This window comes from Hirundo rustica, chromosome 27 (assembly GCF_015227805.2).
Source record: "Hirundo rustica isolate bHirRus1 chromosome 27, bHirRus1.pri.v3, whole genome shotgun sequence".
Classification (NCBI taxonomy): Eukaryota; Metazoa; Chordata; class Aves; order Passeriformes; family Hirundinidae; genus Hirundo; species Hirundo rustica.
In genome coordinates this window covers 4,777,878-4,846,252 of record NC_053476.1, presented here as the reverse complement: position 1 = coordinate 4,846,252, position 68,375 = coordinate 4,777,878, and the positions used below count along the sequence as shown (strand labels likewise).

Sequence of the window (68,375 nt, the reverse complement as noted above, 5' to 3'; positions counted from 1 at the left end):
CAAAGCATTCCCCCATTCCCCCATCCCAAACCATTCCCTCCATCCCAAACCAAACCATTCCCTCCATCCCAAACCAAACCGTTCCCTCCATCCCAAACCATTCCCCCATTCCCCCATCCCAAACCATTCCCCCATCCCAAACCATTCCCTCCATCCCAAACCAAACCATTCCCTTCATCCCAAAGCATTCCCCCATTCCCCCATCCCAAACCATTCCCCCATTCCCATCCCAAAGCGTTCCCCCGTTCCCCAGACCGTGTTCCCGTTCCCGTTCCCGTTCCCAGGCAGCCCCACCTGCCAGGATTGCCTTGTGGCCCTTGAACTCCTGGCCGGCCACGCAGAGGCAGCAGTCGGTGAAGCGCGAGTTCTCCCAGAGCCCGCCCAGCTCGTCGGCCAGGCGGCACTCGGGCACCTTCACCATGTTCATGGTGTTCTGGCCCGAGATGTTCACCGAGTCCTGCACCACGCTCACCTGCGGGACACGGGCACTCAGGCACGGCCGGGCACCGAGGGGTTAAAAATGTCCTGATCCCTGCACCTGGGTGTCCATCCCAAACCCCAAATCCCAAACCCCTAACCCCAAACCCTGCCAGGTCCAGGCACCAGGGGTTAAGTGTCCTGATCCCTGCACCTGGGTGTCCATCCCAAATCCCAAATCCCAAATCCCAAACCCTGCCAGGTCCAGGCACCAGGGTTTAAAAGTGTCCTGATCCCTGCACCTGGGTGTCCATCCCAAATCCCAAATCCCAAACCCCAGCAGGTTCAGGCACCGGGGAGTTAAAAATGTCCTGCTTCTAAAGGGTCCTTTGTGGGGATCCCTGCACTAGGATGTCCATCACAAATCCCAAATCCCAAACCCCATCAAGTTCAGGGACCAGGGGGTTAAAAATATCCTGCTTCCAAAGGATCTTTTGTGGAGATCCCTGCACCAGGGTGTACATCCCAAATCCCAAATCCCAGCAGGTTCAGGCTCCAGGGAGTTAAAAACACCCCATTTCTAAAGGATCTTTGCAGGGATCCCTGCACCAGGGTGTCCCTCCCAAATCCCAAATCCCAAATCCCAAACCCCAGCGGCTTTCCCTGCCGGCCCCACGCTGACAGCATGTCCGTGCTATCACGAGAAGGTTTCTGGAGGAAGTGGAACCGGATTTTTGCTCTTTCCCGATTTTTTCCAGACACCACACCTGACCCAGTTTCTCCCTCCAGCACTGTGAAACCTCCCCAGTCAATAATGCAGGAGCCACGGCTCCAGGGGGAAGGAGGGAAGCACGGAGCTCCCGGAGCCCGGCACGGAGCCCGCAGGACACGGCCTGAGCCCTCAGCGCCATCCCGCTGCTCCTTCCAGGGGAGCCGAGCGTCCCAAACCACCACAGACCCGCTCCGGACCCAGCCGAACCAGCCCAGGAGGGAGGGAGGGAGGTCTGGAGGAGGCGGATTCCCAATCCCTGCTCCAAAGCTGAGGAGTCTCCCCCAGAAGGGCCCGGCTGGGAGCAGCCGTGGCTAAACCCGGGAGAATCACAGCTGCAGCAGAGGCCAATTAGCAAATTAATTAATTTGTGGGGATTAATTGTGCCCTGCTGCCATCAGGAGTGATGGAGGGGATGGCAGGGAAGCAGAGGTGAGGCCGTTCCCTGGATTTGCTCTCCAGCCCGAGGTAAATCCCAGTTCCTCTGGAGCAGCAGCCAAGGGAGAGCAAGGACAGCCAGGGAAGGTCCAGAGGGAAAGGAGAAGGGAAGAAGGAAGTGAGAGAAAGGAAAATGGAAAATGGAAAATGGAAAATGGAAAATGGAAAATGGAAAATGGAAAATGGAAAGGAAAGGAAAGGAAAGGAAAGGAAAGGAAAGGAAAGGAAAGGAAAGGAAAGGAAAGGAAAGGGGAAAACAATCCCAGCCTTGGATGCCAAACTAGGTAAGGATTTGTTTCTGCCATGCCAGACTTTCCTTTCTTCTCCCATTTTGTGTTGAAGGGAGGGCTCCCTCCATCCCCAGGAATTTCTGCTGCTGATTAAACATCCTTGAGATGTTTGTTCATTTAAAAATGTGCATGCTTGTGACGGCAAAAAAAAACCCAAAAACAAACCAAACATCCCCCCCCAAAATATCCCAGCTGTCAGAGGACTTTGAAGCACTTCTTTTATACCTGAAAGAAAACACAGCAAAAGAAAAGACTCCCAGGAAAAAAAAAAACAAAAACAAAAAAAACCCACCACAGTGCAAGGAGAGAACAACTTGTTCTGCTCTCTTCTGGCAAAAAAAAAAAAACAGCTCCAGGAGGGGGTTTGCAGTTAAAAAGACAATGGGAGTGAGGCAGAAGAAGCTCTGAAGATGCTAAATTAGAGTTTCTATTTGCTCATTAAGGTTTTTCAACTTAAATCTCTGGGTTTGGAAATAACTGGCTTCATCTTCGCCTGGAACAGCACGAGTGAAATAATAATGATGATGTTGTAGGAAAACCACAAACACAACGAACAGCAAATGGTGATTACTGTAAAAAACCCCTTTTCCTCCCGTTTTTCTCTCTGCTGGCTGTGCAGACGCGTTGAAGGAAATCGAGAGAAGCTCTCCTTCATCGAGCAGGGCACTTCCCAGCGCTGCCATCATCCCAATCCCAGGCGAGCCCCAAATCAGGGAGCAGAAACAGAGGGATGGGAAACACCAAAGCACCGGGAAATGATCACCAAACCTGCCCAGCCGCCAGCAGCACCCCGGGGAAAAACCCAGCAGGAAGCAGAGGGATGGAGCAGGTGGGGAAGGGCCGGGCTCAGGACATCCAGCAGCGATCCCGACCCCGATCCCGACCCCGATCCCGACCCCGACCCCGCAGGAGGCGCCGAGGGAAGGCTGAGCCCTGCCTGGGGCTGTGTGGGGCGGGGAGCAGGGCTCACCTCACAGAACAGGGTCAGTTTGTCATCGGGCAGGAGCCCGTTGGCCTCGTCCAGCAGGAAATCTCTCCTGATGAACTTCTTGAAGCCCCAGTCCTTGCCTTGCACGAAGCGATAGGCGCGCTGGCTCTCTGCGGGATAGGCCTGGCTTAACCCGGGCACAGCAAAGCCCAGACCCGGGCCCAGCGCACCCCAGGAGGGGTTCCACTCATTCCCAGAGGGCTTCCACTCATTCCCAGAGGGCTTCCACTCATTCCCAGAGGGTTTCCACCCACCCAGAGCGGTTCCACTCATTCCCAGAGGAGTTTCACTCACCCAGAGGGGTTCCACTCATTCCCAGAGGGGTTCCACTCATTCCCAGACGGGTTCCACTCATTCCCAGCAAGGATTCCATCCAACCAGAGAGGTCTCACTCACCCCAGGAAGGGTTTTCCACACTCAGAAGGGTCTCACTCACCCCAGGAAGGGTTTCACCCATCCAGAGAAGTCTCACTCACCCCAGGAGGGGTTTCCCAGCCCCAGAGGGGTCTCACTCACCCATGGCCTTGGTCTCCTCTCCCTTGGCGTTGAGGATGGAGAACTTGAACTTGGCCCTGACCTCGCTCTTGGGGCAGCTCACCAGCAGCAGGTACAGGGACAGGTAATCCTTGCTCTCCTCGTCCAGGCCCTTGGGGTTCACACGTAAACACCTGGAAATGTGGGATTGGGAATGCTGCCAGGTCAGGGAGGCCTCGAAAGGATTGGGATTTTCACGTTCGAGGGATGATGATGAGGCCCAGGGGAGCGGAGCTGCACCTCCACGCTGAGAAAAACACCCAGGAACCCTGGGCAAGCCAACAAATCCCCAGGGGAAAGAGCAGGGAGAAGGGCTGCAATGGCTGAGAAACCCCCTGGATACCGACCCTCGCAAAAGGGAAGTGAAATCAATCAAATGGAGGGAATGGGTTTGAGGAAGCGCAACAAACGCAGAGAAATTGTTGATAAAATTTCCACTGAGCCAGCTGCGAGGAACAAGGGATTTCTGGAAGGCTGGTGGTTCTTTAAAGAAAGAAAAAAAAAACAAAAAAACCCAACCAGGGTTAAAAGGAAAAACTCCTCCTGTGTGAAGAAAAGGCAGGAAGAGGCTTTTCCATGACCTGAAACTCGACACAGAATCCAGCAAGAACAAAAAGCAGACAGATAATGAACGGTTCCCACACACAGGGACCAAATCCACAGCTCCAGAGGTTCCAGGGGAGCAGAGGGGACAAAGGTGACAGGAACAAAGGCAGGCCAAGGGAAGCACAGCCCTGCCACCCGAAGGACAGAACTCACACCGTATCACAGGGATACAGCTCGTCCAGGGGCTGCTTTCCCACCACCTGCACTGGAGAGGGGAACTCTGAACCACTCAGCCTCGGGATAAAAGCAGGAATGAGAGCCCAGGGATGCACCGGGACACGGCTCAGAGCAGACACGGGCTCTGAGCAAAGTCCACTCCGAGTTACTGGAAATGGCTGAGGGCTCAGGGAAGATAAGGAAGGTTTAGAGGAAAGGGAAAGGCCCCAGACGAGGTCAGCCTGAAGAGGCAGCAGCTCGTGGGCAGGAGCAGGGAGAGGACATTGGCACTCCCCTCCTCCCTGCGCTCTCCACGGCCACAAAAATCTGCCGCTGGCAGGGAGGCAATTCACAGCAGGGAAAATTCACTTCTGAGCCCCAGGGAGTGCGAGGGGCTGGAACTGGGAGGGTGGCATGGGCTGTGCACCCTCACAGGTCACCTGGATTTGTCACACTGATCTGTCCTGGAGGTAAATCTGGTTTGTGTGCGAGCACTGTCGAGGCACGGGGGCTCCGTGTGCGGGATAACGATGTTTTTGTGCCTCCCCTCCGCCCCAGCCCCCAAAGCCCACCCCAGCTGGGATGAGCCCCCCTCCCTCGGCTCTCACCACTTGAGTTTGTCGTTGGCTCCAGAGGAAAAGGTCGAGCTCTTGATGACCTCCCCCATCTCCTCCCGGCAGAAGCTGAAGTTGTTGATGGTCCACATGTAGGAGAACTTCACCACCTTGATCTGCAGGGAGAGAACAGCAGCTTTGGGGCCGTCCTGCCCGCCCCAGAGGGACAAAGCGCAGCCCCACGGCCCCGGGTGGGGCACCTGGGAAAGGCCCTGGGGCTCCAGGAGCTCCTGCAGCGTGGGGCTGGTGTAACCGCTGTGTAACTGCTGTGTAATTGCTGTGCAACTGCTGTGTAACTGCTGTGACTGCTGTGACTGCTGTGCAACTGCTGTGACTGCTGTGTAACTGCTGTGTAACTGCAGTGTAAACTGCTGTGATTGCTCTGTGTGTAACTGCCCTGTGTGTGACTGCTCTGTGTGTAACTGCCCTGTAACTGCTGTAATTCCTGTGTGTAACTGCTGTGTAACTGCAGTGAATGCTGAGTGTAACTGCCATAATTGTCCTGTGTGCGTGATAGTACGTGTGCAATTGTGTGTAACTGGAGTGTGTGACTGCTGTGTGTAACTTCTGTAATTCCTGTGTGTAACTGCCGTAACTGCCCTGTGTGTAACTCTCTGTGTGTAACTGCAGTGTGTAACCCTCTGTGTAACTGCAGTGTGTAATTGCACACCCAGAGCCAGGAAAGCAGCAGCGCTGACCTGTGTGTAACTCCAGTGTGTAACTCTCTGTGTAACTGCACACCCAGAGCCAGGAAAGCAGCAGTGCTGACCTGTGTGTAACTGCAGTGTGTAATTGCACACCCAGAGCCAGGAAAGCAGCAGTGCTGACCTGTGTGTAACTCCAGTGTGTAACTGCAGTGTGTAATTGCACACCCAGAGCCAGGAAAGCAGCAGCGCTGACCTGTGTGTAACTCCAGTGTGTAACTGCAGTGTGTAATTGCACACCCAGAGCCAGGAAAGCAGCAGCGCTGACCTGTGTGTAACTCCAGTGTGTAACTGCAGTGTGTAACTGCACACCCAGAGCCAGGAAAGCAGCGGTGCTGACCTGTGTGTAACTGCAGTGTGTAACTGCAGTGTGTAACTGCACACCCAGAGCCAGGAAAGCAGCAGCGCTGACCTGTGTGTAACTGCAGTGTGTAACTCTCTGTGTAACTGCAGTGTGTAACTGCACACCCCAGAGCCAGGAAAGCAGCAGCGCTGACCTGTGTGTAACTGCAGTGTGTAACTGCAGTGTGTAACTGCAGTGTGTAACTGCACACCCAGAGCCAGGAAAGCAGCAGTGCTGACCTGTGTGTAGCACCAGCTCTCGGCCACGGGCCCGCTGGACATCTCTGCCGGAGGGGGGGGACTCGGCACCCTGGACATCGCCAGCTTGGAACCGGGCAGGGGGCACAGGCAGCAGGGAACGAGCTCAGCTGCACCTGGGGACAGAGAAAACACCAAACTGAACAGCCAGCATGGAAATGGGAGCTGAGCTGCACCTGGGGACAGAGGGAAAACACCAAACTGAACAGCCAGCATGGAAATGGGAGCTCAGCTGCACCTGGGGACAGAGAAAACACCAAACTGAACAAGCAGAGCTGAACTACACCTGCTGAGAGAGAGAGAAACCATCAGATCCAATAACCAGCATGGAAATGGAGCTGAGCTTCACCTTTGGAGAGAGAGGAACCATCAGAACCGACAAGCAGCACAGGAATGGGGAGCTGAGCTGTACCTGGGGCACAGAAACCATAGAAACCAGCAGCCAGCACAGCAATGGGAGCTGGGCTGCGCTTGGGGGGCACAGAGAGACAGAAACCATCAGAACCGAGGGTAAATCCAACCAGCTCCAGCGGGGTTCAATCTGCCAGCACACGGATTTCTCTCTGCCCTCTCAACGCCTCCGGGAAAGGTTTCAGCCAGCCGTCGGACACAAAGCAGCCCGGAGCCGAGGCTGCAGCCCGAGAGTGAGGGATTTGGCAGAGGGAAGAGCCCGGGCCGAGCCTTCTGCTCAGGGCTTTGTGTCCTGACACGGAGCAGCAGCGGCGGCCAGGGAGGGTTTTTGGGATCGGCCACCTGTCTGCACGCTGAGCAGCAAGATGGTCAGGGGTGGAAAGGCTTCAGCAGGAGGAAAGGCAGGGGATAAACGGATAAACCATGAGAGTGGGCCGTGCAACTGGACTGTGGTGGTAAAACTGGCAGTAAATTTCAGTGGTTGAGCTTTTAGCCAGCGCCTTTTTACTCGCCGCGACGCAAGGTATTCTGATCTCTGAAAATGCAACTTTTACTTAAGAGGAGTTAAAAGGATGGATTAAAAAAAAAAAAAAAAAAAAAAAAAAAAAAAAAAAAAAAAAAAAAAAAAAAAACCACCAAAAAAAACACCAAACACCCAACTTAAAATAACTTTGGAATCCTCTGAAACAGCGATTCCACGGCTCCTCCATGCAGCCCTGGCCAGAAGGTGGGAAAGAAACCTCCAGGCACAACCAGCTCCTGGTCCCTGACAGGGAATTCTCCATTATCTGTGTTTGCCTGCTCAGCACACTTGAGATATCCCCAGGTGTCACCTCCCCAGCAGCGCTGGCACCTCTGGAAAAAGCACGGCAGGCGCAGAGCTTTGAGGGAAATATTTGGGAAATAATTCAGATATCACAGCTCGGGAGAGGCAGGGACGCATGTCAGGCACGGGCAGAATACCAAAACACAGGAAACAAAACAGAAAATATTGTTTTATGGCCCTGTGTGTACAGCGAGAGTTTGCTACTCCTTGGCTCTAAATAACAAACTCCTCCTGCCTCTGGCCGGAGTTAAAATCCCAGCTCAGAGCAGAGCCGTTCTCACCCCATTCCCAAGCACTTCCAGATGGAGACATTCGATCCGAGGGGCAGAGCCGGAGCAGCCTGGGGGAGCACAGGAAATGTTCCCTCGTCACCCGCTCCTGCCAAAATCCCCTCAGCGCAGCTCTGCCACCGGCACGGAACCTCACCTGCCACAGGTGGGCACAGAAACCCGCCAAAGAACCCCGCAACACGCCCCGAAACCGCCGCACTTTCGCCCCAAAATTCCGTCATCTTCTGCTTGCCGGGATAAACCAGCTCCCTCCTAAGAAAGCCCGCAGAAATTCCCGGGTATTTTCACTTCCAGCCAGGTTTATTCACGGCAAAGGAACTCGGGGGAGGCTGGGAAGGAAGGAGGTTTTTAATTGAGGGTTTCAAAAGCTGAGTGGCTGCTCCTGGGGCCAGCGAAGCATCAAAGAGCGCCCGGGAACGGCGCGGGGAGAGGCGATAATTGGAGCAGGAAAACAAGGGAAGAGGCAGGAAAAGCTCCTTTACCTCCCTGCATCCTTCAAAGCCTCAGGAAGGACGGCGGAAGGCTGGGATTGGAAAAGGGGGAAAAAGGGGGAAAAAGGGGGAGAAAGGGGAAGAACAAGCCACGGAGCTGGGAATGACGCCATGGAGCTGGGAATGACCCCATGGAGATGGGAATGACCCCATGGAGCTGGGAATGACGCCATGGAGCTGGGAATGACCCCATGGAGATGGGAATGACGCCATGGAGCTGGGAATGACCCCATGGAGATGGGAATGACGCCATGGAGCTGGGAATGACCCCATGGAGATGGGAATGACGCCATGGAGATGGGAATGACGCCATGGAGCTGGGAATGACGCCATGGAGATGGGAATGACGCCATGGAGATGGGAATGACCCCATGGAGATGGGAATGACCCCACGGAGATTGGAATAATCCCACGGAGATTGGAATAACCCCATAGAACTGGGAGTGACCCCATGGAGCCAGGAGTGAATCCATGGAGATGGGAGTGACCCCATGGAGATGGGAGTGACCCCATGGAGATGGGAGTGACCCCACGGAGATGGGAATGACCCCACGGAGATGGGAATGACCCCACAGAGCCGGGAGTGAATCCATGGAGATGGGAATGACCCCACAGAGCCGGGAGTGACCCCACGGAGCCGGGAGTGACCCCACGGAGCCGGGAATGACCCCTGAGCATTGGCAGCACTGGAGATCAGTGACCACACCTTCCCTCTGGAAAACATCCTGGCCCAGGATTCCCCAGCACTGGAACAGCTCCTGCCTGCAGCCCATCCCACCGGGAATGTTCTCCAGGCAGGAAGAGCCCTTCATTTCCCACCTGACTTCGGTGGATCTCCTCCCTGCCCTGGAGCACGAGGGGGAAGGAGATGGGAATCAGATCCCAACCAGCCTCCCTCCAGCCCCTCAGCCCTGTTTCCATCAAGGGTATCACATGGATTTCGATAAGGTGTGAAACGTCTGCTGGCATAATTTAATAATTTTACATTCATATAAGAAAATCACATTAATCACACCCTGAAAATAATAATTGTGGCCCTCCCCTGCACCTGTATTTGAATATCCCAACTGTCCTGGACTAGGATTATTGGATTAATGAGACAAAGAGCAAAGAAAAGATCGTCGTGAGATATTCTGTATTTAATACGTTTTTAATAATAAAAATAAAAGGAATAAAAGCCTGGGCCAGAGGCACTGGATGCCTGTTCCTGCTGGTGACACCTCCAGAGGGTGTGCAAGGTGCTGCCTTCTCCCTGCTTTGGGATTAATGCTTTAATTTGTGCTGTAAACAAACAAATAAATCACCTCTAAAACACACAGGCTGTAAATATTTACTGCTGGGGAACACCAGGACTTTATTGTGGGTTTGGGGAGGTTGGCACCCACCTAAAGCAAGGGGAGTTCCCAGGATACAGCCAGGAGGCCCCTGCAGTGCTGGAGATTTGCTGGTCAAAATTCCACAATATCCCCTGGAAACCCCGGAGAGTTCCCTGGGATGCTCCTGGCTGGAGGCTGAGGTCAGGAGGGGCAGAACCTGGGGATTCTCCGGGAGTGGGAACAGCCCCAGAGAGGAAATCCTGGGATATCTGTGCCCTGAATGCAGGAAAAACCCTTCTAGAGAATTGCAGAGAATTCTGAGAATCCACCCCACAGGAACAGCGGGGTCTGAGCACAACCTGCTGCAAATTCTGGGGGGGAAACACACCCCAGAGGAAATGCAGGCAGCAGCACAAGGGGAGCATTCCCTGGGATCTGAGCCCCGGGAGCACCCCCAGCCCTCCCTGCACCCCAGCAAGCGCCGGAGGATGTGGTCACCACAAAAACGGGTTTTGAGTGCTGGGAGGGGAAGGGAAGGGAAGGGAAGGGAGGCCTCGGTACCTGCGAACGCCAGGCTGAGGAAACAAAACTGGATTAGCTCGGGGGCTCTCCCCTCTCTGTTCTCAAAGCAAAGCTGCTCTCCACAGTCCTGCTCTGGTTTGGGGATTGCTGCTGATTTCTGGAGCAATGTGGGCAGAGCAGTAATTAAAGCCACCCTCCAAAAACGACACAAATTTTCCAATTGACTTTTTCACCTTTTCATCTGTTTCGACAAACAAACTCGTACCTGTCCAGCTCTGAGTTCTCCCTGCTAAAGTCTCTTTCCTCTGCTCAGGTCTCGGTTTGCTCACAGCCCTGAGGAGATCTTCACATTTATGTTGATATTTGAGGTTCTGTCCCTGGGAATTCCGAACCCTTGGGCTGCAGGGAGAGGAGGAGGAAAGCCCCAAGCCGGCCCAGCTCCCCGTGTGAGCCCCACAAATAACTCTGGGGTGCTCCAGCCCCACTGCTGGGATGAGCTCTGGAGCTGTGGCTGGCCCCTGCACACCCAGAGGCCGTTCCCAGAGCCCCTGGAATGACCAGGCAGGGATTTCAGATTTCACCCGCTGAAAAGTCTCGGCATGACACGACCCAAAAGGTCACCACAAAATTCAGTGTTTATATCCTGAGCGCTCCAGAGTGGTTTCACCAATATCAGTGACCTCGCAAGGCGCCTAACAGCTAAAATGATTCCGTGTTCAGATGAAGCTCTGGAGTTGTGCTGTGTCTAGTCCTGCCCCAGGTGTGCACAAGGCCGTTCTCTGCTGCTGGAAAATGATTTCTGTTATCACAAGTTGGATCAATTTCCGAAGCCCCAGCGCTGCTGTGTTTGATTCACAGCGAGTGTGACACCAGCCCCAGCCCCAAATGCACAACTTAAACCTCGTGTTTGTGCCTAAAGCCATTTTAAAACCCTAAACCAGAGCCTTGCCAGGTTCCCCCTTGCCAGGAGGATCAGTAACACAGGCTGAGGAACGCTGAATTTCAGCCCTGTTTTCTCCAAAATCAGCAGATCCTCCTGGGCTCTGCGGCATCCATGGCCAAACCAGCACCTTCCAGATGGGAATGTTTAATGCCTGCCACGATCCTGGCTTTATGAACTCTACGGATGCCTAAAAATAAAGTTTATAAACTCCACAGATGCCTAAAAATAAACTTTATAAACTTCACAGATGTCTAAAAATCCCTGGAGCTGTGAGGCCAGCAACGCCTCAGATCACAACAGTGCAAGCCCTGCCTGCAGTCAGAGAATTCCCTCCCAGGAATTCCCAGGAATTCCCCAGGCACTGTCCACTCAGTGCTTTGGTGCCTTTCCATCCCTAAAAAAGTGGAGGGAAAACTCTGAAACAACCCCAACCTCCCCCAATTCCAGCTCATCCCTGCTCCGTGTTTTCCTCCTCCTCAGCCGTGAACAGCAGCACAGAGACTTCCAGAACATCTCATGGAATCCACAGGGATCACCCACAGCTCCTGGCCCTGCACAGGACATCCCCAAATCCCGTCCTGGGAGCTCCTGGAGCTCTCGGGAATGTGCCCGTTCCCTGGGGAGCTGTTCCGGTGCCCCACCACCCTCTGGGCCAAGAACTTTTGCCTGCAATCCACCCTAAATCCCTGAAATCCGGCCCAAATCCCTCCTGACACGGCCCTCGGCTCCTGCTCACCAGGGAGAAGAGCTCAACGCCCGATCACAACTCCACTCCTTCCTCCCACAGCCAGCAGCGACAGGACCATTTAAAACCACCAAAACAACAACAAAAAGAGAACCCAGCCTATTCCCGGATCAGCTTCTGAGCAGCTCAGGGGTACAGCCGCCTCTCCCCACAGCGGTTTCCTGCCCCGTCAGGTGTCCCTGGACCCGGGACATGTTTTTATTTCAGGGCTCTCCGCTCCCAGCACAGCTCCTGGACTGAGAATGAAGGAGCAGCTCTCTCAGTGAAAGCGTTTTGGCTGTTCCCGTTCGTTTATTTTGGGCTTTCTCCATTTTCTGACAGGTTTGATGTTGGTGGGTTTTTTTTTGTTTTTTTTTTTTTTTTTTTTTTTTTTTTTCCCTGTGTTTTCCTCTTTGCACCGAGCAGCAAACCCCCAGCACAGCGAGGCTGGGAGGAATCGGCCAGCAGATCTTACATAATCCTCCAGCAAATCCAGCCGGAGCCGGGCGGGGAGCAGGGATCCCACAGAATTCCCGTGGAGAATTCCCAGGCGTGGAGCTCCTCCAGCGCAGCAGCGGCTCCGGCCTGCACGGGGAACGGGAGCGCTCCCAGCTCCCCGCCCCACCTGGCACGGATAACTCGGGATGATCCTGGGGATGAGCTGCAAACCCCACAGGGAAACGCCAGGAGTTGAGGCTGGGACGTGCCCCGTCACTGGTGTCCCAAAAAATCCCACTGGGAACCAGCTCAGACCCCCAATCCCTGCCCAGGAGAGGCTCAGCTGCACTCCCAGATTAACCCCAGAGCCGCCCCAGTGGAAACTGGGACGGGAGCTGCTCACTTAACTGGGTTTAACATTTATCAGGGATATCGGCAGCACCGGAGCCTCCTCCACAGGAAAACAGCAGGAAATTGGAGTAACCACGGCACAAGAAACAATGAGGGGTTTTAAGCACTTCGGTGTGGGCTGGGCCAGCAGCGATGCCCTCGCTCCAACCCCCCTCCCTGGCCTGTGTTTGTGTCCAAATCCCCGAGATTCTGGGGAGAAAAGGGGTGGTTTTGTAACAGTAACTCTGCTCCAGAGAATCAGGCTGTCAAATGTGGGAACAGTTTCCATTTGATGGGCCCAGCTCTGTGCCAGAGTCCTCTGCTGATGCAGGGATGGGATGACACCCTCGGAGCGCTCCTGCTGCTGATCTCAACCCCAAATGTAACAAAGTACCAAAAAGGGAAAAAAAAACCCCAACAAACTGCAACTGTTTTTTCTTCACAACAACACGAGGGATAAAATGACACCAAATCTCTGCGGGCAGTTGGTGGGAAAATGTCACTGAAAGAGAAACTAGGTGGATGTTTTGCTTAAATAGTGTAGGGCTGGGAGTTCTGTTTTGTAAAGCACAAATAAGTGTAATTCTTCAGACTCTCACAGGGCTTCACAACAAGCCACTGCTTAGAACTCCAAAGGCGAAGCCGAAGAAAAGAGGAAATGAGGGAAAAGTGTTTCTTTTCCTTATGCCAGGACGATGGTCTAGAGCCACAACACGAACACATTCGGCAACGCTGACTTAGCTGGCACCAGATCTCATCACACCTGAGATTTTCCTGCCCCTCTGAGAACTCCTGTCAGACCCAGACGATTCCATCTCCCACTCCAGGCGCTCTCTTTTCCCCCTGGAACACCAGGAATGTGGACGATGCTTGGCAGCAGCACCAGCAGCGCTCCAGGATGGCCCCAGCTCCCCGGGAAAGGGAATTGTTTCCCTTTCCACACTGCAGGATGATGCACCATTTCCTCCAAACAGCACCACAGGCCCGACACTCGCCTGGGGAGCAGCAGCCGCGATCCCGGCTCTGATTCCCACCGAGCCCAACTTCCCTCCTGCCCCGGGGATGCGCCCAAGGTCCCGGCCAGGCCACGACCTGTCACCCCTCAGGGCCTGATGCTGCTCCTCATCCCAGCGCTCCCACTCGGGCCCGCTTCCCTTCCTGCCACTCGTGTTCCCTCACCCGGCTCCAGGCACGGCACAGCCCCTCTCCCCGAGCCCGGCGATCTCCAGCAATCCCCGCTCCAGGTTTTTCCCCAACTTTTCCCCTCCGCACCCGGTCCCTCAGGCCCTGCGCTCCCCCCCCCACACCCCCCCCTCACAACTCCTTCCCCTCCGCTCTCACCTCGCGGCCCGAGGAGCGGCCCCGCCGGCGGTGCGGCGCTGCTGGGAGGCCGGAGGGAGGCGGGGAGCGCTGCCCGGGCAGGTGCGGTGTGTGGGGACGGCCCCCGGACCCCGCAGCCCCCTCAGGAGACCACCAGCAGCAAGGGATCACTATTTGGCAGCATGTCCTCCCGGGCCGGTCTCCGCCGAGCGCGACCCGGGGATCACTATTGCGCAGGTGCCCGCAGCAGCCCAGCGCGCATGCGCGCGGTGCCGGGGCGGCGGTGGCGGGGGGGGGGCCGGGATATGGCGCTGCCCAGCGCTCCCCTCACGGCCGCGCACGCGCACTGCGGGGCTGGCGCCGCCGGCCACGCCCACCGCCCTTTATAGCCGCGCGCCCGTAGCGCGAGACCTCTCCCCCTCACACAGTCGCGAGCACGCGCGGCCGGGCGGGCTCCTGCGTTCCTGCGCAGGCGTTTGCTCGTACACATCACTTTGTGGCTGATCCCGTCCCTCCTGCCGTTCACAAACAGATCACTTTGTGGCAGGCGTGCCCTACGCGGCCCTGCCCCTCCTGCTGCCCCGCTGATGAATCCTCGTCTGGCAGCGCCGCTCAGCGTGCGCCGTGTCCCTCGCTGTCCCCGCTGTCGCAGTGCCGTTCCACCGCGGGGCTCTGGCTGCCCGTTGTCTGCCACAGAGCCCTGCTCCACACGGTTCTGGCAGGCGGCACCGCCTTCCCCCCGGCCCCAGGGAGGTGTCCGGGTGTGCCATCGCCCTTTTTCTGGCGGCTCCGTGAGGGGACACCTGCCTGAGGGAATGGCGGGAGCCATCTCCCCTCACGGTTCCCTGAGGGAAAACCTGCCTGAGGGAATGGCGGGAACCATCTCCCCTCACGGTTCCCTGAGGGAAAACCTGCCTGAGGGAATAAAGGGAACCATCTCCCCTCACAGATCCATAAGGGGAAACCTGCCTGAGGGAATGGCGGGAGCCATCTCCCCTCACGGTTCCCTGAGGGAAAACCTGCCTGAGGGAATAAAGGGAGCCATCTCCCCTCACGGTTCTGTGAGGGAAAACCTGCCTGAGGGAATAAAGGGAACCATCTCCCCTCACGGTTCTGTGAGGGAAAACCTGCCTGAGGGAATGGCGGGAACCATCTCCCCTCACGGTTCCCTGAGGGAAAACCTGCCTGAGGGAATAAAGGGAACCATCTCCCCTCACGGTTCCCTGAGGGAAAACCTTCCTGAGGGAATAAAGGGAACCATCTCCCCTCACGGTTCCCTGAGGGAAAACCTGCCTGAGGGAATGGCGGGAACCATCTCCCCTCACAGATCCATAAGGGGAAACCTGCCTGAGGGAATAAAGGGAACCATCTCCCCTCACGATTCCCTGAGGGAAAACCTGCCTGAGGGAATGGCAGGAACCATCACCCCATTCCTTCACGGCTCCATGAGGGGACATTTGCCTGAGGGAATGGTGGGAGCCATCTCCCCTCACAGCTCCATGGGGGAAAACTTGCCTGAGGGAATAAAGGGAACCATCTCCCCTCACAGATCCATGAGGGGACACCTGCCTGGGGGAATAGAGGGAGCCATCGCCCCATTCCCTCGCAGCACCATGAGGGGACATTTGCCTGAGGGAACGGCGGGTGCCATTTCCCTTCACAGCTCTGTGAGGAAGTGTTACCAAAATCCTCCAAAACCGTAATGAAAAATAAGGCTCCACCCCTGTTTTTCAGTGTTATCAAGTCGGGCCCCGCTTTCTTTTTGGCCCAGGCTCGTGTGTGGCCCACAAAGTTTCTCCACACCCAGGCTGATACAAAACTTTTTTACTTATTTATACATTTTCAGCAAAGGAAGCAATTAATTTGGTGGCATGGTTCTTCTCTGCTACTTTGTAGTGGCTTGTGACCGGTGAAGCCAAAATGTCATTGTTACCAGTTCTTAATTACACGAATGTTTGTAGGGAAGCTTCTCCAGAGCCAGCCTTCCCTTCCTGCTGCTTCCAGCCTTCGGGTGAATTAATCCCGTTACACACAAAGCACCCCAAAAACTGAATTACCCAGGCTCTATAGCACAGCCACGCTTATTGAAATGGGAAATGCAAAATATTTTTGTCTTCTCTCTCCTTCTCCCAGGTGAGAAATGCTGCTCCTGGGCCAGGGGCTGCCACATCCACCCACGGCTGGCTCCTGGATCATTGGGAATGTTCTCCGCAGTGTCCCAGGTTTTCCTGGCAAGTGTCTCCTCCGAGTCCTGAGCAATCCCTGGATGCGGCTGCATTCCTCCATGTCCCCAAGCGCTGCCCGTGGTGACGGAGCAGCAGGTGATGCTGCACTGATGAAGAAATGGCTCTGTGAGGTGCAGGGCTGCTGTTTGCATTCCCGTGCTGGCCGCACATTTCTCCTGGAAACCGCTTTTCATCCCCTTTCCATTCCCATTTTATACTGCCACCTGAGCCGCGGGTTTTTAGTGGTGCGTGTGTGTCCCCTCAGAGCTGAAGTAGCAGAGGAAATTACAGCGCCAGTTTTTCACAGACAACAAAGAGATCCCCCCTCCTCCCCGGCAGCCTCTCTGTAACCAGAACAAACAGAAATTCTCCTTTAATCCAGCACTGGCCAAGTGTCACGCTGCAGTGGGGAAGTCAAGCTCTTTTTCAGGTTCTCCTGATCAAAATTCCCTTGTTCCCAGGAAGTGGGAAATTAAACTGGGCACCTGTGGAAACAGAGGTGGAATTTCAGCTCTCCTCCCTTTGCCGGAGTTGTTCAGGCTCAGCTCCGTCCCCCTTGGTGGCTGGGAGAAGAGAATTATTGTCACTTCTCTGTGTCTGGGAGACAGCTCTGTGACAAATAAACAATCCCAGGTGCTTGAACCTCGGATATTGGGATGGGGATTTTGGCATGTGTGGAGCTAGAGCTCTGAATCCCCAGCCCTGGGGACAATTCCCCCTGGATGGCACCGGGCAGGTGGCATTTCCCTGTGACGAGGGACACCAAACGCTGCCCTACCCACGGGTTTGGAGGTGTCACCCCTCTCAGTTTGATTTCCATGGGAGGCTGATTAAACCGATGGCTCCGAGAGGAGCCGTGTGCAAGAATTTTAACTAGCTTGCTGCTCTTTAATATTCACTTCCTCTTCGGGTTTAATTATTTTGTTCCTGCGTTTTCCCTTTCAATTTACTAAAACTCCAGAAATGTAATTAGGGAGAGGCTGAGCTGCAGAGAGCTGCCAGCGCCTCTCCGCCGTGATTAAACGGAGCAGCCCTGCCTCCAGCGAGGGGCTGAAGGACAGGATTCCAATCATTATCCCGTTATCCAGGCAGGATCTGCGGCACGTCGGGATCGGAGTTATTGAAAATGCGGCACTAATTAAACTCCCCTATCAGCAGAGGATGGAAACGCAGTTATTCCATTATTTCCTGGATTTGCCAGCTCTGTCAGGAACCCAAACAAACCCCCGCCTAACAAAGCCCAGCTCAATCACGAGGTTTTAATTTGCGCCGCGCTGGCAGCACCAGTGCCAGGTGCTGCTCCCCTGTGCCCGTGCCAGGGGCACCTGTGGAGCCCATTTCCCATCTGGAGAGCGCCCGGAACGCCGTGCCAGATCTGGGGATCGAGCTAGATTGCTAGATCTTTGCCAGGTTTGGGGAGATCCTTGTGGTAAATTTCAATCATTAAACAGCCTGGGTGTCACAGGCCCCGCTGGTTTGGTTGTTAAGTGGTCATTTTATTTTATTTTATTTTATTTTATTTTATTTTTGGTTGGAGCCGATTAAGAATCCATTCTCTCCTGCTGCTGCCGGGGTGTTTCCATCCCTCGCAGCTCTCCTCAGCCCAGCCCAGCCCCTCTGGAGATCTCTTTCTGTCACAGCAGCCCCGGCTCTGTCACCTCAGTGTGGCTGGGGGGGGAAGAGGATGGGCAGAGCTGCTGGATCCTGGAATTCCTGAACCGTGGAAGGCTGAGCATCCTCCGGGGAAGGGGGATGGAGAGCCTGGATGCTGCAGCCCTGCTCCTGCGGGTGGGATTCGCAGCACAAACTGAGCCAGAGGCTGAGCCCAGCTTCCCTCCCCTGTGGATTCCTGAGAGTGGGGCAGCAGGAGAAGGAAAATATCCCCACCCTCAACAGCTCCTGAAGCGGAGAGAGGCTAAAAAGCATTTTTATGTGGATAAATAGAATGTTGGTGTCTCTTACAGAGATAAATCAAATATTGACATCTTTTCTGTACATGTAGAAAAGAGCTGGGAAATTGGTTCCTTCCAGGTTGGAGGCAGGAATCCAGAGGGTTACAGGATTTGCCTCCAGGTGGGTTTTCCTTCCCTGGGAGGGTGTGGAGGGGCTGGGATGGAATTCCCAGAGAAGATCCCTGGAAGAGTCCCAGGCCAGGCTGGACGGGGCTTGGAGCAGCCTGGGACAGCGGGATGTGTCCCTGGATGGAGCTGGGTGAGCTCTGAGGCCCTTCCAGCCCAAACCCACTCCAGAATTCTGTGATGGAGGCGCCCAGATCCCAAACCACGACAATCCAGCACTGCCTCAAATTCAGCGCAAACCCCCAGGGCTCAGCTCTTCCACAAGAGAATTCCCTGAGTGAATTCCACGGGAGAATTCCTCTCAAGAGGGGACTGCTCTGGTGGGACAGCTCCCTCTCAAAGCCCTCAGCGTTCCCTGCTCTGCACATTTCCCACCCACATCTCCTTCCCTGACTCCCGAACGCCTCCAGAGACCTCCGCTCAGCCCTTGCCGCTGTGACTGAAATCGGCTTTTTGTTCGGGAGAACACAAACACCGCCTAAAACAAACCCTGCCCGGGAGGATTTAATTGCAGGGAATCGGCCGGGTTGCTATTTTTACCTGGATTGGAGACGCATCAAAGCTGGTTTTGGAGGAGAGGAGAGGAGGGGCTCAGCCTTTGAATCGACAGCGGTGAGCCCGCAGCTCCCCCAGCCCCGAGAGCTGGTGCTCGTTAGCAGCGGCTCCTGATGAGGCTGCTCTTGTTTTCCAGCCTGCTTTTGATCCCAGACTCATTAAAACCTGACCCTGCTGAGGAATTGTTTCCCTCTTCCCCAAACCTCGGCACCTGCGGGGTGGGGGAGCCCAGAGCGTTGTCCCTGAATCCCCAAAATTTATGGCAAGCCGGCTTTTCCCCTCAAACAGGAGCTGGTCCTCGTGGGAGCACGGCCTCCAGCCCGGCCCCCTCCCAACCCAAACCCTTCCAGGATTTTGTTTTCCCAGCCGCGCTCACGACAAAAGAAATTAACAGATGGGGGGGTTAGTGCCTCGGAATATTCAGGTTTTGGGATATTTGGAGCAGAGTTTTCTGCTGGCCACGGGGGGAGGCCTCTGTTCCTGCCCCAGGGCGGCCTCCAGGTCCCTCCTGGGGGCTCCCAGCAGGGATTTCATCAAGGGAAAATCCCAATATTTGATCCGATGTGGGGACAATTAAGCCAAACCTGCAGGGAAGCAAATCATCAAATCATCCACCAGCCTGGAAGCCTTTCCTTGCTGTCCCCAAAACCTCCTCGGGAAACACCAAGATTCCAAGGGAATAACAACAATTCCTCGTCCACCTTTACTCTCCCGTGTGACCAGAAAATGATCGCTCTCAGAATTACCTCCATCCCTACAAAATATCCAAAAAAATCCAGTCCCCTCTCCACCTCCCTCTCCAAACATTTGTGGCTTTCTTTTCTTTTTTTTTTTCTTTTTGACCATCTGCTGCTGGAGCTGCAGGAGGAGCTGGGAGAAGCAGCGGGGATGAAAAGGAGAGCGATCGGAGCTGCCAAATTCCGCCCGCGGTGCCGGGGCTCAGCTCCCGCATCCAGCCTCACCCTCCCGGAGCCGCTGCGGGGCCGGTTCTGATCCCCCCGAGCCCGGCAGAGCTTCCTGGGAGAACCCCAGAATCCCAGCAGGAATGTTTTCCACGCCAGGTGCCGGCAGCTCGGAAGGTTTCGGCTCCAAACCCGGCTGCTGGAGGCTCTGCTGGTGGCCGGGGAGGATTAAACACAGTGAAAACGGGGGAAAAAAAATGGAATAAAATCTGGGTTTGTGGCTGGGCTTGGCTCCAGCGGCGCAGCTCCAGCAGGGATTGCACAGGAGCCGCTTTATTTTGGATTCCTGCCGGTGTTTGTTGGGAATGGTTGAAAGCAGAGTTCCCCCTGCCGGTAACTGAGGCCGGAGCTGGCCGAAATTGGGATCTGGAGCAGAGAAAAACCGGGATTGGTTTGGAGGGATCTGCACCTGCCCCAGGCACAAACCCGTTCCTGCCCTGGGACAGCCCGGCCGCAGCTGTGGGGGGAGCAAACCCCAGGAATTCCCTGCGGGAATGTCCTGTCCCAGCCCCAGAACATTCCAGAGCCTCACTACCGCCCCAAAATTCCTGTTGGGAAAGTTCTCCTTACCCCAAAGCTGCACAGGCAGAGGGAGCTCCCAGGGCTGGGAAAAAAACCCAAACCAGAATCTTTGATTCACCTGGATTTGCATCCCACAAACTGGAGAAGGTCTGGTCCAAGCTGGGACTGAGCCTGAGAGCTGTGGAGACCCCGGGATTTGTCCCTTGGGAATTCTGAGCTGCCCCCAGGTGCGCTTACACGGGGAATCACGGAATGGTTGGGGCTGGAAAGGACATTAAATCCCATCCAGTCCCATCCTGGGACAGCTCCCAGGATCCCAGGCTGCTCCGAGCCCTGCCCAGGGCTGGATGGGGCTCACTTCCAGCTGGGAATAAACCCAACAGGCCTCAGCAGCAGGGACCAAAATACCTGGAACCAAAACCTTCTGCAACCCTGGCCCTTCCCTGGGGACGGGAGGAGCTTCCTGACATTTCCCCCCAATCCCAGCCCAGCCTCGGGATGGGGAAGAGGAGCAAACCCCCAAAGCCAGGGAACAGAACCTCCCCTCTCCCAAAGTGCCTCGGAGAGCAAAAAGCAGCAGAGGATGGAAACCCCTGGAATCCCACCCCGGTTCTTTCGGGGTTTATTCCCAGGGACAGCTGGATCCAGGCAGGGACACCCCAAAGGCTCCTCGGGAGGGCTCAGGAACCCCGGGGAGCTGCTCCGGGAATTCCTCCCGCGGATCCCGTGGGGTGGGAGAGGAGCTGCCCCGGATTTGGGGAATTCTCCTTTCCTGGGAGCCAGGGCTGGGCTGAGGCACATCCAGGATTTCCCTGCCGACAAATCCCAGTGGAGCAAAATGCAAAGGGCTGCTCTGACCCCCTGGAAAACCCCACAGTCGCAGGGTGGGGTGCCTCCAGCAAGGCTTTAACCCCGGGATCACCCCAAAGGATTGGGATCGCTCCTCTCCCCTCCCTGCAGGGCAGAGCTGGGTGTCCCAAATCCCCCAAATCCCCACAAAAAATCCCGGAGAAGCGATCATTGTCCGCTTTTCTTTAATAAAGATAGGAAGGATTTGTGTTTTCCTGTTAAGGCAAGGATCTGCTGCTGCTGCTCGGCTCCAAGGGGCAGCTCCGATTACACACACACAAAAAAAAGCTGAATTTCACCTCCAACTAAAGGATTACATTTTAGAGACGATTTTAGAATTTAAAAAAAAAAAACCAAACTCAAACCCAAATTCCACACGGTTTCCTTCTGATTCCCTGTCCTGAGTCCAGTTCCACACCAGATTCTGAGGTACAAGACAATAAATTAAAAGTTCATTCTGCCCGGTCAACCTCAGTGCGACGTCTTCTTCACCCCCTTCCCGAATTTGGCATCGAGTCCAAGGCCTGGGAGGAGACAAAACGCCAGGTTTGTGCTCTTCAGACCGGCAGGAAAACGGGAATTTCGGGAAAAAATCAGCCGGATGTCCCCAAATTCACCCCCGGAACGAGCTGGGTAAATAATACCCCCAGCTAAAAGTTTTACCCAGTAAAAAAGTAAAACAAAAATCTCTGTTCCATTCAGTAAAAAAAAATCCTTTACCTTTAAAATTACTTATCTTTAAAATAACACCCCAAAACAACCCACAGGCAGCTTAAGAAAGCTGCCGATAAAACAAAAAAACTTCACAAAACACGTTCCCGGGAGGTTGTTTTTATAACAATTAAAACCACAAAAAACCTGTTCTAAGTTATCAATAAAAGAAATGTTGTAATAAATTAAAATAATAATAAATTATTATTTATATAAATATATTCATGTATTTATATAAAATAATACATTAAAATTAAAAAACCGTTTCCCTCTTCAAATAAACTCGTAAAAAAGTATTTCATAGATAGTAACGAAATAAAAGTTCTGAGTTTTGTCTCTTCGTGTTATTAATCAAAAAATAAGCGCTTGTAAAAAGAAAAAAAAGTTTTAAAAAACTTAATGAAATTTAATTTTCTTCTTTTAGCATATATTAATAAATCTATTAATAAATCTATTAATATTAATAAATATATTAATAAATCTATTAATAAATCTATTAATAAATCTAATTAAACCTGCTTTACCTTTCTCCTAACCTATCTCACAACTAAAAAAGAAATGCTCAAACCACTAAATTTACCAAACGAAAGCAGACCAAGGTGAAACCATCGGCGGGGAGGAAGGACCGGAGGGGCGGACGCGCCGGCGCCAGGCTCCCTCCCTCCCTCCCGCCCCGTCCCCGTGGGTCTGAGGAGCTGCCGGGGCAGGGATCCGGCGGATTCCCGTCCCAGACTCACCCAGGAACACCAGCACGGTGCCCACCCACTGCATGGGGCTGATGGGGTTGGCGAAGAGCACCACAGAGGCCAGGATGGTGAAGAACTTGCGCGTGGTGGTGATGATGGAGCAGGTCAGCGGCCCGAAGTACACCACGGTCATGAAGATGAAACTCTGCCCCGAGAGAACGCAGCCCCCCGTCACTGTCACTGTCGCTGCCAGGACGGGAAAATCCCAAAGGATCTCCCCCCACATCCCGGTTATTCCTGGGTCTGCGCAGTCCTGGCATGAAGCTCGTCCAGGATGGCTTTTCCCCCATCCCAGGGTGATCCAGCCCGGCCTGGGACACTGCCGGGGATGGGGCAGCCACGGATTCCCAGGGAATTCCATCCCTGCTGCTGCCAGGGAAGGAAATCCCGCCCCAAATCCCAGCCCTGACCCCGTGGGACCAGCCCAGGGCACCGACCTGGCCCAGGGCGCTGGTGAGGCCGAAGAGGAGGATGTTGGAGATGATGCTGGGATAACGCTCCGTGAAACTCAGGAACTCCCAGAGCTCCCCCGTGAACAGGATCCCTGGAAAACAGCCCGGGATGAGCAGCCTGGACGGGGATTCCCCACCCACGTGGGGGCAGGTCGGGCTCAGAACCCCCAAAAACAGGGAGCGAGTCCCACAAACACCAGGAAGGAACAGCAGCAGGACGAGCCATCGCCCTCCTGGTTAATTAGTGAAAGAAAGATCATTAACTGGGATCAAACTCCAGCAGAACAGTCCCCAGCAATTCACCGGGAGCTGCTGCCAGCTCCTGGAACACTTTGGGCCGGAAGGGACCCTTCAAGTGCCACGGGCAGGGGCAGCTCCCGACCCTGCTGGGCTCCAGATTCTGCTCCCAGCTGGAGCAGGAGCCGCTCTGGGGTGGCAGGAGTGGGGCAGGAACAAAGGAAAACCCCACCAAAGGCCAGCCCCAGAGCGCTGTGGGGCCCAGATCCAGCCCCAGAGCGCTGTGGGGCCCAGATCCAGCCCCAGAGCACTGAGGGGCCCAGATCCAGCCCCAGATCCAGCCCCAGAGCGCTGTGGGGCCCAGATCCAGCCCCAGAGCACTGCCCCAATCCAGCCCCAGAGCACTGCAGAGCCCACATCCAGCCCCACAGCGCTGCCCAGATCCAGCCCCAGCTCCTCACCTGCCCCCAGGAAGAGCGTGGAGCACAGGTTGACGTTGAGCATCATGTGGTTGGAGCCCGTCTGGTAGTGAGCCCTCATGTGGTCCTGGGACACCCCCGTGAGCCCGTCCAGGGTCAGCGACAGCAGCTGGGGACAGAGGGACGGACAGGGCACGGACAGGGCACGGACAGGGCACGGACAGACGGACAGACAGACGGACAGGGCACGGACAGACGGACAGGGACGCGGGGTTTATCCCAGGTGAGGAGCGAATCCCACCTGAGAGCCCAGGGTTCACCTAGGTTTAAACCCCGCCTAAAAGCCCGGGGTTTATCCCAGGTAAGGGCTAAAATCCCACCCGAGTCCCAGGGTTTATCCCAGCAATTGAAACCCTGGGACTGATCCCAGGTGTAAATCCCGAGAGCCCCGGGGCTCCTCCCAGGTGTGACCCCCACCCCAAGGCCTGGCCCTGTGGGGTCTCTGTGGGGTCCCTGCACTCACCAGGAGCAGCTCCCCGTAGCCAAAGACGTGCTCGGTGTCCCCTGTCCCTTTTTTGGGCTTGTAGAGGAACAGGGCCACCCCCGCCACGATCAGCAGCACGCACAGGTACTTGGCTGGCGGGTACCTCTTCCGCAGCAGGGTCACCCCCAGCAGCATCACTGGGGAAAAGGGAGGTCAAAAACTGCCCCTAAATCCCCTCACGGGAGTTAAATCCCTAAAAATTCACCCCCAGCGGCATCACTGGGGATAATGGAGGTCAAAAACTGCCCCTAAATCCCCTCACGGGAATTAAATCCCGGAAATGTCATTCCCAAACCATGGCTGGGAAGAAAGAACATCACAAACCGATCCCAAAGCCTTCCCTGGGATCAAACCCAGCCTGGGACAGCTCTGACAGCGGCTGCTGGAGGCACAGAAATCCACAGAAACCCAGGAAAAATGGGGAATTCTCTCACCTGGAATGGGTTTACAAGACTTGCCCAGGACCTGGGAAGGGAAAATGGGTGTCAGTGATCCCCATCCCCAAAGCGAGACCCCAAACATCCCCCGGGGCAGCTGAGTGGACGTTCAGCACCTGCCTCAAAATGAAAAACTGAATCCACCCCATTAACAATTCCCAAACTCCCGATGCCATTCCCGGGGGGTTTCTGTCTCTCCAAAGCCATTCCCAGGGGGTTTCTGTCCCTCCAAAGCCATTCCCGGGGGGTTTCTGTCCCTCCAAAGCCATTCCCGGGGGGTTTCTGTCCCTTGTGTCTGAGCTCAGCCCCTCCCTGCACCCCCTGCAGTGACAATGACACCAGAGTGACCCCGGGACAACGAGAGGCAGGGTCGGTGTCCCCTCAGTGTCACAGCCAGTGTTACAGCAAGGTCCCTGGCCATTGTCCCCAGTGTCCCCTCAGTGTCCCAGGCAGGGTCACAGCTGGGGTCCCCCCAGTGTCCCAGCCATTATCCCTGGTGTCCCCTCAGTGTCCCCATGTCCCCGGTGTCCCCCCAGTGTCCCCCCAGTGTCCCAGCCATTATCCCTGGTGTCCCCTCACTGCCCCAGCCACTGTCCCCGGTGTCCCCTCAGTGTCCCTGGTGTCCCCTCAGTGTCCCTGTGTCCCCGTGTCCCCTCGCCCACCTGCGTGGGGTAGCTGACGAACTGCAGCGCGGAGTTGCTGGACACCATGGCGCCCAGGTAGGACAGCGAGCAGGCCCCGTACAGCCACCCGCGCGTGCGGTCCGGCCGCGCCGCGTCCGTGAAGCGGATCACTGCGGGGACAGCGGCGGGGACGGCTCAGAGCGGCCCCGGGACCCCCGGGACCCCCGCCACCCCCGGGACTTACGGAGCTTGGCGAAGGCGGCGTTGATCACGCACTGGATGAACACGAGCGTCAGCGCGTACTTGAACTTCTCCTGCTTGGCTCCCTCCCCGTAGCGACCGCGGGTGCTGCGGGACGGACACGGGGACAGAGAGGGACAGAAACCGGTGACACCGGGGACAGAGAGGGACAGGAACCGGTGACACAGGGGACAGAGAGGGACAGAAACCGGTGACACCGGGGACAGAGAGGGACAGAAACCGGGGACACCGGGGACAGAGAGGGACAGAAACCGGGGACACCGGGGACAGAGAGGGACAGAAACCGGGGACACCGGGGACAGAGAGGGACAGAAACCGGGGATACCGGGGACAGAGAGGGTCAGGCACCGGGGACACCGGGGACACCTTGGGACAGAAACCGGGGATACAGGGGACAGAGCGGGACAGAAACCGGGGACACCGGGGACAGACATAGACAGGCATCGGGAACACCTCGAGGCAGAGCGTGACAGAAACCGGTGACGCCGGGGACACCGTGGGACAGGCACCGGGAACACCGGGGACAGAGCGGGACAGGCACCGGGGACAGAACCCAGGGCACGGGGAAGGAGCGGCCGGGTCCGGTTGCTCGGGTCTGCCCCGGTCCCTGCTCTCCAGAGCCCCCAGCTCCGGGTGTCCCCCTGGCCCCGGTCTCTCGCCGGTGTCCCCGTCCCGTGTCCCCGTTACTTCCCAGCTCCTCCCGTCCCCGCCCCGCGTCCCTCCAGCCACGCTCGGTCCCGGCGTCCCTCACATGCTCTCCTGCAGGATGCCATAGTAGAAGTAGCAGGCGAACACGCCGAGGAAGCAGACGGGCAGGCGGAGGCGCTCGGGCAGCCCCGCGCTCGCTGCCATGGTGGCGGCGGGGCCGCTCAGCGCGGGCGGCACCTCCAGCGCCACATCCCGCGGCGCCCCGGGCGGCCTCATCGGCCCCGCCGCGCCCGCACCGCCCCGCGCCGCCCGGCGCGCTGCCGGACGCGCCGCGGGGGGAGAAGCGGGCGAGGAGGGCTGGGAACAGCCCGGAGCCGGGCGGGGGCTTCGGACCGTGATTCCCGAGCCCTCCCCGGGGCTGCACCCGCCGCGGTTCGGCCGTGATGGGACCGGCGGTGAGCGGCGCGGAGCAGGCGGTGCCGGGGGCACCCCGGCTTCGGGGGTCTTCGCGATGCAGGGCGCGAGCAGGAGCGCCCCCAGATGTGGAGGGCGGCGATTGGGTGCTCTGAGGAGGGGGGGCACAGGGACGGGCTGTGATTGGTGAACCGGGAGGAGGCGACACCGAGCGGGGCCCTCCGGGGTCCTTCCACCGGCCCGGGCCCGGCTCGGAGCCGGGGGGGGGCGGCGGTGCCGGGTCCGGGACCGGTTCCGCCCCTCTTAAGGTCCCGTTCTGTCGCTGCTGCTGCTCCAAGCAGCGCCTCTGGGAGGTTCCCGAGCACGGGAAAAGCACTTTGGCCAGGGAGGGACGAACCCTCTCCAGGGCACTTCGTCCTTCACAGTTCCTCTCATCCTTACGGGAATTCCAACCCAATTCACAATCCCCGGGATGCTTCCTGGCTGTCACATCCCACCTCCAGGGCACTGCTTTCCGCAGGCTGCACGGAGGAGCTGCCGGGGCTGGAATTCTCAAGGCTTTGCACCGCGAGGGAGCTCTGTGAGCTCCGGCGGCTCAACTGGGCCCTGCCCGCACTCACGGCGGCCTCGTGCCCCTATCAAAGATGGCGGCAACACCGAGCCCCACTGCCCGAACCAAACATGGCGGCTCGCGGCTTCACTGCCGGCGTCGCCTGCCCGGCTCCAATATGGCGTGCGGTCACGTGACGGGGGGTGTGGGCCGCGTCCCGGCGGAAGCGTGAGGGACCGAGCAGGGAACGGCGGCTGGCGGCGGCGGGAGCGGGGCTGGCGCCGCCGGAGCAGACGTGCCGCAGGGCGGGGGACACGGCTGTCACCACGGAGTCCGCCAGCGCCAACACCGCGGCGGCCACCGCCGCTTCGCGGGCCGCGGGTGCCGGGGACCAGGCAACCTCGCTGCCCCCGCCCAGGATGCAGCGCAGGAAGGTGAGCACGGCCGGGAAACGGGGGAGACGGCCGGCGGGGAGATCGGCGAGCTCGGGCCGCTGCTTTGGACCCTTCCCCAGCCCCTCCGCTGCCTCTCTCGAGTCTAAAACTGGGGAAAAAATAGCGGCCTTGAGCCCCCAGCGCCCGCCCCCTGCCCTCTCTGATTGGCTCGGGCGCGGGCAGGCCGGGCGCTGATTGGTCGCTCCGCCTCTCACTCATCGCCCCAACGGCTCCCGTTTACCCTCCCCCGCGCCGGCAGTGGGTCGCGCCCTTCGCCGTTTCCGATTGGCCACGCGCTTGGAGAGCCGGCCGTCTATTGGACCGGTCTCAATGCCGGGCTGGCCGCTGATTGGCGGCCGCTGCTGTCCATCCTCTCCCCCAACGGTCACCTCGCCGCGCCAGCCTCGTTTCTCCCTTCCCCCCATCCCGCCGCGGCCCCCCCTCCGGTTGGCGTTGCCGTGGGAGCAAGCCTCGCTCTGATTGGTCGTAGTTCGCTGTCAATCACGCGCGGTGGCGGTCGCGTTTTTACTCCTCGAGCTTCCATTGGTGTGCCTCCCTCTGGGCCCTGCCCACGCGCGCTGTGATTGGCTGGGGCCGGCGCGGCTCCGCTGGGTGCAAAACAAAGCGGCGCGGGGGTCGCGCTCCCGCCGGCGGCGCGAGGCGCCCCCCGCCCCGTCCCCTCATGGCGGCCGCGCCCCTCCCCGTTCCCCTCACGGCCGCCGCCATCGCCGCCCCCTCACGGCCCTGCCCGCACCGGGGTCCCGCAGCCGCCCCCCAGCCCCGACCGGCACCTGCCGCCACCCCCTGACCCCCGCTGTCCCCTCACGGTGTTACCGTTTAACCGCACCTGGGGATTTGGCAGAAGCCCGGAATGTGGAAAAGACAAAAATAAAGCTCGTACGTTGAAGTATGGCTCGTTTAACAATGAAGTATGGCTCGTTTAAAAATGAAGTAAAATGCTAGAATGGTGTTAAGTAACCATGATAGCTGGAAGGGAAAAAGGAGAAAAAGTAGTAATTTGCTGACCGATGCCAGTCCCCCTTCTGACATCCAGATTGCTCCCCCCACTCTTGGGATAATTCCCGAGAATTCCTCCAGTTTGTGTACTGGGAACATCACTGCGTGGTGGGGAATATCCCTTTGGCCAGTTGGGATCACCCGTCCTGGTTTCTTTTTTGGAAAGCTGGCAGAGCAGGAGACACAAAAAGAAAGGGAATAAAGAGCCCCTGATTTGGGATAAACCACACAGATCACCCTTCCCGCTGAGGTGGCTGGGAGGACGTGGAGAACATTCAATACTCCCTGCTTGTTTTGCGGATTTTTAACAGCAGAAGTACAATATATTAACACTGAAACATGCTAACAGTATAAGCGTTTCAATGCGGGCGCTGTGTGCTGTTGCAGAGGAACGCGGGCAGCAGCTCGGACGGAACGGAGGACTCGGATTTCTCCACGGATCCCGAGCACACGGACAGCTCTGAGAGCGATGGCACCTCGCGGAGATCCGCCCGCGTCACCCGCTCCTCGGCCAGGCTCAGCCAGAGCTCCCAGGGTGAGGGATCGCCTCCTTAAACTGGGAAGGGCTCCTTCTTAATCCAGGGAAAAACTTCTCCTTAAATCAGGATAAGACTCCTTCTTAAACCAGGGAAAAACTTTTCCTTAAACTGAGGAAATGTCTTCCTCAAACAAGGGAAAACCTCTTCCTTAAACTGAGGAAATCTCTTCCTTAAACAAGGGAAAACCTCTTCCTTAAACTGAAGAAATCTCTTCCTTAAACCAGGAAAAGGCTCTTCCAGCCCCACACACAAAATCCCAGCTGCAGCTCCATGCCAGCAGCAATCCTGCTGTTCCCCAGGGTTACGGGCTCTTATCTAAACACTGACAGTTCTTATCTAAATCCTGACCGTTCTTATCTAAACCCAGGGATCTTCACTTCTCCCAGTGGGAGCTGGGTAGTAATTACGGGTTAATTAAGTTGTTAAACCTGGAAAAAGCTGCTGTTGCTCCAGATTGCTCTGAGCATCCTGAGATTTTTTATCAGGCAAGGCCAGAGCGGGGTGACGCGGGCAGGACAGAGCCACAGGGTGTTGGGAGTCCCTGTGGGTGCTGTGGTGTCCCCATGGTGTCCCCGCAGTGTCCCCACGGTTCCTGTGCTGTCCCCATGATGTCCCCATGGTTCCTGTGATGTCCCCATGGTGTAACCATGGTGTCCCCTGCTGTCCCCATGGTGTCCCTGCAGTGTCCCCACAGTTCCTGTGGTGTCCCCGTAGTGTAACCGTGGTGTCCCTTGCTGTCCCCATGGTGTCCCTGCAGTGTCCCCACAGTTCCTGTGGTTTCTCTGTGGTGTCCCCATGGCCCCTGTGCTGTCCCTGCGCTGTTCCCCGGTGTAACTGTGTGTCCTACACTGTCCCCACACTGTCCCTGTGCTGTTCCCACGCTGTCCCCCGGTGTAACTGTGTGTTCTCCAGTGTCCCCACGCTGTCCCCACGCTGTCCCCGTGCCATCCCCCAGTGTAACCGTGTCCCCCGCGCTGTCCCCACGCTGTCCCCATGCCATCCCCCGGTGTAACCGTGTCCCCCACGCTGTCCCCGCGCTGTCCCCGCGCCGTCCCCCGGTGTAACCGTGTGTCCCCCACGCTGTCCCCGTGCCATCCCCCGGTGTAACCGTGTGTTCCCCACACTGTCCCCGTGCCATCCCCCGGTGTAACCGTGTCCCCCACGCTGTCCCCGTGCCATCCCCCGGTGTAACCGTGTCCCCCGCGCTGTTCCCCGCGAGCAGACTCCAGCCCGGTGCGCAGCGCGCCGGCGTTCGGGCCGGACGAGCCGGTGTACTCCACGCGCAGGGTGACGCGCAGCCAGCAGCAGCCGGCTCCCGTCACCCCCAAGAAGTACCCGCTGCGACAGACGCGCTCCTCCGGCTCCGAGACCGAGCAGGCCGTGGAGTTCTCCGACAGAGGTGCGTGCGGCTCCCGCAGGGCGGGGGTCCCTCGGGCACGGGGGGATTCTCAGAGGTACATGGATTCCTTGGATTGTACATGGATTTCTTGGATAGAGGGGGGATTCTCAGAGGTACATGGGTTCCTTGGATAGAGGGGGGATTCTCAGAGGTACAGGCATTCCTTGGATTGTACATGGATTCCTTGGATAGAGGGGGGATTCTCAGAGGTACAGGGAGGAGTAGGGAAACACCTGCTCTGAGGGCAGGAGGGGCTCTGCAGGGTCCCTGAGGTGATGCAACACTGCCTGAGGCCAGCATTGCTATTATTTATATTTATATTTATATTTATATTTATATTTATATTTATATTTATATTTATATTTATATTTATATTTATACATATATTTATACTTCTATTTATTTACAATTTGCATATTACATATACTTAGAAATATATTGGAAGCCTTCTCCACGGCCTCAGGTGAAATGCAGCGTTTTCTTGGGGGTCAGTGCCTGTGTCAGCGCAGGAAGCCCAAAATTCCCAGTGCCCAGGGTTCCAACGGGAGTTTGGGAGACATTTGGGGAGCTTTCCCCAGCTCCCTGCAGCACAGAGGTGTTCGTGGAGCTTTTCCCCAGTACCCAGGGTTCCATCAGGGGGTTGGGAGACATTTGTGGAGCTTTTCCCTAGCTCCCTGCAGCCCAGAGGTGTTTGTGGAGCTTTTCCCCAGCTCCCTGCAGCCCAGAGGTGTTTGTGGAGCTTTCCCCCAGCTCCCTGCAGCCCAGAGGTGTTTGTGGAGCTTTCCCCAGCTCCCTGCAGCACGGAGGTGTTCGTGGAGCTTTCCCCCAGCTCCCTGCAGCACGGAGGCGTTGCTGGATCTTTCCCCCCGCGCTCCATCCCCTCTGCTCCTCGCGCAGACACCAAGAACGCGGCGGATCAGGACGAGTCCCCTCCCCGCACGCCCACGGGCAACGCGCCCTCGTCCGAGTCCGACATCGACATCTCCAGCCCCAACGTGTCCCACGACGAGAGCATCGCCAAGGACATGTCCCTGAAGGACTCGGGCAGCGACCTGTCCCACCGGCCCAAGCGCCGCCGCTTCCACGAGAGCTACAACTTCAACATGAAGTGTCCCACGCCCGGCTGCAACTCCCTGGGTAAACTTCCCTGGCACTCCCAAGGATCCTCGGGATTCGGGATGGTGGCGAGAGAGAGAGAGAGAGAGAGAGAGAGAGAGAGAGAGGCAGCCTTGGTGCAGTTTTGTCCAGAAAGGGAATTTTAATACTGCAAAAATAAGGAATGATAAAGTGCATGGTGTATCTGGAGGGAAGTGGAGCAAGGTGGTAACGAGGGGCAAAAAGCAGGAGGATGGGGTCGGACAGGGTGTCCTGGTTTAGGGCAAATTTGGGGAAAAAAAAACCCCAAACGGGGTCCAAATCAGCCCCTTCTCCAACCAGTCTGGGAGAAAATCTCCTCAGAGAAGGGGAAAAAACCTATTTATTTAACAGAGTTTGTTAGTCTTCGCTAGTCTTAAAGGTTCAGAATTTAACACACAGCATAAGCAGAGCAGATGGGGGTAAAAGCATCAAGAGGGGTATTTATACATTCTGGTGGAGGTGGGTGTTAAGGTGGGGTCTGAGGGAAGGGTCCAACAGGGCAGAACAATTAGGAAAATTAAAATTAACGCCCCAAAAATCAACCTAAGGGTAACACGAAGAGCTAGGAACTTTCTGGCAGCATTTTGCGTGCTTGAGCTGAGGGAGGATGTGAATAAGCCTCTTGGTTATCACACTTTGAACGAGGTTTCCCAGGTGTTCTTAGTCCGGATTTTTCCTCTTTCCCAGGGTAGCTGCCCTCTGCCGGGGCCCTGGCAGTCCTGCTGAGAGGTTCCTGCTTTATTCCCGCTGGGCTGGGTGTCAGGTGCTAAAAACAGGCAGCGAACTGGGCTCAGGAATATCGAGAAGCGGGTCTGGAGGAGGGATGTGAGGGATAAATACAGGGATGTTGTTCCTGGAGGTGTTTTCTGTTTGGGGGGGGTGACAGGATGAGGAAGCAGATAGGAGAGTGGGCACAGGTGTGGGAGGAAAAGTGCCAGGTTTGTGGGCAGGGAGTTGGGTTTTTTGCCAGAAGCAGGATTCCAGTCCCAAATTACTGCGCTCCCATCACTGGCTGCTTTGGCTTAGCGTGAGATAAAAGATTTTCCTTCCTTTCTAAACCAGGAAATTTCCTCCTCCTGTGAGGGGTCTGCCCATCTGGGAGGCTTTTCCCACCCCTTTGGGATCATCTGTCACCGGTTTTGTTGTCCCTCTGACCCCTTGCAGGACACCTGACCGGGAAGCACGAGCGCCACTTCTCCATCTCGGGCTGCCCTCTCTACCACAACCTCTCAGCAGACGAGTGCAAGGTGAACCTCAGCATTTTTACCTGCTCATTTGGGACTTTCCCTTCCTCCTTTGGGATCTCCAGGACGAAATCCCGAGCCTTGGTGGTCCGTGAGCAGAAAGCAGCTCGCACCTGCGCGGCTGCGGGGCAGGGGAGCTCCACCTGGGAGGGCAGGGGGGTGACAGGAGGCGGCTGCAGCGCTGACAGGGGAGTTTTGTCCTCCAGGTGCGAGCTCAGAGCCGGGACAAGCAGATTGAGGAGCGGATGTTGGCCCACAGGCAGGATGACAACAACAGGCACGCCACCAGGCACCAGGTGAGCGGGCACAGCCTCGGCTCCCGGCTCCCAGCTCCACACCCCTGAGGAGCTGCTGACCCTGCCCAGCAGAGGAATTCCTTGTGTCCCTTGAGGGAGGAGGTGGGAGCAGGCAGGGGGAGCAGGGGTGATCCTTTTCCCCGCGTTTGGGTGTGCAGGACCAGGGAATTCCTGCAGGATGATGTTCCCCGGTCCCTGAGTCAGCTGGGAGCTGTTCCCCAGCACGGAGCGTTCCAGGAGGAGCTCACCCTGGCCCGTGGTGGGAAGGGAAATTTCCTGGTTTGCATTCCTGTGCTGCACCTGCGGTGCCCTGCGATTAGCAGAGGATCTGGTTCAAACCCCGTGGACCGGCAGCCAGGACGGGAATTCTTTGGGGTGGGCAGTGGGGGGGATGTTTGGAGGGGCTGGAGCCTCTGAGGGTCCCTCCCTGGGGTTTCTTCCAGGCCCCCACAGAGAGGCAGCTGCGGTACAAAGAGAAGGTGGCTGAGCTCAGGAAGAAGAGGAACTCGGGGCTGAGCAAGGAGCAGAAGGAGAAATACATGGTAAAAGCAGGGATTTTCATCCTTTCATTCCCTTACGGGATGGCGCCAGAGCAGAATTCCGGTTGGGACCGAGCCCCCTCCCAGCTGGAAAAGCTGCAGCACCCAGCAGCTCAGCGGCCAGACCCCTGTCCCTTGGTTTCCCAGGAGCACAGACAAACCTACGGCAACACCAGGGAGCCTCTCCTGGAGAACCTGACCAGCGAGTACGACCTGGAGCTGTTCCGGAGGGCTCAGGCGCGCGCCTCCGAGGACCTGGTGAGATCCGGCCCTGGGGCAGCGCCGGCCGGGCCCCGGGGGCGGTGGGGCCGGGGGGGCAGCGCAGGGAGCGGGGCTGAGCGCTGGAGGAGCAGCTGGGGCTGAGCCCCGCGCTCAGGAACGCGCGCTGGCGTTCCAGGGCTGCTCCCGGGGGACAGCGGCAGCTTCGGCTTCCTGGCTGAGTTCACAGCCTGGTGTTGCTGGAGCTGCTGAGGAGCTTCCCAAAGCCACATCCCATCTCAGAGAGGGATCAAAGGATCCTTTGATGCTGTCCTGGGACACTTGGGGCGCCTGGGGCAGAGCCTTGGGCTGGAAGAGCCCTCTGAGATCATCGAGTGCCACCGTGACCTGACACCACCTTGTCACCAAGCGCCACATCCAGGCTTTCCCAAACACCTCCAGGGGCGGTGACACTTCCCTGGGCAGCCCCTTCCAATTCCCAGCCCCTTTTTCCGGGGAGAAATTCCTCCTCAGGAGCAGCCTGAGCCTGCCCTGGCGCAGCCTGGGGCCGTGTCCTCGTGTCCAGCAGAGCCTGAGCCCACCCTGGCTGCGCCCTCCTGTCAGGGGTCACGGAGAGCCGTGAGATCTGATCCTTCTGTCCAGGATAAACAGCCCCAGCTCCCCCAGCTGCTCCTCACAGCGCTCCTGTCCCCGTGGATCAGGAGAGGAACAGGCAGCGAGCCATAGGGATTTAACGAAATTAACGAATTCAGAAGATTTGAAACAGATTTCCTGCAGGAAAACAAATCCCAATCCTCCTGCAGCTGCGGGGGCTCAGGACTGCTGGACAGCTAGCCAGTATGATTAAGCAGAAGCTGTTTATTGTTTACATTAAGCCATTGTTTATACATTCTAAAAGCACTGTTCACATTGCTCTTGTCTTGTCCACGTGTTCAGCACACACCTTCAGAAAACAGGGTTGGTTACAGCCCAGTGCTCCACAGCTTTCCTTTATCTGCTTCGTGCACCCTTGGCATTCTGCTTCTCAGCTTCTTTCCTCTTTTAGAACAATTTCTGTCTTAGCAACTCTGGCGAATTCCAGAGGGCTCTGATAAGAACCAGAGGCGGTTTGGCCTCAGCTGTTCCAGTCCATTGCTTTGAGTTCAGTATTTTGGCTGAGCCTGCGCTTCCCCCCGGGCAGGAGAAGCTGAGGCTGCAGGGGCAGATCACCGAGGGCAGCAACATGATCAAGACCATCGCGTTCGGGCGCTACGAGCTGGACACCTGGTACCACTCGCCCTACCCCGAGGAGTACGCGCGCCTCGGGCGCCTCTACATGTGCGAGTTCTGCCTCAAGTACATGAAGAGCCAGACCATCCTGCGCCGGCACATGGTGAGCGCTGGGGAGGGCTCAGTCCCGCTGGGAATGGTGCTGAGGGGCTGGGGAGGGCTCATTCCTGCTGGGAACGGAGCTGAGGGGCTGGGGAGGGCTCAGACCCTGCTGGGAACGGAGCTGAGGGGCTGGGGAGGGCTCAGACCCTGCTGGGAACGGAGCTGAGGGGCTGGGGAGGGCTCAGACCCTGCTGGGAATGGAGCTGAGGGGCTGGGGAGGGCTCAGACCCTGCTGGGAACGGAGCTGAGGGGCTGGGGAGGGCTCAGACCCTGCTGGGAACAGAGCTGAGGGGCTGGGGAGGGCTCAGACCCTGCTGGGAACGGAGCTGAGGGGCTGGGGAGGGCTCAGACCCTGCTGGGAACGGAGCTGAGGGGCTGGGGAGGGCTCAGTCCCGCTGGGAACGGAGCTGAGGGGCTGGGGAGGGCTCAGACCCTGCTGGGAATGGTGCTGAGGGGCTGGAGAGGGCTCATTCCTGCTGGGAATGGTGCTGAGGGCTCAGCCCTGCTGCAAATGGTGCTGAGGGACCAGGAAAGGCTCATTCTCCCTGGGAATGCTGCTGTGACCCTGTGTGCCCGGCCTGGCTCGCTCCCCCATGGAAATGTCCAATGGCGTGTCCCTGTCCCAGGGCAGGGTGACAGCATGACAGCCCCTCTGTGTGTCCCTGTCCCAGGGCAGGGTGACAGCTCTGTCCCTGTCCCAGGGCAGGGTGACAGCTCTGTCCCTGTGTCCCTGTCCCAGGGCAGGGTGACAGCTCTGTCCCTGTGTCCCTGTCCCAGGGCAGGGTGACAGCTCTGTCCCTGTCCCAGGGCAGGGTGACAGCTCTGTCCCTGTCCCAGGGCAGGGTGACAGCTCTGTCCCTGTGTCCCTGTCCCAGGGCAGGGTGACAGCTCTGTCCCTGTCCCGGGGCAGGGTGACAGCTCTGTCCCTGTGTCCCTGTCCCAGGCCAAGTGCGTGTGGAAGCACCCCCCGGGCGATGAGATCTACCGCAAGGGCTCCATCTCCGTCTTCGAGGTGGACGGCAAGAAGAACAAGGTGAGGGCCGGGCCGGGCACCCGCAGGGAGCCAGGGCCCTGGAGCCCCGGCAGGGATTCTGCTGCCTCCCCTTGGCCTGCGGAGTGGGGAGAGCTGGAGGCTTCCCTGGCAGGGGTGGAAAAGAGACAAGAGTGATGGAGGCATAAAGATAAAAAAGTACAAGAGCGATGGAGGCATAAAGATAAAAAAGTACAGGAATGATGGAGGCCTAAGGTTGAAAAGAGACAAGAGTGATGTGGGCCTAAAGTTATAAAAGAGACAAGAGTGATGGAGGCCTAAAGTTATAAAAGGTACGAGTGATGTGGGCCTAAAGTTATAAAAGAGACAAGAGCGATGGAGGCCTAAAGTTATAAAAGGTACAAGACTGATGTAGGCCTGAAATTATAAAAGATACAAGAGTGATGTGGGCCTAAAGTTATAAAAGAGGCAAAAATGATGTAGGCCTAAAGTTATAAATATACAAGAGTGATGGAGGCCTAAAGTTATAAAAGGTACAAGAGTGATGTGGGCCTAAAGTTATAAAAGAGGCAAAAACGATGGAGGCCTAAAGTTGAAAAGGTACAAGAGTGATGGAGGCCTAAAGTTAAAAAGAGATAAGAATGATACAGGCCTAAAGTTAAAAATACACAAGAATGATGGAGGCCTAAAGTTAAATATACACAAGAATGATGGAGGCATAAAGTTGAAAAGACACAAAAGTGATGGACGCCTAAAGTTAAAAAGAGGCAAAAATGATGGAGGCCTAAACTTAAAAAGATACAAGACTGATGTAGGTCTAGAGATAAAAAGAGACGAGAATGATGGAGGCTAAAGTTAAAAAAATACAAGAGTCATGTGGGCCTAAAGTTATAAAAGAGGCAAAAATGATGGAGGCCTGAAGTTGAAAAGGTGCAAGAATGATGGAGGCTAAAGTTATAAAGATACAAGACTGATGTAGGCCTAAAGTTAAAAAAGAGACAAAAATGATGGAGGCTAAAGTTAAAAATATACAAGAATGATGTAGGCCTAAAGTTAAAAAGGTACAAAGTGATGGAGGCTAAAGTTACAAAGAAACAAGAATGAGGAATAAAACATCGAGGCTGCTTTTGTGCTGTGTAGGGTTAGGCCTTAGCAATTAGAAAAACGTGCGAAGCAAGAAGATAGAAAAGTTTAATGATGAGGTTTATGGAAGGGTGTAAAAAGTTCCTGAGTAATAAGAAATATGAAACGAGCCCCTGTTGTTAGATGCAAGGCGTTAATGTCATTTTAATGATTGGTTTTTGTAAGCTCTTATCAATTTACTGTCGCTTAGAAAGCTTCCAAAAAGCCTTGTAACCAAGAAAACTCTGCCAGCAAGAGGTGAGCTGTTGCCATCTTGTAGCTGCCTCGCGCTGTGCTGGGGTAGAGCTGGAGGAGCGTCTCTCCCGTCCCGCGGTTTGGGAATGTTCACATCCAGCCTCTGGGTGCTCCGGCGGCTGCCTCTGTGCCTCGGGAGCTGGGGGCAGCGCCCAGCCTCACCCACCCCCGTCACCCCCGGCATTCTCTCCTGGCCCAGCTGCTCTTTCCCCTTCATTCCTCCGATGATTCTGGATTTATTTGATTTTTTTGTTTGTTTTTGGCGGTTTTGCCCACATTTGGGCTGTCCCACAGCAGGAACCAACACCTGCATCTCTTTATCTTTATTTTTTGTGCCCAGATCTACTGTCAGAACCTTTGTCTGCTGGCAAAGCTTTTCCTGGACCACAAAACCCTTTATTACGACGTGGAGCCTTTCCTCTTCTACGTCATGACGGAGGCTGACAACACCGGCTGCCACCTGATCGGGTATTTCTCCAAGGTCAGAGGGAAACCTTCGACGCGCTCCTCACCCCAGAACGGGGTCTGGGGCCCCGGTCCCTCCTGCAGGCGCAGGATTCGCTGGGTTTGGGAGCAGATCGGGCTCCAGGGCTGAGCTGCGGCGGTGTTCTGTTTGCTGAGGCGTTGCTGCTGCTCCATCCTTCCTCGTTCCCGGCAAAAAACAATCCCAGACCAGCTCCGAGGAGGAGTTACTGCCAGGGAGCAGAGCGGTGTCTTTGGTGGAGAGAAAGAAATTGGGAAAAAATACATCTAAGTACAAAAAAAATGCATTAAAAAACCAAAAACCAGCTCCGAGGAGGAGTTACTGCCAGGGAGCAGAGCGGTGTCTTTGGTAGAGAGAAAGAAATTGGGAAAAAATACATCAAAGTACAAAAAAAATACATTAAAACCCAAAAACCAGCTCCGAGGAGGTGTTACTGCCAGGGAGCAGAGCGGTGTCTTCGTTAGGGGGGAAGGAAATTGGGAAAAAAATACATCAAAATACAAAAAAAATACATTAAAAACCAAAAACCAGCTCCGAGGAAGTGTTTTTGCTGGGGAGCAGAGTGGTGTCTTCATTAGGGGGGAAGGAAATTGGGAAAAAAATACATCAAAATACAAAAAAAATATATTAAAAACCAAAAACCAGCTCCGAGGAAGTGTTACTGCCAGGGAGCAGAGCGGTGTCCTTGGTAGGGGGGAAGCAATGTGGAAAAAAATACATTAAAATACAAAAAAAATACATTAAAAACCAAACCAGCTCCAAGGAGTTGTTATTGCCGGGAAGCAGAGCGGTGTCTTTGGTGGAGAGAAAGAAATTGGGAAAAAAATACATCAAAGTACAAAAAAAAAACATTAAAAAAACAAAAACCAGCTCCGAGGAAGTTTTACTGCCAGGGAGCAGAGTGGTGTCTTCCTTAGGGGGAAGGAAATTGGGAAAAAATACATTAAAATGCAAAAAAAATACATTAAAAACCAAAAACCAGCTCCGAGGAAGTGTTACTGCCAGGGAGCAGAGTGGTGTCTTTGGTAGCGGGGAAGCAATGTGGAAAAAAAGATATTAAAATACAAAAAAATACATCAAAAAACCAAACCAGGTAAAGGAAGTGTTATTGCCAGGAAGCAGAGCGGTGTCTTTGTTAGGGAGAAAGCAATTGGGAAAGAACACGGAGAAAAACACATAAAAATATTAAAAAATACATTAAAAAACCAAACCAGCTCCAAGGAGTTGGTATTGCCGGGAAGCAGAGTGGTGTCTTTATTAGGGAGAAAGAAATTGGGAAAGAACACGGAGAAAAACACATAAAAATACAAAAATTTTTGTATTAAAATAAAATTAAAATAAATACTGGGGGTACAAATATCAGATAAAGTCACCTCAGGACATTCCCCGTGATTTTTTTTTTTTTTTTAATAAAACAGTTCAATTCATAAAAAATCCTGAGTTCTGCCCCTGCTCTTCTTTCCAGGAGAAGAATTCCTTCCTCAACTACAACGTGTCCTGCATCCTGACCATGCCCCAGTACATGAGGCAGGGCTATGGCAAGATGCTCATTGACTTCAGTAAGTGTGGGCAGGAATCGCTCCGGCTGCCGGGGTCTGTCACCGACACAGAGCCGTCACACGCGGACGGGAGCTTTTCACAGAGGTCCTTCTGACCCCAGCTCACGGCCGAGACAGCAGAGAGAAGGAGAAACCCCTTTGTTTATTTCTTACTTTTTATACATTTCTGGGTCCAGCCGAAGATTGGCTTTTTGGGGTTTCCACCCCTCAGCCTCAGTGGCCAGACCAATTGTCAGTTACAATTGTTTTCAGGTTGGAAATATGCAAACAAAGGACAGAGAATGGAAAAGAAAGGGTTTGTTTATGTTACATCTGTGGGAAAAAGGTAGAAAACTGCTCTTAATATTGTACAATAACGAAAAGATCTGACTCCATTTATGAAATTCAAAAAGGCCTTAAAAAAACTCAGAGAAACCAGGGTAACAGGAATCCCCTCCCGGCTGCTGCTGCTCGAGCGCCCTTAGTTTCTGAGTAGTTTAAACAGGTTTTTTTTATTATTTTTAAATATTTTAATATTTAAATTATATAGTATATATTACATATTAATAAATATATAATAATTTTTATATATTATTATATATATTAATTTATAAATAAATATATTAATATTAATAATTAAAATATTTGATTTTAATATTTTAAAATATTTTTTTAGGCTATTTGCTGTCTAAAGTAGAAGAAAAAGTTGGCTCCCCGGAGCGTCCCCTGTCCGACCTGGGCCTGATCAGCTACAGGAGCTACTGGAAGGAGGTTCTGCTGCGGTACCTGCACAACTTCCAGGGCAAGGAGATCTCCATCAAAGGTCAGGGGCAGGTTTTGGGACGCGCCCCCCGCGCCTCTCGGGCCTGGCTGCGCCCACCCAGAGCTCGTGGAGCTCTGGATTTCATCTCCCGGCGGCTGGGAGTGGCACGGGTGGGCCGTTGGCAGCGCTCTGGAAGGGTGAACTGGCTGCTCTGGGGGAAAAAGGACGAGATTTTTAAAAGATCCTGCGGAAAGCTTCGTCCAGCTGCGTGTTAGAACGTTAATTTTAACAAAAAACCCAGCTCCAGCGGCCAGCTTGAGAATATTTGGCCTCCTTTTGGTGGCGTTTCTCTGTTGGTGGCACCTGGTGGGACATGGAGGCACCCTGGAAAAGCAGGATCGCAACTTCCAGAGGATTTGCCACAGATCCCAAACCCCTGCAGCCCTGGCTGTGCCCGCTCAGTCCCACAGCTGTGAGGGGATTGCAGCAGACCACTGCTGGGGCCCCGGGGCTTTGGGGCTGTTTTGGGGTGGTTTTGGGGCTGTTTTGGGGCTGGTTTTGGGGCTCTGAGCCGGGCTCTGCTTGCAGAGATCAGCCAGGAGATCCCAGGGAGGTTTTGGGGTGGTTTTGGGGCGTTTTTGGGGCTGTTTTGGGGCAGTTTTGGGGCTGTTTTGGGGCTGTTTTGCGGGCTCTGAGCCGGGCTCTGCTTGCAGAGATCAGCCAGGAGATCCCAGGGGGTTGTTTTGGGGTGGTTTTGGGGCAGTTTTGGGGCAGGTTTTGGGGCTCTGAGCCAGGCTCTGCTTGCAGAGATCAGCCAGGAGACCCCAGGGAGGTTTTGGGGCTGTTTTGGAGCTGTTTTGGGGCAGTTTTTGGGGCTCTGAGCCGGGCTCTGCTTGCAGAGATCAGCCAGGAGACCGCCGTGAACCCCGTGGACATCGTCAGCACGCTGCAGGCCCTGCAGATGCTCAAGTACTGGAAGGGCAAACACCTGGTGCTCAAGAGGCAGGTGAGCCTGGGCATTCTGAGAGCAATCTCCTCTCCCCTCCTCCTTTCCCTTGCTGCATCCAGGGGCTCCTTGGCTTCCCCATCCTGCTCCTCCTCATCTCCAGGGAGCTGGAGCTCCTCGTTCTTCAGCAGGGCAGGGACGAGCTCCCCTGACCCTGCAGGACACCCCAAATCCCACCCTGGGCACCCCTGGGGCCGTGCCCATTCCCTGTTCCAGCGCCCAGCACCCTCTGCATGAGCAGCTTTTCCCTAAAATCCACCCCAAATCCCACCCTGGGCACCCCTGGGGCCGTGCCCATTCCCTGTTCCGGCACCCAGCACCCTCTGCATGAGCAGCTTTTCCCTAAAATCCACCCCAAACCCCACCCTGGGCACCCCTGGGGCCGTGCCCATTCCCTGTTCCAACACCCAGCACCCTCGGCATCAGCAGCTTTTCCATAAAATCCGCCCCAAACCCCCCTGACCCGCTGGGATTGATGGAATCCTGCCTGGCTCCTGCTCCTTCCCTCCCTGGTGAATCCCTGCACTGGCCAAACGTTTTCCCTTCCCTGGGACTCTATTGAAGGGCTTCTGGAAAACTCCATGGAGGAGTTCCTTTGGGAGTTCCTTGGGAGTTCCTTGGGAGTTGTTTTGGAGTTGTTTTCCTGTCACTCTGCCGTAATTTTGCTGTTGCTTTGGTGTAACTTTGGTGTTCCTTGGCTGTAATTTTGCTATTATTTTGCTGTTGTTTTGGTTTTCCTTTGCTGTTGTTTTCCCGTTGTGTTTTCCCGTTGCGTTTTCCGGCTGTATTTTCCTGCTGCTTTCCCCTTCCTTTCCCACTGCTTCCCCCTTGTTTTCCCATTCCTTTCCCACTCCTTTCCCATTGCTTTCCCCTTGTTTTCCCTTTGTTTTCCCTTTGTTTTCCCCTTGTTTTCCCACTGCTCTCCCCTTGTTTTCCCGCTGCTCTCCCCTTGTTTTCCCGCTGCTCTCCCCTTGTTTTCCCGCTGCTCTCCCCTTGTTTTCCCCTTGTTTTCCCCTTGTTTTCCCTTTGTTTTCCCCTTGTTTTCCCCTTGTTTTCCCGCTGCTCTCCCCTTGTTTTCCCGCTGCTCTCCCCTTGTTTTCCCACTGCTCTCCCCTTTTTTCCCCTTGTTTTCCCCTTGTTTTCCCACTGCTCTCCCCTTGTTTTCCCGCTGCTCTCCCCTTGTTTTCCCACTGCTCTCCCCTTGTTTTCCCCTTGTTTTCCCACTGCTCTCCCCTTGTTTTCCCGCTGCTCTCCCCTTGTTTTCCCGTTCCTTCGAGGCACTAACGGCCGAACCGCGCTCCCCTCCGTGCTGCTGCCCCTCCACCATCACCCCTAAACCCCTCCTTGCCCTGCTCTCCCCAGGACCTGATCGACGAGTGGATCGCCAAGGAGGCCAAGAGATCCAACAGCAACAAGACCATGGACCCCAGCTGCCTCAAGTGGACCCCTCCCAAGGGCACCTAAGGGTCCCCAGCGGCGTCCCCAGCGCAGGAGCAGCCTGTGATTGCCTGCTGCAGTGTCCCCAGGGCGGGTCACCCCCCGTCCCCGGCCCTTTGTCCCCACAGTTCTGAGGAACTCGGATGTTTCGGCCTCAGTGAGGCCGCCAGGACTGGAAGTGTCGGGGAGCTGAGGAGCTGCGCTTGCTGTCCCCTGTCCCCTGTCCCCTGTCCCCTGCTCCGTGGCCCTGTCCCTCCTGCAGCCCCCCTGGCTCTGGGACAACGTCTGGAAACGCTTCTCTGGGGCAGCCCCGGCTCGGAACCGCTCCCGTTCCCCCTGTCTGAAGTAGCTGTAGTGGGATCGTCTCCCCCCAGTTCCAGCAGCTGTCCCGAGGATCCAGCAGATCCTCGCTGGGTTTCCTGTGCTTCAGCTGGAATTGCAGCTCCCGCAGCCCAGGGAGCCTCTGGGTGTTCCTGCCTCCCGCTCCCGGAGCCCCCACAGCTGGAAGCACCTCTGGATTAGAGCCCCCGTTCTTTCCTGGTGTGTATCTCGTGGAATTGCTGAGTTCCTGTACATAAACAACCTGCTGAGTGTATTCCCCTGGAGATGGTTTGGGATTTTCGGTTTATTTTGGTTTTTTTTCCCCAGAGCAGCTTTACTGGAATTGCAGGTCCCTTTTTATTGGAGTTTTTTTTGTTTGTTTGTTTTATTTTCCTCCCCCTCTCCAGGCTGAAGGAATCCAAACTCTGGCCTTTTCCAACGAGCCCCAGGATCCCCCAGCACCAATTCCAGGAGCTGCTGTGCTCCAGGGAGGGATGGATTCCCTGGGAAAAACAAACAAACAAACAAAAAAACCAAAACACTTTGATTCCTTTGTCTCTGCCATCAGCAGAAATATCCTGGAATGGCCTCCAGTAAAACCACTGTGCCTGTGTGGCTCCAGTGTCACTGGCACAGGGGACAGCCCTGGGAAGGGGCTGGATCCCCTGATCCCGGGGCTGGATCCCCTGATCCCGGCGCTGATCCCCTGATCCCAGGGCTGGATTCCCTGATCCCAGCACAGATTCCCTGATCCCAGCACAGATTCTCTGATCTCGGGGCTGGATCCCCTGATCCCAGTGCTGATTCCCTGATCCCAGCAGTGATTCCCTGATCTCGGGGCTGGATCCCCTGATCCCAGCGCTGATCCCCTGATCCCAGGGCTGATTCCCTGATCCCAGGGCTGGATCCCCTGATCCCAGCACAGATTCCCTGATCCCAGCACAGATTCTCTGATCTCGGGGCTGGATCCCCTGATCCCAGTGCTGATTCCCTGATCCCAGCGCTGATTCCCTGATCCCAGCATTGATCCCCTGATCCTGGGGCTGATTCCCTGATCCCAGGGCTGGATCCCCTGATCCCGGGGCTGATTCCCTGATCCCAGGGCTGATTTCAATGATCCCAGGGCTGGATTCCCTGATCCCAGCACTGATTTCAATGATCCCAGCATTGATTCCAGTGATTCCAGTGCTGATTCCCTGATCCCAGGGCTGATTCCCTGATCCCAGCACTGATTTCAATGATCCCAGCATTGATTCCAGTGCTGATTCCCTGATCCCAGCACTGATTTCAATGATCCCAGCATTGATTCCAGTGATTCCAGCGCTGATTCCCTGATCCCAGCACAGATTCCCTGATCCCAGCACAGATTCCCTGATCCCAGTGCTGATTCCCTGATCCCAGCGCTGATTCCCTGATCCCAGCACAGATTCCCTGATCCCAGCATTCATTCCAGTGATCCCAGCGCTGATTCCCTGATCCCAGCGCTGATTCCCTGATCCCAGTGATTCCTCACAGAGCAGGGTGTGGGACGGAAGCGCTCCTGGGAAGGTGGGAGCCATTCCCGCTGCCCCACCCTGCCCGGAGCCGTTCCCTCCCGCTGTTCCTGCCTTTCTCCTGGAAACCCCAGCGCTCCGGCTGCGCACCTCGTGGGCACCGCTGACCCCGCTCATCCCCGGCTGCACGTTCCCAGGAAGGAATTTTCCCTGATATCCATCCTAAACCTCCCCTGGCACAGGCTGTTCTTGGGGACAAGAGGAGTTCTCTCCACATGGAGTTTTCCCCTTTTCCATGAAGGAATTTTTCCATCCTAAACCTCCCCTGGCACAGCCTGAGGCCGTTCTTGGGGACAAGAGGAGTTTTTCCCCACGCTGAGGGGAAGCTGCTGGAGGAAAATTCCCCGAGATCTCCCTGAATTTCCAGGAGCTGCCCCGCAGTCCCCGATCCTTCTCCCACTGGAATTCCTGCTGGCTTCTCCCTTTTGCTGGGACGCTTTCCCAGAAGGAACGGGGGGAAGAGACGGGAGCCAAATCCGTGCAGTGACCTCAGCTGTTCCTGCTGCACTCCCCAATCCGTGGGGACGATCCCTGTGCCCCCAGCTCCCCCTTTGCTGTGCCAATCCCGCGGAAAGAGCTGGAACTCCGAGCGGCTCCCGGGCCAGGGAAGAGCAGCTCTATTTCTGGGATCGTTCCCTGTAATTATCCCGGCCTTTCCTGCCCTCCCCAGCCCGGCCCACGCGGCCCCGAAACCACCAGAGGTGCAGGGAAAAAAAACGAAAAAAACCCAAAAGAGCGGGAGCCAGGAGAGGGAAAAGAAAACATCCCCAGGAAACCACGGATCCCAGCGGCTCCTGCGGCCTTCCTGCCGGAGAGCTCGGCCCCCGGGAGCTGCCAAACGGGACCTGGCACCGTCCTGCAGCTTCCAGGGAGCTGGAATATCCCTGAATTTGGGATCAGGGAATGGAGCTGGCACCATCCTGCAGCTTCCAGGGAGCTGGAATATCCCTGAATTTGGGATCAGGGAATGGAGCTGGGCAGCTTCCAGGGAGCTGGAATATCCCTGAATTTGGGATCAGGGAATGGAGCTGGGCAGCTTCCAGGGAGCTGGAATATCCCTGAATTTGGGATCAGGGATCAGGGAATGGAGCTGGCACCATCCTGCAGCTTCCAGGGAGCTGGAATATCCCTGGTTTGGGATCAGGGAATGGAGCTGGCACTCTCCTGCAGCTTCCAGGGAGCTGGAATATCCCTGAATTTGGGATCAGGGAATGGAGCTGGCACTGTCTTGCAGTGTCCAGGGAGCTGGAATATCCCTGAATTTGGGATCAGGGAATGGAGCTGGCACCATCCTGCAGTGTCCAGGGAGCTGGAATATCCCTGAATTTGGGATCAGGGAATGGTTTGGGATGGAAGGATCTCGAATCCCAGCCATTCCCAGCCCCAGGACGCCTCCCACCACCCCGGGCTGCCCCAAGCCCCCTCCTTGGGCGCTTCCAGGGATGGAGCATCCACATTTTCTCTGGAAAACCCATTCCAGCCCCTCATCACCGCCTGCTCTTCCCGGTTCTTGCACCTGGAACTTCCTTTTCCCGACCTGAGCGGGGAACTGGGGGCAGGAGGCTTCTCCCTCCTCTGGATCCCCAGCTCCGGGAGGGGCAGGATCCCAGCAAAACGGGGATCGGGGCCATTCCAGAGGATTCCTCACGAGCCAGACTCCCCGGGGAAACGTCCGCGATGTTTTCCAGCGGGAGCTGGATGGCCGGGAAGGGCAGCAGAGGGTGCTGCTTCCCGCGGGAAAGGCAGGGAGCTCCCGGCAGCTCGGGGTGGGCTTATCCCTGATTTCTGGGCAGAAGGAGAGCGATAATCGGGAGATGGGGAGCGGGGCAAACCCCGAGCTGCTCGGGGGTGTTTGAACCGTTCCCAGCTCCGCAGGGTGTCGGTGGAGGATCAGGGGATCCTCAGGGGATCCTCAGGGAATTCTCAGCCTGGATTGGGCTGGAAGGAGCTCAAAGCCCCCTCCCCTGTCCCGGGTGGTCCCTGCGCTTCCCGGCCAGCCCAGAACATTCCATGGGCTGTGCCCTCCTCACTCCCCTTCCCGGAGCGAGCCCCGGCCATCCCGCCCTGCTCCAGCTTCCAGGGAATTCCTCCCCGGGGCTGGGATGGGGATGGAGAACGCACCCGCGGCTGCGCTTTAGCCAAACTCAGGGACTCTTTTTTTCCCTTTTTCCCCTTTTTTTGTGTCTCCTGCTCTGCCAAGGAGGAGATTCCCAAAAGAAACCGGGACAGGCGATCCCAAAAACCCTTCCACGGTGCCGGGATCACCGGGCCCGGCTGCTCAGCACGGGCTGATCCCAGTTTGGGCACAGCAGCGCCCGGGATCCTCCCGGGGAGCTGCGCCCGCGGATCCGGATGGATCAGGAAGTTTTCCTGGTGATTCACCGGGAGCTGCTGCTCCCTGTGAGTCACTGAGGAGGGGCAGGGATGGAGGGAGGATCGGGGATGGATCCGTGGATGGAGGGATGAATGGATGGATGCATGGATGGATGCATGGATGGATCCTCATCCCAAACTGATAACGGGAATTGCTGTTGTGGCTCCTGGGCTCCATGCCAGTGGGAGAAGAAAGGAATGGGAATTTGCAGGAAAAGGGGCCTCAGGATGAGCTTTTTCCACCAGAAAAGCACATCCCAGCAGATCCCAGCAGATCCCAGCAGATCCCAGGACATCCCAGCAGATCCCAGCAGATCCCAGCACATCCCAGCACATCCCAGCACATCCCAGCACATCCCAGCACATCCCAAAGGGGTTTGGCTGCCCAGGGCTCTCTCAGGGCTCCCTCCTTTTCCTGACATCCCCCGGAATTCCCCGCAGCCACGCCAGGGATTTTGGGGCTCCAGGGAATCCCCTCCAGGGATTTTGGGGCTCAGGGCATGGAGGATCTTTCCCGGAACGTCGCTCCCTGCCCATTCCTCAGGAGCAGATCCTGGAGCTGCCGCTGCCCCGCCGGGCTCCGGCCCCGTCCCTCCCGTCTGTAATTACGGGATATTTTTGGGTTTCCCTCCCTCCCCCTGTTCCGGGCCCGCGGCCCCCGCAGGATGAGCCGGGGAAGGTGCCGGGCTCGGGAAGCGGCAAATCCCGGTTTCCAAAGGGCCGGGAGGAGCAGGAGCTGCTGGGCAGGGCTGGCAGTGCTCCCAGTGCTCCCAGTGCTCCCAGTGCTCCCAGTGCTCCCAGCGATCCCAGTGCTCCCAGTGCTCCCAGTGATCCCAGTGCTCCCAGTGATCCCAGTGATCCCAGTGATCCCAGCGATCCCAGTGCTCCCAGTGCTCCCAGTGATCCCAGTGCTCCCAGTGCTCCAATCCCAGTGCTCCCAGTGCTCCCAGTGCTCTCCAGGCTTGCCCAGGCCAGGAAATCCAGGGAGTTTGGGGGATCAGGGGGTTCCGTGCACCCCGTTCTGTCCCGCTGGGCTCAAATTCCCAGCTGGTTGTCACAAATAAAAAAGGGATTTGATGCTGGAGGTGCACGGATCCGGGATTTGCAGGGATCAACAGGGATCCGGGATCCGCCCGGTCGGGAGCAGGGAACGCTCCCAACTCTCCCCGGAATCACGAAATCCCTCGGGAAAGGTTGGGACAGCGGGAACGTCTCGGGCTCCGCACCATGGAAGTGTCAGGCTGTGCAAAGCCGGGGTTTGGGAGCGGTGGGGGCTCCGCCACCCAGGATCCCGCGGCAGCATTCCAAGGAATCCGGGGCTGGCTCCGCTCCCTGTGCCCGTTCCCGTCTGCAGGCAGGAGCAGGCTCGGGAGAGCGGGGCTTGGAACGAGCCCAGGGCCCCTCCGAGCACCCCAAATCCCGGGATGGTTCATCCCAAATCCCGGGATGGTTCATCCCCATCCGAGCATCCCAAATCCCGGGATGGTTCATCCCCATCCGAGCATCCCAAATCCCGGGATGGTTCACCCCAAATCCCGGGATGGTTCATCCCTCTCCAAGCATCCCAAACCCCGGGATTGTCCATCCCAAATCCCGGGATGGTTCATCCCCATCCGAGCATCCCAAACCCCGGGATTGTCCATCCCAAGCCCCGGGATTGTCCATCCCAAATCCCGGGATGGTTCTCATCCCCCGCAGCCAGGGAAGCCGCGGCTCAGCCCCCGAGGGCTCGGAGTTGGATTCTCCGCCACGAATCGGGAATTCTGGGATGAGAACGGGGCGCTGCAAAGGGAGAGACGATCCCAGGGCAACCAGGACGAAGTACAAGAAGGGAGAATGGATTTGCCCGGGGCGGTGCGGGAAGCCCGGGAGGGAGCCGGGAAATCCCATCCAGCCCCATCCCAGCGCTCCAGCCGCTCCCGGCACCTGCAGCATCCCCGGCCAGGGAACGGCCCTGACCCGGGTTTGCCCCTTTGGCTCCCCGGCGAGGAGATTCCTGCCCGGAGCCGCCCCTGGCTCCACGCGAGGCTCCCGGGAGCCGAATTCCCTCTCCGGGAACGATCCAAACCCGTTCCCAAGCCACGGACGCGCTGTTTTCCAGCCGCGCTGGCCTCCCTTCAAAGCCGGCCAGCGGAGAAACATCTCCAGGCTCATTCCCATTCCCTTCTCCCAGAAGCTCCCGGAGCCTTCCCTGCCCGAGAGGAGCCCGGGCCCGGCTCCTTGTGGGATCTTCCCCCGTGCCAGGCTCCGGCTCCGCTTTCATCCCTCCGTGCCCGCCCCCTCCTCGCCTTTGATTCCCGGCGCTGGGAGGAGGCAGGAGCAGGGAATTGTCAGCTCCGGCCCCTCCCGCCGGCTCCGTGCGGTGCAGACGGAGCTCGACATCAAAGCCCGGCGCCTGGTTTCTTTTTTTATTATTCTTTTTTTTTTTTTTTTTTTTTAGCTGGAATGCGGCGAGCCGGGAGCCGCGGCCAATTCCAGCGGCGGTTCCTGTCCCGTAACTCGATCCCACATCCCTGGAGGCGTCCCCGGCACCGACAGGTGACACTGGAGCCGCTCCGGGCACGCCGCTCCTCGGGAACAAGTCTGACTTTGCAGAGCGCCGAGCTTTTCCGGCACGGTTTGGAGGCTGCGGTCGGGATGGGATGAGCTGCGCTTGGAAAGGACTCGCCTGGATGGGATTAACCCTTTCCAGAGCTCCAGGCTTCCTCCCTGCTCCGCTTCTCAGGGACTTGGGAGCGGATTTTTCGTGTTTTTTTTAATCCCTCGCGCAATTCCAGATCTCGCTGCTTCCCACGCTGCGGTGGCACCGGCGGGATTTTCCTCACCGGAAGCGGGAGAATCGCTCCAGCCTTTCCCACGGCAGATGGAGGCTCCTGGAATCACCGCTTGGAAAAGTTCCTGACCCGCTTTGACCTGGGGGAGGGGGCGACAAATCCCAATAAATCCCAATAAATCCCAATAAATCCCAATAAATCCCGCTGGGCTGGGAGAAGTGCCCGGGACGCGCCCGGATCCTCTCTGGGATCACATCCAGGCTCAGGGGGATTTTTCCCAGGGAGAGCTGAGATCCCTTAGGGGGCCAGGATGGGATTCCCCAAAACCCCGGAGCAGGTTTGGCGTCTCCGTTCCCGGCGGGGAATCCTGGGAACCGCCAGGAAAATTCCTGTAAGGATTTTGGGATTTCATGGAATGACTGGACAGGGAACAGCCGGGGATGGGGAGGACGGGAATTCTCTGCCCTGGAGCAGAGGCCTCGGCCAGGGCACTGCTGGGAGCAGTCCTGGAGTTGGGGATGTTCCTGGAGATCCTCAGGGCGTTTTCCTCGGATGGCTGGGGTCAAACCGTTCCTCGGGATGTTCCCTTCAGGAAATCGGGGAATCCCCTCCCCGGATCCCCGAGCCTGTTTGGGTCGGGACTGGAAAAAATCGCTCGGGTGGGATCATCCCAGGATTTCCCCCGAGCCCGGCAGGGATTGGCACCACCAAATCAGGGAATGTTTACAGCAGGCAACGAGCCCAAAGGAATCCCCGGGCCGCTCCAGCGCCACACGGCAGAGCCTCCTTCCAGAGGGGAAACTGAGGCCCGGAGCAGCATTCCAGAGCCAGGGAATGCTCCCGGGGGCTTTTTTTATCCTGCCTCAAACCCCAATCCCGGCCCAGGGCCCCGCAAACAAAGGAGGGCTTTGAACTCCTCCTCATCCCCGGGAGGGGAGGCAGGGCAGGAAAATCCTTCCCAGCCTTCGCCCCCAGCCAGGGAATATCTGGGGATCCCTCTGGATGGGGCCTGGGGAGCAGGAATTCGGGCTGAGCTTTGGGAAGGATCCTTTCCTCCCCGGTGGGGCTGAGGAGAAGGACAGGGCCTGGATCCATCCCAGCTCCTCCCGAAATTCCAAGATTCCCCTGCACCCAGGGCCTCCCTTTCCCGGGGTTTCTCCGTGGGATGCTCAGCAAGGGCAGGAGACGGTGGAATGGGGCCGCGGAATTTCGGGAGCTGTTGTTGTCGTCCCAAATTGAGGATGGAGCCCATCAGGAATTCCAGCCCTGCCCGGGATTTCCCAGCCTGGCATCCAGAGGGGGAGAGCCGCGAAGTGCCACCAGGGCGAGGTGACACACGCGGGGACAGCTCGGGCGGCGGCGGCAGGGCCGGGAGACGCTCTCCCGACGGAATCCCCGGCTCCGGGGCCGCTTTTCCCAGCCGGGAAAGGGATTTGGGAGGGAAGCGGAGCCGGCGTCAGCTCCGGGATCCCGCGGTGCCGCTCCCGGAGCCGACGCCCGCCGGGTGCCGGGGCTGGGAGGGAGATCCGTGCCGAGGAGCCGCTCCCAGGCTCCGGCAGGAGATGGGATCAGGGCTCCGGGGATGAGATCAGGGCTCCGGGGATGAGATAAGCGCGCCGGGGATGAGATAAGCGCGCCGGGAGGTGCCGGCGCAGTCTGCGGCGCTGTTTTCCTTCCCGCTGCGGGACGGCCGCGCTCCATAGGTGGCCTGGCTGGGAGCGGGATGGTGCCTGAGCAAACAATTCCATGCGGAGAGGAGCCGGGGCCAATTCCCTGCCGGCTGCGGGTTGAACCCTCATTAACAGCCGGCGCTAATTGCGCTCCCTGCACGGGCCGGGCCGTGCCCGCCTCCCCAGCGCGGAGCTGGCAGGAAAAGCTGCGGGCTCGGATCCCTGCGCTGATCCGGATTCCCGATAAGGAGGTGATTTATCCCCCTCCACTTCCTTCCTCGTGGGCATGGAGACATCCCGGAGGAGGCCTCGGCTTCCCGGGACGCTCCCGGCTGAGCTCATCCCGCAGCAGCTCCGGGCTGGGAACGGCCTGGGCTGGGAGCTGCTCCCGCCTGGAGCACGCCTGGATTCGGGGTCCGATCCGTGCTGGGATTCCGGGATTTGTGCTGCTGGAATGAGGGCAATGAGCCGAAAAGCTCCCTCCGGGATTGTATCCGGCTCAGGATTTGCTGCCCGGGCAAAGGGGAATCCGGGAATTCGGGAATCCTGCAGCTCCCTGGCTCTTCCCACGCCCTGGGGCTGGGACAGGGGAGCTCCTGGGGCTCCACTCGGGGCCGGGAAATCGAGGTTCGGTTCTTTGGGAATTCAGCTCCGGGCAGCACCGGCTGGAAAACCTCCGGCGACCTTCCCTGAGCTTCCCGGAGTCCCTCTGGACCGGGAATAAAAACATTCCCTGGGCTCATCCCAGCCCTGCCCTGCTGGGAGCGGGGGTGGCACTGGGGAACAGAGGTGACACCCAAGGGTGACACTGGGGAGCAGGGGTGGCACCCAGGAGCAGAGGTGGCACCCAGGGGTGGCACCCAGGAGCAGAGGTGACACCCGGGAGCAGAGGTGACACCCCAGGTCCCCCCTGCTCCCTCCCCTCTTTCCCGAGCCCGTCCGGGCAGCCCGGGCCTGTTCTCCTGAGGTTCTCCCAAAGTTCTCCCAAAGTTCTCCCGAGGTTCTCTCGAGGTTCTCCCAATGTTCTCCCAATGTTCTCCCGAGGTTCTCCCGAGGTTCTCCTGAGGTTCTCCCAATGTTCTCCCAAGGTTCTCCTGAGGTTCTCCCGAGGTTTTCCCAATGTTCTCCCAATGTTCTCCCGAGGTTCTCCCAATGTTCTCCCAATGTTCTCCCGAGGTTCTCCTGAGGTTTTCCCAATGTTCTCCCAATGTTCTCCCAATGTTCTCCCAAGGTTCTCCCAAGGTTCTCCCCAGGTTCTCCCGCGGTTGAGGAGCGGCCTGGCCCGGGGCATTCCCACTTCCCGGGGCACCTCTGGAATGCGGCGGGGCTGGAACGGCCCCAGCCGGGCCAGGACCTCCCGGGGAGCAGCAGGAGAGACCCCAAAACGGGGACAGGGGGGACAGGGGGACACCGGAGCCTCCCGGGGTCACTTCCAGGGAATGAGGCTCAGGGCTGGAGCTTCTGGGGCTCCAGCTCCTGCAGAGCAATTCCAGAAATTCCAACAATTCCAGCAATTCCAGCAACTCCAGCCAACAACACCGGGCTCAGGTGACACCGGGGATGGATTCATGGATTCCGGGATGGATTCATGGATTCGCTGCTTCTGGCCAAGTGCCCCAGAGAAATTCCCGGGTGCTGATGCAAGACCAGGCTGTGGAAATGTGGGATTCATCCCGCTGGAATGAGGAGCAGCAGGACGGGTCCCTGGGGCAGGGAGGACACGAGGAGAGGCTGGGCACGAGGGGGGATTGGGATCCATGGGGTTGGGATCCATGGGGTTAGGATCAATGGGGTTGGGATCCATGGGGATCCATGGGATTTGGATCCATGGGGTTAGGATCAATGGGGTTGGGATCCATGGGGTTGGGATCCACTGGGATCCATGGGGTTAGGATCAATGGGGTTGGGATCCACGGGGATCCATGGGATTTGGATCCATGGGGTTGGGATCCATGGGGTTGGGATAAATGGGGTTGGGATCCACTGGGATCCATGGGGTTAGGATCAATGGGGTTGGGATCCATGGGGATCCATGGGATTTGGATCCATGGGATTGGAATTGCCTTCCCCTATCCCAGGGTATTCCAGGCCCCGTCCAGCCTGGCCCAGGACACTTCCAGGGGTGAGGAATCCACAGCCCTGGGAGGCCCCGGCTCCCTGTGGGGATGGGGGAGGTTCCTGGCAGGAATTCCGTGTGTATCCCAAGGAACTCCTGCTCCACGCCAGGAGCGTTTCCGGAATCATTGACCTCTAAGACTCCAAGGTCACCAAATCCGGCGGGACGGGCTCGGGGTCGCGTGCTGGGATCCAGCCCGGAGCTGCAGAAATCCAGGGAAGGTCTGAGCAGGTCAGGAACGGCCCCGGCACCTTCGTCCTGCCGGGATTCCTCCTGAGAGGAAAAGGGAGCGGGATCGGAGGGAATTACCGGGAACGGAGCCAGGAGCTGTGTCTGGGGTAAGGACACGGCGGCACAAATCCACAGGGAAAGCTCCAGGGCACCAGGGAAGGGACTGAGCCCCAAAAATGTCCCGGAAGCCTCTTGGAATTGTCCAGGGGTGCTGGGTGCCTCCTCTGGAGCAGCCGGAGCTCGGGATTTCCAGGAATTCCGCATCCATCCCCCCCCCAGGCTCGGGATTTTCAAAGAGCTCCTTCCCTGAGCAGATCCCTGCTCCAGGCTCGAGGCTCCCGGGATGTTCCCGGCCCCGCATTCCCGGGATCCGGCCCCGGTGCTGAGCGGCGTTATCCCTGTAGATGGCATCCCAGGATCTCCGCTGGGATGCTCCTGGATCACGGGCGGGATCCGGCCGATCCCGACATCCCGAGGGTCTCTGGAATCCTGGATCCCGGCCAGGCGGATTCACCCCGGGGACAGAATCCAACCCGGGCAGATCCCGGCTCCCGCTGGGATTTCCCGGGGGATTCCAGCCCCTTCCCCGGCAGCGTTTGTGTCCTGGGGACATCCAGGGAAGTCGATCCACGCTCCCTTTGAAAGGGGGGGAATTAAACCACATTAAAGGCGTTTATTGGGAATTAACCCCGCTTTGATGCGGTCGGGTTTAATTCACGCCGGGAGCGCTGAACTCCAGGGAATTAAACCCAATTTCAGGCCCGGATCTGAGCGGGGAGCCCAGCGGGCTTGGACTGATCGGCTCCAAACTCGTCGTTTTAATTAAGCTGAGGTAATTTTCCACAGTGGCTCCTTGGGGGATTCAGCCCGGCAGGGAGAGAAAAAACCCCCGGGACGCTGCGGGATCGGCGGGATGGAGCTCCCCGTCCCGGGAGCGGCCGGGCTCTGGGATGGGGCTGGGGGCGTTCTGCAGGGCCCGGCTGGGCCGAGCTCTGCTGGGCCGAGCTCTGCTGGGCTGAGCTTTGCTGGGCTGAGCTCTGCTGGGCCGAGCTCTGCTGGGCCGAGCTCTGCTGGGCCGAGCTCTGCTGGGCTCTGCTGGGCCGAGCTCTGCTGGGCTCTGCTGGGCCGAGCTCTGCTGGGCTCTGCTGGGCTGAGCTCTGCTGGGCCGAGCTCTGCTGGGCTCTGCTGGGCCGAGCTCTGCTGGGCTGGGCTCTGCTGGGCTGGGCTCTGCTGGGCTGGGCTCTGCTGGGCTCTGCTGGGCCGAGCTCTGCTGGGCCGAGCTCTGCTGGGCTCTGCTGGGCCGAGCTCTGCTGGGCTCTGCTGGGCCGAGCTCTGCTGGGCTCTGCTGGGCTGAGCTCTGCTGGGCCGAGCTCTGCTGGGCTCTGCTGGGCCGAGCTCTGCTGGGCTGGGCTTTGCTGGGCTGAGCTCTGCTGGGCCGAGCTCTGCTGGGCCGAGCTCTGCTGGGCCGAGCTCTGCTGGGCCGAGCTCTGCTGGGCCGAGCTCTGCTGGGCCGAGCTCTGCTGGGCTCTGCTGGGCCGAGCTCTGCTGGGCCGAGCTCTGCTGGGCCGAGCTCTGCTGGGCTCTGCTGGGCCGAGCTCTGCTGGGCCGAGCTCTGCTGGGCTGAGCTCTGCTGGGCTGAGCTCTGCTGGGCTGAGCTCGGCTGAGCTCTGCTGGCCCGGCTCTGGGGAAGCAGAACCCAAAGTCCTGGAGCGCGTCCAGGCCGCGGGAGGGTTTTTGGGATTTGGATCCCCCCCAGGAAATATTTCAGGCAGCGCCGCCCTGGGCTCCTGGCGTGGGCAGCAGCGCGGTTTGGGAGCCTCTCCGGCCCTCGGCTGTTTTTAACTCTGTGGCCCTAAATCCAGAGGGTTCATCCCACTCTGCGGCCTCTGGATGCGGCTGAGCCCGGGCAGAGCCACCACGTGTCCCTGTGCCACATCCCCGGGGGTGGCACGGCTTTGTCCCCAGTGCCACATCCCCATGGATGGCAGCTCCGTGTCCCTGTGCCACATCCCCGGGGTTGGCACAGCTGTGTCCCCAGTGCCACATCCCCGAGGGTGGCACCTCTGTGTCCCCAGGGAGCTGCACGTCCAGGGATTGCGACATCGCAGCCCCAGAAATGCGGGTCATGGAGCTGCGGGTGTGGGCAGGGAGAGGGACAGGGATGGGACAGGGACAGGGACAGGGACAGGGACAGGGACAGGGAACAGGGACAGGGACAGGGACAGGGACAGGGACAGGGACAGGGAACAGGGACAGGGACAGGGACAGGGACAGGGACAGGGATGGGACAGGGATGGGACAGGGACAGGGACAGGGACAGGGACAGGGAACAGGGACAGGGACAGGGACAGGGACAGGGACAGGGACAGGGACAGGGAACAGGGACAGGGACAGGGACAGGGACAGGGACAGGGATGGGACAGGGATGGGACAGGGACAGGGACAGGGACAGGGACAGGGAACAGGGACAGGGACAGGGACAGGGACAGGGACAGGGACAAGGCACAAACCCTCGGCATCCCGCCCTGCCCCGGCTCCCTCGGGCTCTGCCGGGCTCCCCCTCTCCAGAGGGAGGATAAAGCCTGCCTGGCCACCAGAGTTAATGAACGGAATTAATTAACGGATGTTTGATCGGCGTCTGCTCGGTCCCGTGGGGTGACACAGCCCCAGATAAACCACGGGGGTTCCTTCACATCCCGGATTCCCTGAGCGCTCCTCGCACCGGAGATGGATCCCACCGGGATTTGTGCTCTGGATGTGATCTGGGTTTGCCTTGGGTTTGCTTTGGATTTATTCTGGATTTGCTCTGGGTTTGTTCTGTGTTTGCTCTGGATTTATTCTGGACTTGCTCTGGATTTATTCTGGATTTCCCCCATATTTGCCCTGGATTTGGTTCGGATTTGTTCTGGATTTGCCCTGGGTCTGTTCTGGATTTGCCCTGGCTTTGTCCTGGATTCATTCCGGATTTGTTCTGGATTAGTTCTGGATTAGTTCTGGATTTCCCTGCAGGGAGCTCTGGGCAGACCCAGCTGCTCTGGGCATTCTCCACATCCCAAATTTCCCCTGTCCCGGTGTCCAAACCTCCCTGGGATCTCCTCTGGCCCATCCCGGTGTTTCCCGCTCCGCTCCCCTTCTCCCCGGAGCCGTTCCCTACAAAATCCTCCCCAATATCTTCATTTATCCATCGCCTCCGTTCCCTCCCGTCCCCTTTTTCCGATCCTCCCTCTTCCTCCCCGGGATGACAAAACCCCTTCCAGACAGGAAATCTTCCTTCGTCTCTCCCGAACCCCGAATCCTGAGGAACAAACGTTTAACGACGGCGGCGGAACAGCGCCGGAGCCGCGCTCAGCCCTCTCGCACGAGGGCTAATTAATTAATTGGGAATTTTCCCCGTGGGATAATGAGAGGAAAAGGCTGAGAGGGAAAAGGCCGCTGGGAGCAGAGCAGGGATTTCGGAGGGATCGCCGTAAATCAGGGCCGGGAGAGCGGCAGCCGCGGGCAGTGGGAGGTCCCGGGACGTTCCCAAGCGTTTGGGAATCCCAGCTGGATCCAGGAGGAGCTCCTGCCCCTCTCCTCCCTCCCTCCCCCAGGGGAGGCTCCATTAAAATCCCCGGATTTGATTTATTTTTATTTCCAGGTCCTTGATTCGCTGGGGAGGTTGTTGGATCCGGGCAGGAACAAATCCCTTCATCCTCCTCTGGATCAGTGGAGCCTGAGCTCTGCTCCGGGCAGGGAATCCCATCCCAGATCCCCTTATCCCATCCTGGATCCCTCTATCCCATCCCAGATCCCCTTATCCCATCCCAGATCCCCTTATCCCATCCCACATCCCTCTATCCCATCCCGGATCCCCTTATCCCATCCTGGATCCCTCTATCCCATCCCAGATCCCCTTATCCCATCCCAGATCCCCTTATCCCATCCTGGATCCCTTTATCCCATCCTGGATCCCTCTATCCCATCCCAGATCCCTTTATCCCATCCTGGATCCCTCTATCCCATCCCACATCCCTCTATCCCGTCCTGGATCCCTTTTTCCCATCCCGGATCCCTTTTTCCCATCCCAGCTCCCTTTATCCCATCCCAGATCCCTTTTTCCCATCCCAGATCCCTCTATCCCATCCCAGCTCCCTTTATCTTTTTATCTCTCCTGCCAGTTTTTCCCTCCTTTACATTTTTTTAATCCCCATTTCCCTGGATTTTGGGGTGGGAAATCTTCTGGCCTGAGAACGCCGTGTTCCTTTTTTTCCTGACGGAACAGGAATGGGAGGAGACCCCAGGCCCCGGGAATTCCTGGGACATTTAAACCGATTTAAACAGATTTAAACGGATTTAAACCGATTTAACCCCCTTTCCTCCTCCTTGTTAAAATCCTGGGGGACCCACGGGGGAGCCAGAGGCCTCTGAGCCGGGCAGGGTTGGGTAACCTCTGGAAAAACACGTTCCCAAAGTTCCCGGAGTTCCCGGAGCGGCTCCTCCCTGCTCCCGTCCTGGCTGCGGCGCCAGCTCCCAGCTTCCTCCTTCTCCAGGCTCGGGACGGGAGCAGGGAAAGGTTTTATCGGGAATTTCGCTGCAGCTCCCTGCTGGGGTCACTCCCTAAGGGACACGGGGACAGCCCGGGCCTGGCTTTGTCCCCTCTGGCTGCCCGGGGACCCTGGGGGCTCGGGAAGCTCCAGAAGCCGCCGCGGGAATTCTCCGACCCCCTCAGGATCCGGGAGATCCCATGGATCCGGCATGGGAAGGAGGGAGGGTGGCACTGCTTCGGTGGCGCTGCCTTGGTGCCATTACCTTGGTGCCACCACCTTGGTGCCATCGCCTTGGTGTCACTGCCTCAGTGTCACTGCTTTGGTGACACTGCCTTGATGTCACCACTTTGGTGTCACTGCCTTGGTGCCATCGCCTTGGTGACATTGTTTTGGTGTCATCACCTTGGTGCCATCACCTTGGTGTCACTGCTTTGGTGTCACTGCTTTGGTGTCATCGCCTTGGTGACATTGTTTTGGTGACATCACCTTGGTGCCATCACTTTGGTGTCACTGCCTTGGTGACATTATTTTAGTGTCATCACCTTGGTGCCACCGCTTTGGTGTCACTGCTTTGGTGTCATTGCCGTGGTGACATCGCCGTGGTGCCACCGCTTTGGCACCAGCGCTGTGGTGACATTGCTTTGGTGACACTGCCTTGGTGCCATTACCCTGGTGCCACCACCTTGGTGCCACCACCTTGGTGACATCGTTTTGGTGTCACTGCCTCAGTGTCACTGCTTTGGCGTCACTGCTTTGGTGCCATCACGTTGGTGTCACTGCCTTGGTGACATTGTTTTGGTGCCACCACCTTGGTGTCACTGCCTCAGTGTCACTGCTTTGGTGTCATTGCCTTGGTGGCATCGTTTTGGTGCCATCACCTTGGTGCCACCACATTGGTGTCATTGCCTTGGTGACATCGTTTTGGTGTCACTCCCTCGGTGTCACCGCCTCGGTGTCACCGCCTCGGTGTCACCGCCTCGGTGTCACTCCCTCGGTGTCACCGCCTCGGTGTCACTGTTTTCCCGGCCGTTCCAACCCTGGCAGTGACCGGCGCCGGCTCCTCTCCCGGGAACAGCTCCTGGGACCTTTCCCGTCCCTGCAGCCCCCGGGATCTTCTCCAGGAGCAGAAATTCCCTGGGTGACCCGGGGCGGGGCCGGGTCAGCGCCGGGTGACACCGGTGTCACATCCCGGGACACGGCCGGGATGAGGGATCCCGAGCTCCTCGGAGCTCATGGAAAATCCCGGCCAGTCCCGGGAGGATTTCCGTCAGCGCTGCCGGCTTTGGGGCCAAGCCTGTGATCCTGGGCTTTTCCAGCTTTTCCAGGTGTTTGAGGAGGGAGCTTTGTGCCGGCTCCACTTCCAGCGTGATTTCCTTGGATTCCCCTGGAGATGGACACCTGGACCCGCTCAGAGCTCCCCCGGCTCTGGGGGACACGTGGGGACACCCCCAGGATTCCAGAGGGATCAGAATCCCGATGGGAGCGGGATCCCAAAAGGATCAGGATCCCAGTGGGTTCCCAACGGGAACAGAATCCCAACGGGAACACAATCCAAAAAGGATCAGAATCCCAATGGGAGAAGAATCCCAATGGGAGAAGAATCCCAAAGGGAACAGAATCCCAATGGGAGAAGAATCCCAAAAGGGATCAGAATCCCAGTAGGAGAAGAATTCCAACGGGAACAGAATCCCAATGGGAACAGAATTCCAACGGGAACAGAATCCCAAGTGGATCAGAATCCCAATGGGAGAAGAATCCCAATGGGATCAGAATCCCAAATGGATCAGAATCCCAAAGGGAACAGAATCCCAACGGGAGCAGCAGCCACTGCCTCCCGCCGCCCGATCCGCTTTGCAGGGCCCAGCACGGAGCGTTTCTCCCCGGAAGAGGGAACCTCGGGGATTTTTGGGGTGCCCCCGGCTCCCTGTGGATGCTGGTGGTTCCGGAGGCGCTGCGGAGCGGGATCCGAGATCCCAGGGTTTGCCGGGATCCCAGCGCGTGCCGCTCCATCCCGGTGGGACGCAGCCGGAGGCGTTTTTCCTGTCCGGATCCATGGGCTACTCTGCTCCTGGGGGTCCCAGGACCCCCGTGGGTCCCTTCCAGCGGGGACATCCTGATCCTGCGGAAGGCCAAAGACCCCCGGGGTCCCTCCCTCCATCCCCAGCTCCCTGACCCAAGCAGAAATTCCCTTTTTTTCCCGTGTTTGTCCGGCCCAGGGCCCGGATCCGAGGCTGCCCCTGGGAGCGCTCCTGGTGGTGGAGCTGAGGCTCCATCCTGGAAATCTGGGTGGCTTCCCGGGACGTGCAGGTTCCTGCCGCATCCCAGGAGGGGGCAGGGAGGCAGAATTTACCTGCGGGAACCTCTCAGCCTGGATGGAGGAGCCGGCTGGAGCCAAGGATTCTGCAAGCTGGGCAAAGCTCCCGGCTCGGGAAAGCTTCCTTGAAACTCCGGGAGCAGCGGCGGGCGGCGCCTCCCTTGGCTGCCGCCTTGGCCAGAATGTCCGGGGGCTGTTCCAGGGCAGGACTGGAGCCTCCCGTGCCTGCTGATGAAATCCTCCCGTCCCGAACCTGCCAAACAATCCGCGGCATCGCGCCTGGCCCAGGGCTGCACACTCAGCGCTAAGGGCTGAGCGGCGGCTCCGCCTCCCCCGGCCCGGCCCGGCCCGGTTCGGCCCGGTTCAGCTCCGTTCGGCCCGGTTCAGCTCGGTTCAGCTCGGTTCAGCTCCGTTCCCCCGGATCCAGATCTTTTTTTCCCATCCCGCTCCCGATTTTTCTCCGTCTCCCCCGGCTCGGTTCGGCCGGGCCCGGCTCGGTTCCCCCGGATCCAGGGATTTTTTTCCCATCCCGTTCCCAAACCCCGGCCTCTGGAGCCGCGGTTCAGCTCGGTTCGGCCCGATCCGGCTCGGTCCGGCCCGGTTCGGCCCGGTTCAGCTCGGTTCTCCCGGATCCAGCGCTTTTTTCCCGTCCCGCTCCCGATGTTTCTCCGCCTCCCCCGGCTCCAGGCCCCCGGGATGTTTCTCCAAGCTCAGGAATGTCGGGATTTGGGGTTTTTTTTTCCCAAAAGGAGCTGCGGCCTCTCCCTCAGCCTTTCCACGCTTCTCCGCACGGGCGCGGGGACAGGAGGGAATTATTCCCCCCAAAGCCGTGGAATTCCAGCCCGGCTCCTCCCTGGGGAAGGGGCGCTGAGCATTCCCGGCGCTCCCGGGGCCCCGTTCCCACCTGGAGGGCTCGGAAAGGAGCCCCGAGGATTTGGGAAAGGCCGGGGGAAACACGTGGATCGGGATTTTCACACCTCCGCTGCTGGGGCTGGAGGCTCCTTGCAGCATTCCCGGCTGGAAAAGGGCGGCTCTGGGTGCCCGAGGGAGCCTGGGGAGCTCCTGTTCCTCTGCTGGGACAGATCCCGGCTTTTTTTGGGATTTTGGGCTGCTCTGTCCCATCCCTGCCCCTTCCCAGGGAGCCCTTCCCTCCTTTTCCCACCCTGGCCAGAATTCCCGATTTTCCAGGTGAGCTTTCCTTGGGATCCACGGGAGGATCCAGCCGGGGCTCAGCCAGAGATTCCCACTTTGGAATTCCCACATTCCCTTGGGATCCGCCCTCGCTGAATATCCCAAAACATCCCGAGCTGGGAGAGACCCTCGGGAATCATCCTGATCCCAAAACATCCTGAGCTGGGAGAGACCCTCGGGAATCATCCTGATCCCAAAACATCCCAAGCTGGGAGAGACCCTCGGGAATCATCCTGATCCCAAAACATCCCGAGCTGGGAGAGACCCTCCGGAATCATCCTGATCCCAAAACATCCTGAGCTGGGAGAGATCCTCGGGAATCATCCTGATCCCAAAATATCCCGAGCTGGGAGAGATCCTCGGGAATCATCCTGATCCCAAAACATCCCGAGCTGGGAGAGATCCTTGGGAATCATCCTGATCCCAAAATATCCTGAGCTGGGAGAGACCTTCGGGAATCATCCTGATCCCTCAACAGGACCCCCCAAAATCCCACCCGGTGCCTGGGAGGGTTTAGAAGTTGCAGATCAATGGAAACCCGGGAATTGCGCTCCAAAGGGAGCCGCGGGGACACCGGGGGGTGACAACGATTCCTCTCTCCTGTCCCCAGCGGGGCCCGCGAGGGTTCGATAATTAACAAAGAAAGGTTAAAAAAAAAATGAAATGAAATGAAATGAAAGAGAGGAACCCTCCCGGGGCCACGAGAGGGGGGAAGATCCCGGGGGAGCTGGGCTGGAATTCCGTCCCACTCGGGATCAAAGGCTGCCCCGAAACTTTACCTGGCCGGGGCCGCCCCCGGTGCCCGCCGCCGTGACCCGGGTGACCCCGGGAGCGTCCCGGGACAATCGGGGCGGGAGCGGAGCCGGGGCCAGCTGGGGACAACAAAGGGCCCGGGGGGGTCAGGGTTCAGGGGGGTTAAGGAGCCGAATTCCCAGGAAATTGGCGGATTCTCCACCAAAGGCACCCCGGGGTGAGAGCAGAGCCCCGGCAGGGAGCTCCCCTGGGGAGGAATTCGGAATTTCCCCCCGTCACCCCGAGCTGGGGCGGCCCCGACCCAAACCCGGGATTTGGGAAGGGGCTCCGGAGCCACTCCCGGGAGTTCTGGGGGAGTTTTTCCCGGGCCAGCGCTGTCCCCGCGCCCGGGCGTGGCGGCGTGGCAGGACCGGCTCCGTGGGGACACGCTGATGTCACCTCGTCCTGCTGACACAGCGCTGGCCCCGCAGGGACGCCAACGGAAAATGAACCTCCCTGGAGAGCACCTGCCCGACTTCTTCCCAATATTTACCGGGAAAAAATCTGGGATTGGAGGTCATTTCTGAAGCGGGAATACGATTTATCCGCCCTTGGAGCGGAATATCCTGATTTTTCCCAATTTTTTCCAGAGAAATCTGGGATTGGAGGTAATTTCCAAAGTGGGTGCAGCACTTATCCTCCTTGGAGCAGAATATCCTGATTTTCCCGATATTTTCTGGAGAAATCTGGGCCCAGAGGTTGTTTGTGCAGCATTTATCTTCCTTGGAGCAGAATATCCTGATTTTCCCGATATTTTCCAGGGAAATCTGGGCTCGGAGGTTGTTTGTGCAGCAGGAATATAATTTATCCTCCTTGGAGGAGAATACCCTGACTTTTCCCAGTATTTTTCCAGAAAAATCTGGGATTTGATGTAATTTCTGAAGCGGGAATACAATTTATCCTCCCTGGGGCGGAATATCCTGATTTTCCCGGTGTTTTCCGGGAGAATTTGGCTCCACAGGTCCCCAAAACCCGGGATGTGCCCTGCGCCCTGCAGAGCAGGAGAGGATTTGGTTTTCCCGGGGCCCTGCCGTGACCTGGAAGCGTTCGGAAGCGATTTTGGATCCGGGATTAGGATTCCTTCTGCGACGTTCCGGGCAATTATCCGCTGATAATTACGGCGTTGGATAATTCCAGAGTTTATTTAACATCAGCACTGGGGAAGGGGAAGAGGCTGGGATGAGACGGAGCCCAAGGGCTCGGGAATGCCGGGTTTATTCCCACGGAAAAAACTCGATTTTAGTCAACCCGGACCAGGAAAAGGGTTGGGATTCTTTGGGGAATTCCTGCTTTTCCCTTGATTCCCATCCTGAGCCTGCTGGTGGCGTCTTGGGGGGTTTATTGAGTGGGGAATTTACTGGGAATTTACTGGGAATTTACTGGAAGTTTATTGGTAATTTACAGGGATTTTACTGGGAATTTATTGGGAATTTACTGGGAATTTATTGGGAATTTACTGGGAATTTACAGGAAATTTACTGGGAATTTATTGGGAATTTACTGGGAATTTACAAGAAATTTATTTTGAATTTACAGGAAATTTACTGGGAATTTACAGGGAATTTACTGGGAATTTACTGGAATTCACCCATTTTTCCTATTAAATTAAAGCCGAATATTTTACTCCTGCTAAAGCCTCTTTGCTGTTCCCACTCTCCCTTCCCCATCCTTTAATGTGAAATCCAAAACAGGGGGAAAAAACCAAAACAAAACAAAGCAAACCTCAAACTGAGAGATTAAATCTGGGTTTCGGCTGATGGAATCTGGGATTAGGCCGGGTTTAAGCAGAAATTTCATTTAAAAAAAAAAAATTTAAAAAAATAAAAAAAAAATTCTAATTTTTCCAGGGAATTTTTTTTCTGCCAGAAGTTTGGGAAGCCGCCGAACATTCCAGGTGTCCCTGCCCCGCGGGGCCTGTGCTGCTCCCGCTCTCCACACAGGGTCTCCCTCGCCCTGGACAAGGCAACCTCTAATTAATGCTAATTAAGATCCCCATTCCCGGCCCTGCTTCTCCCGCAGTCCCCGCACGTTCTGCCCCCAGCCCCGTGATGAAATCCGGGATTCCGCCCATGGAATTTCTCCCCCCGGTGCACCGGAGCCTGCTCCCTTTCCCTCATGGCACTGACGGGAATTTCTCCTCCCCAAAATTCCAGCCAGAACCCGGGATGGGAAGGATTCGAACGGGAAAAACTCCCGCGGAGCAGGAAAAGGAAGGATAAAATCAGTAATTCCAGGGAAACCCCGACCCTCGGCGGTGTCCCGGGACAGGATGGGGAGAATCCCAACCCCAGGACGATCCTCGGAGCTTTTCCGTCCGTCCCAGGGGCTGGAATTATCCCAGGCCAGGAGCCGCTCTCACTGCTTTGGTCTCCCTGGAGATGTCCCAGGTGCCTCCAGAGGTCCCCTCCCACCCACAGCATCCCAGAATTTCGCTCCTCTCCCGTTTATTTTCCCCACCAGCCAGGACAATTCCCGGTCCTCTCGAAGCAGCAAGAATAAAACAAATGGATTTGATGGCGGGAGAAGGGACGGATCCGCAGGGCGCGGGTTTGCCGGATCCAGAAAGAGCCTCACCAGAGGGATTCACCAGGAAACAGCTGAAAATCGAATTCCTGGGCAGATCCAGGCGGGAAATGTCCGGGAGCTGCCGGAGAATTCCGCTGCCCGCCCGCAGGAAGGAGCAGCTCCGCAGGGAGACGGAAAATCCCGGTCGGAAATCCCGAGGAAGAGGAGCAGCAGCAACTCCAGAGCCCAGAAACGTCTGGAGGAGCGCGGAAGGGACCGGGAGAAGCTGGAACGCGTCTCACAGACACCCGGGAAACGCTGCCGTGCCGCGGCCAGCCGCTGTACACGGAATTTTCGGCTTTTTTTGTGATAATAGAACCAGAAAAGGCGACGTTTTCATTGGGGTCAGCGTTTCGTCGTTTGGTTAAACACCAAATTTTCATTTCCCTTTTTTTTCGTAATAGTAGAGGCAGAACAGGTTTTATTTTCATTCGGTACAAATGAAATGTTTCCTGGAGGGATGTGCCTGACCCCAGCTCCCAGGAAGAGCCATTCCCAGTTCCTGCTGCCGTTCCCAATCCCTGCTGCGATTCCCATTCCCATTCCCATTCCCAGTCCCAATCCCCGCTGTCATTCCCAATCCCTGCTGCCATTCCCAATCCCTGCTGCCATTCCCATTCCCATTCCCAATCCCTGCTGCCATTCCCATTCCCTGCTGCCATTCCCATTCCCAATCCCCGCTGCCATTCCCAATCCCTGCTGCCATTCCCATTCCCAATCCCCGCTGCCATTCCCAATCCCTGCTGCCATTCCCAATCCCTGCTGCCATTCCCAGTTCCTGCTGCCATTCCCAGTTCCTGCTGCCATTCCCATTCCCTGCTGCCATTCCCAGTCCCTGCTGCCATTCCCAGTCCCTGCTGCCATTCCCATTCCCCGCTGCCATTCCCAGTCCCCGCTGCCATTCCCATTCCCGGTCCCTGCTGCCATTCCCATTCCCAGTCCCTGCTGCCATTCCCATTCCCAATCCCAATCCCTGCTCCCATTCCCATTCCCATTCCCATTCCCATTCCCATTCCCATTCCCATTCCCATTCCCATTCCCAGTCCCTGCTGCCATTCCCATTCCCAGTCCCTGCTGCCATTCCCATTCCCATTCCCATTCCCCGCTGCCATTCCCAATCCCTGCTGCCATTCCCAGTCCCTGCTGCCATTCCCATTCCCATTCCCATTCCCATTCCCATTCCCATTCCCATTCCCATTCCCATTCCCTGCTGCCAGTCCCAATCCCTGCTGCCTTTCCCAGTCCCTGCTGGCTCCAGGCCGGGCAGGGATCCAGGAGCTGACGTGGAAGTGGAGAGGGCTGAGGAGAAACCCCGGGATGAGCCAGCGGGGACTCACCGGGCTGGAATCGCAGCTCCCGTGTCCCCCCCGCGCGCCCCCGGCTCCCCCCCGGCATTCCCACATTCCTTATCTGCCACCCCGGAATCGCTGCTCGGGGGTTTTGGTTTGGTTTTTGCTTTGTTTCGCTTTGTTTCGTTTTGTTTTCAGGGGCTGGACTTTGAAGGTGGAGGATCCCGGGGTCCAGACGGGCGGCAGCTCCTCCACGGTGGCTTTGTGGGGACCAGATTTTCAGGAGATGGGAGCTGGTTTTTCCAGGTGGGAGCGAGTTCTCCGCAGCGCCCCGGCACCTCCCAGGGCGTTTTTCCAGGAGCTGCAGCAGAGCTGAAAGAGCCTGGGATGGTCTGGGGGGAGATTCCCCACGGTCACGGGGGTGAAACCGGGCTGGAAAATCCATGGAATGAGCGCCCGGCGCCCTCTCCACCCCCAGGCAGGGATTTTGGGCGCTGCAGGTGGTTTGGGATCCCCGCGCAGGGCGCTGCGATTAACGGCAGATTAATGAGATTAATTTGTAGCTCATTAAGCCGACATTGATTGGATTTGGTCCCTGGGCAGAGGCAGCCTCGGCTCTCCCGGGGTTACGCTCCCGCGGTTTCTGTGGGGCGGATCAGGGATGGGATCCGGGTCCTGATGGTCCCGGACGCGACCCCAGGGAGCCTCTCCTGCGCTTCCCAAATCCTCTGTTTGACGAGCCCAATGTGAGTTCCCAATTTCCCAATCTCCAGATTTCCAGATTTCCCCATTTCCCGATATCCAAATTTCCCAATTTCCCAATTTCCCCATTTCCCGATTTCGCGATTTCCCACTTCCCAAATTCCCAATTTCCAGATTTCCCGATTTCCAGATTTCCCAATTTCCAGATTTCCCCATTCCTCGATTTCCTCTGCTCGACTCACACAGGACTTGGACAAACCCAAATCCGTATCCCTGCCCTCTCCCAGGTGTGGGCAGCAGGAACCTCCGGCTTTTCCCAAGGGTTCTGCACCCAGCACCCTCTCCCCAACCCCGGGCTGCCTTTCTCCCGGGAGGAGGAAGAGGAGGAGGAGGAGGAGGAGGATGTTGGGATCCCAGCCCGGGCCCTGCTCCCCACACACCTCACCCACGCCGGGCCCTCTCCCAGCGGCCTCCCGGTGACTCCGTGCCCAGGAATGCCGCGGATCCATCGGGAATTGCATCAGGAACTCGTTGTGCACAGGATGGGGCGGCGGTGGCAGCGCCACCCGGGCAGTGACACTGTGACACCCGGGCAGTGACACTGTGACACCCAGGCAGTGACACTGTGACAGTGACAATGGTGGTGGCAGCGCCACCCGGGCAGTGACACTGTGACACCCGGGCAGTGACACTGTGACACCCAGGCAGTGACACTGTGACAGTGACAATGGTGGCAGCGACACCCGGGCAGTGACACTGTGACAGTGACAATGGTGGTGGCAGCGCCACCCGGGCAGTGACACTGTGACACCCGGGCAGTGACAATGGCGGTGGCAGTGACACCCGGGCAGTGACACTGTGACACCCGGGCAGTGACAATGGTGGTGGCAGTGACACTGTGACAGTGACAATGGTGGTGGCAGTGACACCCGGGCAGTGACACTGTGACACCCGGGCAGTGACAATGGTGGCAGCGACAATGGTGGCAGTGACACTGTGGCAGTGACACTCTGACTCCTGGGCAGTGACAATGGTGGCAGAGCCCCCACAGGGATTTGGGGTTTGGGATTTGGGATCTGGGATATGGCATTTGGGATTTGGGATATGGCATTTGGCATTTGGAATTTGGGATATGGGATATGGGATT

General features: G+C 57.3%; 3 protein-coding genes across 4 annotated transcripts in view; 1 reads left to right on the top strand and 2 right to left on the bottom strand.

The window, feature by feature from the left end:
* Nucleotides 1–14,058, bottom strand: part of SPOP (speckle type BTB/POZ protein) — a 19,029-nt gene extending 4,971 nt beyond the window's left edge. Inside the window, exons 1-6 of the mRNA XM_040087239.2 lie at nt 13,809–14,058; nt 6,099–6,232; nt 4,807–4,928; nt 3,419–3,570; nt 2,885–3,012; nt 295–472 (exon numbers count right to left, since the gene is read on the bottom strand). Coding sequence (XP_039943173.1) covers nt 295–472; nt 2,885–3,012; nt 3,419–3,570; nt 4,807–4,928; nt 6,099–6,176 — 658 coding nt within the window. The 5' untranslated portion in view covers nt 6,177–6,232; nt 13,809–14,058. The remainder of the gene's footprint in view (nt 1–294; nt 473–2,884; nt 3,013–3,418; nt 3,571–4,806; nt 4,929–6,098; nt 6,233–13,808) is intronic.
* Nucleotides 14,059–21,146: 7,088 nt separating this feature from the next.
* On the bottom strand, nt 21,147–26,321 carry SLC35B1 (solute carrier family 35 member B1). Its single transcript, XM_040087240.2, has 9 exons — nt 26,160–26,321; nt 25,392–25,495; nt 25,187–25,317; nt 24,522–24,552; nt 24,067–24,224; nt 23,586–23,712; nt 22,873–22,979; nt 22,427–22,580; nt 21,147–21,502 (listed from the first exon to the last, which is right to left on the bottom strand). The coding sequence occupies exons 1-9, from the start codon at nt 26,258–26,260 to the stop codon at nt 21,450–21,452; spliced, it is 966 nt and encodes a 321-aa protein (XP_039943174.1). The 5' UTR covers nt 26,261–26,321; the 3' UTR covers nt 21,147–21,449.
* Nucleotides 26,322–27,328: 1,007 nt separating this feature from the next.
* KAT7 (lysine acetyltransferase 7) lies at nt 27,329–43,434 on the top strand. Of its 2 annotated transcripts, XM_040087237.2 has the most exons (15): nt 27,329–27,454; nt 28,859–29,006; nt 30,233–30,409; nt 31,307–31,546; nt 32,711–32,793; nt 32,997–33,086; nt 33,530–33,628; nt 33,773–33,883; nt 35,025–35,216; nt 36,159–36,248; nt 37,924–38,064; nt 39,533–39,626; nt 40,282–40,428; nt 41,268–41,374; nt 42,737–43,434. In XM_040087237.2, exons 1-15 carry the CDS (start codon nt 27,440–27,442, stop codon nt 42,836–42,838), a joined length of 1,836 nt encoding a protein of 611 aa, XP_039943171.1. In that variant the 5' UTR covers nt 27,329–27,439; the 3' UTR covers nt 42,839–43,434. The 2 variants fall into 2 exon arrangements, with proteins under 2 accessions (XP_039943171.1, XP_058279652.1); XM_058423669.1 differs by lacking the exons at nt 41,268–41,374; nt 42,737–43,434 and adding an exon at nt 40,957–41,096.
* Nucleotides 43,435–68,375: the final 24,941 nt, after the last annotated feature.

Coding starts and splice junctions, on each gene's coding strand:
- SLC35B1 (XM_040087240.2), bottom strand. CDS start 26,260: ATGGCAGCGAGCGCGGGGCTGCCCGAGCGCCTCCGCCTGCCCGTCTGC. Junction 25,318..25,391: donor CGCCGCCTTCGCCAAGCTCC/GTAAGTCCCGGG, acceptor CTGTCCCCGCAG/TGATCCGCTTCACGGACGCG. Junction 22,581..22,872: donor TCACCAGCGCCCTGGGCCAG/GTCGGTGCCCTG, acceptor CTCTCGGGGCAG/AGTTTCATCTTCATGACCGT.
- KAT7 (XM_040087237.2), top strand. Junction 33,884..35,024: donor CGCGCGCCTCCGAGGACCTG/GTGAGATCCGGC, acceptor CCCCCCGGGCAG/GAGAAGCTGAGGCTGCAGGG. Junction 36,249..37,923: donor TGGACGGCAAGAAGAACAAG/GTGAGGGCCGGG, acceptor TTTTGTGCCCAG/ATCTACTGTCAGAACCTTTG.